This window comes from Hordeum vulgare, chromosome 3H, assembly GCF_904849725.1.
Source record: "Hordeum vulgare subsp. vulgare chromosome 3H, MorexV3_pseudomolecules_assembly, whole genome shotgun sequence".
Taxonomy (NCBI): Eukaryota; Viridiplantae; Streptophyta; class Magnoliopsida; order Poales; family Poaceae; genus Hordeum; species Hordeum vulgare.
The window spans coordinates 523,054,620-523,126,708 of NC_058520.1; the positions used below are offsets into that span (position 1 = coordinate 523,054,620).

At 45.6% G+C, this 72,089-nt stretch overlaps 2 protein-coding genes and 2 pseudogenes across 2 annotated transcripts; 1 reads left to right on the forward strand and 3 right to left on the reverse strand.

The window, feature by feature from the left end:
* Positions 1-14,676: 14,676 nt before the first annotated feature.
* LOC123444674 (ABSCISIC ACID-INSENSITIVE 5-like protein 2) lies at positions 14,677-18,739 on the reverse strand. Its single transcript, XM_045121468.1, has 3 exons — positions 17,477-18,739; positions 17,197-17,268; positions 14,677-15,019 (listed from the first exon to the last, which is right to left on the reverse strand). The coding sequence occupies exons 1-3, from the start codon at positions 18,332-18,334 to the stop codon at positions 14,939-14,941; spliced, it is 1,011 nt and encodes a 336-aa protein (XP_044977403.1). The 5' UTR covers positions 18,335-18,739; the 3' UTR covers positions 14,677-14,938.
* A 7,605-nt stretch (positions 18,740-26,344) lies between these two features.
* LOC123441963 lies at positions 26,345-27,743 on the reverse strand (annotated as a pseudogene).
* Positions 27,744-58,618: 30,875 nt separating this feature from the next.
* Positions 58,619-59,128, reverse strand: LOC123440400 (annotated as a pseudogene).
* A 4,762-nt stretch (positions 59,129-63,890) lies between these two features.
* Positions 63,891-66,236, forward strand: LOC123441964 (AP2-like ethylene-responsive transcription factor At1g16060). Its single transcript, XM_045118121.1, has 7 exons — positions 63,891-64,111; positions 64,210-64,292; positions 64,470-64,478; positions 64,834-64,925; positions 65,062-65,186; positions 65,364-65,440; positions 65,710-66,236. The coding sequence occupies exons 1-7, from the start codon at positions 63,891-63,893 to the stop codon at positions 66,234-66,236; spliced, it is 1,134 nt and encodes a 377-aa protein (XP_044974056.1).
* The last annotated feature ends 5,853 nt before the right edge of the window (positions 66,237-72,089 follow it).

Genomic DNA, 72,089 nt, shown 5'->3' on the forward strand with positions numbered 1-72,089 from the left:
GATTGAAATAGGTATGCGGATACTGACGATCGAATCTCGGGCAACTAACATACCGAAGGACAAAGGGAATGACATACGGGATTATATGAATCCTTGGCACTGAGGTTCAAACGATAAGATCTTGGTAGAATATGTAGGATCCAATATGGGCATCCAGGTCCCGCTATTGGATATTGACCGAGGAGTCACTCGGGTCACGTCTACATAGTTCTCGAGCCCGCAGGGTCTGCACACTTAAGGTTCGACGTTGTTTTATGTGTATTTGAGTTATATGGTTGGTTACCGAATGTTGTTCGGAGTCTCGGATGAGATCATGGACGTCACGAGTGTTTCCGGAATGGTCCGGAAACGAAGATCGATATATAGGATGACCTCATTTGGTTACCGGAAGGTTTTCGTGCATTACCGGAAAAGTTTCGGGCTCATCGGTAGTGTACTGGGAGTGCCGGGAGGGGTGCCGGGGACCATCAGGAGGGGTGTCACGCCCCAAGGGGTCTCATAGGCTATGGGAATAGATAAACCAGCCCCTAGTGGGCTGGAATAAGTTCCCACTAAGGCCCATAAGGTTTGAGAAGGAAAAAACACAAGGTGGAAAGAGTTTCCAAGTGGGAAGGTGGAATCCTACTCCAAGTAGGATTGGAGTAGGACTCCTCCACCTCCAATTTCGGCCAAACCTTTAGGTTTTGAGGCTGCCTCCTCCCCTCCCTCCCTCCTATATATAGTGGGGTTTTAGGGTTGATTTGAGACAACTTTTGCCACGGCATCCCGACCACATACCTCCACGGTTTTACCTCTAGATCGCGTTTCTGCGGAGCTCAGGCGGAGCCCTGCTGAGATTAGATCACCACCAACCTCCGGAGCACCGTCACGCTGCCGGAGAACTCATCTACCTCTCCATCTCTCTTCCTGGATCAAGAAGGCCGAGATCATCGTCGAGCTGTACGTGTGCTGAACGCGGAGGTGCCGTCCGTTCGGCACTAGATCGGAGCGGATTGTGGGACGGATCGCGGGATGGTTCGTGGGACGGTTCGCGGGGCGGATCGAGGGACGTGAGGACGTTCCACTACATCAACCGCGTTCACTAACGCTTCTCCTGTGCGATCTATAAGGGTACGTAGATCGGAAATCCCCTCTCGTAGATGGACATCACCATGATAGGTCTTCGTGCGCGTAGGAAAATTTTTGTTTCCCATGCGACGTTCCCCAACAGTGGCATCATGAGCTAGGTTCATGCGTAGATGTCTTCTCGAGTAGAACACAAAAGTTTTTGTGGGCGGTGATGTGCGTTTTGCTACCCTCCTTAGTCTTGTCTTGATTCCGCGGTATTGTTGGATCAAAGCGGCTCGGACCGACATTACTCGTACGCTTACGAGAGACTGGTTTCATCGCTACGAGTAACTCCGTTGCTCAAAGATGACCGGCGAGTGTCGGTTTCTCCAACTTTAGTCGAATCGGATTTGACCGAGGAGGTCCTTGGATGAGGTTAAATAGCAATTCATATATCTCCGTTGTGGTGTTTGCGTAAGTAAGATGCGATCCTACTAGATATCCATGGTCACCACGTAAAACATGCAACAACAATTAGAGGACGTCTAACTTGTTTTTGCAGGGTATGCTTGTGACGTGATATGGCCAACGATGTGATGTGATATATTGGATGTATGAGATGATCATGTTGTAATAGTTAATATCGACTTGCACGTCGATGGTACGGCAACCGGCAGGAGCCATAGGGTTGTCTTTAAACTAACGTTTGTGCTTGCAGATGCGTTTACTATATTGCTAGGACGTAGCTTTAGTAATAATAGCATGAGTAGCATGACAACCCCGATGGCGACACGTTGATGGAGATCATGATGATGGATATCATGGTGTGACGCCGGTGACAAGAAGATCGTGCCGGTGCTTTGGTGATGGAGATCAAGAAGCGCATGATGATGGCCATATCATGTCACTTATGAATTGCATGTGATGTTAATCCTTTATGCACCTTATCTTGCTTAGAACGACGGTAGCATTATGAGGTGATCTCTCACTAAAATTTCAAGACGAAATTGTGTTCTCCCCGACTGTGCACCGTTGCGACAGTTCTTCGTTTCGAGACACCACGTGATGATCAGGTGTGATAGACTCAACGTTCACATACAACGGGTGCAAAACAGTTGCACACGCGGAACACTCGGGTTAAGCTTGACGAGCCTAGCATGTGTAGACATGGCCTCGGAACATATGAGACCGAAAGGTCGAGCATGAATCGTATAGTTGATATGATTAGCATAGAGATGCTTACCACTGAAACTATTCTCGACTCACGTGATGATCGGACTTGAGATAGTGGATTTGGATCATGTACCACTCAAATGACTAGAGAGATGTACTTTTTGAGTGGGAGTTCTTAAGTAATATGATTAATTGAACTAATTTTCATGAACATAGTCTAATGGTCTTTGCGAATTACAATGTAGCTTGCCCTATAGCTCTACTGTTTTTATATGTTCCTAGAGAAAATTTAGTTGAAAGTTGATAGTAGCAAACTTTGCAGACTGAGTCTGTAAAACTGAGGATTGTCCTCGTTGCTGCGCAGAAGGCTTATGTCCTTAATGCACCACTCGGTGTACTGCACCTCGAGCGTCGTCCGTAGATGATGTGAACATCCGACATACACGTTTCTGATGACTACACGATAGTTCAGTACAAAATACTTAATGGCTTAGAAGCAAGGCGCCAAAGACGTTTTGAAACGTCATGGAACATAAGAGATGTTCTAAAGAGATGAAATTGTGATTTCATGCTTGTGCCCTTGTTAAGAGGTATGAGACCTCCGACAAGATTCTTTGTCCATGAAGTAAAGGAGAAAAGCTCAATCGTTGTGCGTGTGCTCAGATTATCTGAGTACGACAATCGCTTGAATCAAGTGGGAGTTGATCTTCCAGATAAGATAGTGATGGTTCTCCAAAGTCACTGCCACCAAGCTGTGAGAGCTTCGTGATGAACTATAACATATCAAGGATAGATACAATGATCCTTGAGCGATTCACGATGTTTGACACTGCGAGAGTAGAAATCAAGAAGGAGCATCAATAGTTGATGGTTAGTAAAACCACTAAGTTTCGAGAAAGGCAAGGGCTAGAAGGGATACTTCGTGAAACGACAAAGTAGTTGCTGCATTAATGAAGAGACCCCAGATTAAACCCAAGCCCGGGACTAAGTGCTTCTGTTATGAGGGGAACGGTCACTGAGGCGGAGCAACTCTAGATACTTGGTAGATAAGAAGGTTGGCAAAAGTCGAAAGAAGTATATTTGATATACATGATGTTGATGTGTACTTTACTAGTACTCCTAGTAGCACGAGGGTATTGGATACCGGTTCGGTTGCTAAGTGATTAGTAACACGAAATGAAAGCTACGGCATAAACGGGGACTAGCTAAAGGCGAGGTGACGATACGTGTTGGAAGTGTTTCCAAGGTTGATATGATCAAACGTCGCACGCTCCCTCTACCATCGGGATTGGTGTTAAACCTAAATAATTGTTATTTGGTGCTTGCGTTAAGCATGAACATGATTGGATTGTGTTTATTGCAATACAATTATTCATTTAAATAGAATAATGGTTACTCTATTTGCTTGAATAATCACCTTCAATGATTTATTGAATCTCGATCGTAGTGTCACACATGTTCATGATAATGGTGCCAAAAGATACAAGGTAATGATGATAGTACCACTTACTTGTGGCAATGCCGCTTGAGTCATGTTGGTATAAATTGCATGAAGAGGCTCCATGCTGATGGATCTTTATACTCACTTGATTTTGAATCACTAGTGACATGCAAATCATACCACATGAGCAAGGCCTTGTTTTCATTGAGATGAAACAAGATAGTAACTTGTTGGAAGTGATACATTTTGATGTATGCAGTCCAATGGGTGCTGAGGCACGTAGTGGATATCATTATGTTCTTACTTCAATGACGATTTGAGTAGATACAAGAGTATTTACTTAATGAATCACAAGTCTGAAATATTGAAAAGTTCAATTCTGTTTCGGAGTGAAGTTCGTCGTAACAAAAGGATAAACTGTCTACGAGATGATCATAGAAATGAATATCTAAGTTACGAGCTTTGGTACGCAGTTAAGACAATGTGGAAATTGTTTTGCAGTTCATGCCACCTGGAACATCATAGTGTGATGATGTGTCTGAACGTCATAGCCACGCACTATTTGGTATGGTGCATGCTATGATGTCTCTTATCGAATTACCACTATCGTTTATGGGTTATGCATTAGAGACAACCGCATTCACTTTAAATAGGGCATCGCGTATTTCCGTTGAGATGACACAGTATAGACTGAGGTTTGGATAAATCTAAACTGTCGTTTCTTGAAAGTTTGGGGCTTCGACACTTATGTGAAAAAGTCTCAGTCTGATAAGCTCGAACCCAAAGCGGATAAATGCATCTTCATAGGATATCCAAAACAGTTGGGTACATCTCCTATCTCAGATACGAAAGCAAAGTGTTTGTTTCTAGAAACGGATCCTTTCTCGAGGAAAGGTTTCTCTCGAAAGAATTGAGTGGGAGGGTGGTAGAACTTGATGAGGTTATTGAACCATCACTTCAACCAGTGTGTAGCAGGGCGCAGGAAGTTGTTCCTGTGGCGCCTACACCAATTGAAGTGAAAGCTGATGATGGTGATCATCGAGCATCGGATCAAGTTACTACAAAGCTCGTAGGTTGACAAGGTCGCGTACTACTGCAGAGTGGTACGGTAACCCTGTCTTGGAGGTCATGTTGTTGAGCAAGAGTGAACCTACGAGTTATGGAGAAAGCAATGGTGGGCCCGGATTCCGACAAATGGCTGGAGGCCATGAAATCCGAGAAAGGATCCATGTATGAAAACAACTTGTAGACTTTGGAAGAACTACTTGATGGTCATAGGACTATTGAGTAAAGATGGATCTTTAAAAGGAAGACAGACGATGATGGTGATAAGTCACTATTAAGAAAAGCTCGACTTGTCGCAAAGATGTTTCCGACAAGATCAAACATTTGACTATGATGAGACTTTCTCACTCGTAGCGATGTTGAAAGTCTGTTAGAATTATGTTAGTAGTTGCTGCATTGTTTATGAAATATTGCACATAGGATGTCAAAACATTGTTTCCTCGACGGTTTCCTTGAGCAAACATTGTATGTGATACAACCAGGAGGTTTTGTCGGTCCTAAAGATACTAGCAAGTATGCAAGCTCCAGTGATCCTTCAATGTACTGGTGCAAGCATCTCGGAGTTGGAATATACACTTTGATGAGATGATCAAAGATTGTGGGTTTGTACAAGGTTTATGAGAAACTTGTATTTCCAAAGAAGTCAGTGGGAGCACTATAGAATTTCTGATATGAATATGTGGTTGACATATTGTGGATCAGAAGTAATGTAGAATTTCTGTAAAGCATACAAGGTTGTTTGAAAGGAGTTTTTCAAAGGAATACCTGGATTGCGCTACTTGAACGTTGAGCATCAAAGATCTATGGAGATAGATCGAAAGCGCTTAATGGAAGTTTCAACAAGATGCATGCCTTGACAAGTTTTTGAAGGAGTTCAAAATAGATCAGCAAAGAAGGAGTTCTTGGTTGTGTTGTAAGGTGTGAATTTGAGTAAGACTCAAAACCCGACCCCGGCAGAATAAAGAGAATAGACGAAGGTCGTCTTCTATGCCTTGGCCGTAGAATCTGAAGTATGCCATGCTGGGTACCGCACCTGATGTCTACCTTAACTCAAAGTCTGTTGAGAGGTACAGAGAGTGATCCATGATTGAATCACTAGCAGCGGTCAAAATTTATCCTTAGTAACTGATGGACTAAGGAATTTTTCTCGATTATGGAGGTGGTTAAAAAGTTCCTCGTAAAGGGTTACGTCGATGCAAGCTTTGACACTAATCTGAATAACTATGAGTAGTGAAACGGATTCGTATAGTAGAGTAGATATTTGGAGTATTTCTGAATAGCACATAGTAGCAGCATCTATAAGATGACATAAAGATTTGTAAAGAACACACGGATCTGAAAGTTTTAGAACCGTTGACTAAAACCTCTCTCACGAGCAAGACGTGATGAGACCCCATAACTATATGGGTGTTGGATTCGTTGGAATCACATGGTGATGTGAACTAGATTATTGACTCTAGTGCAAGTGGGAGACTGTTGGAAATATGCCCTAGAGGCAATAATAAATTAGTTATTATTATATTTCTTTGTTCATGATAATCGTTTATTATCCATGCTATAATTGTATTGATTGGAAACACAGTGCATGTGTGGATACATAGACAAAACACTGTCCCTAGTAAGCCTCTAGTTGACTAGCTCGTTGATCAAAGATGGTCAAGGTTTCCTGACCATAGGCAAGTGTTGTCACTTGATAACGGGATCACATCATTAGGAGAATCATGTGATGGACTAGACCCAAACTAATAGACGTAGCATGTTGATCGTGTCATTTTGTTGCTACTGTTTTCTGCGTGTCAAGTATTTGTTCCTATGACCATGAGATCATATAACTCACTGACACCGGAGGAATGCTTTGTGTGTATCAAACGTCGCAACGTAACTGGGTGACTATAAAGATGCTCTACAGGTATCTCCGAAGGTGTTCGTTGAGTTAGTATGGATCAAGACTGGGATTTGTCACTCCGTGTGACGGAGAGGTATCTCGGGGCCCACTCGGTAATACAACATCACACACAAGCCTTGCAAGCAATGTGACTTAGTGTAAGTTGCGGGATCTTGTATTACGGAACGAGTAAAGAGACTTGCCGGTAAACGAGATTGAAATAGGTATGCGGATACTGACGATCGAATCTCGGGCAACTAACATACCGAAGGACAAAGGGAATGACATACGGGATTATATGAATCCTTGGCACTGAGGTTCAAACGATAAGATCTTGGTAGAATATGTAGGATCCAATATGGGCATCCAGGTCCCGCTATTGGATATTGACCGAGGAGTCACTCGGGTCATGTCTACATAGTTCTCGAGCCCGCAGGGTCTGCACACTTAAGGTTCGACGTTGTTTAATGCGTATTTGAGTTATATGGTTGGTTACCGAATGTTGTTCGAAGTCCCAGATGAGATCACGGACGTCACGTGTGTTTCCGGAATGGTCCGGAAACGAAGATTGATATATGGAATGACCTCATTTGGTTACCGGAAGGTTTTCGTGCATTACCAGAAAAGTTTCGGGCTCATCGGTAGTGTACTGGGAGTGCCGGGAGGGGTGCCGGGGACCATCGGGAGGGGTGTCACGCCCCAAGGAGTCTCATGGGCTATGGGAATAGATAAACCAGCCCCTAGTGGGCTGGAATAAGTTCCCACTAAGGCCCATAAGGTTTGAGAAGGAAAAAACACAAGGTGGAAAGAGTTTCCAAGTGGGTAGGTGGAATCCTACTCTAAGTAGGATTGGAGTAGGACTCCTCCACCTCCAATTTTGGCCAAACCTTTAGGTTTTGAGGCTTCCTCCTCCCCTCCCTCCCTCCTATATATAGTGGGGTTTTAGGGCTGATTTGAGACAACTTTTGCCACGGCAGCCCGACCACATACCTCCACGGTTTTACCTCTAGATCGCGTTTCTGCGGAGCTCGGGCGGATCCCTACTGAGATTAGATCACCACCAACCTCCGGAGCACCGTCATGCTGCCGGAGAACTCATCTACCTCTCCGCCTCTCTTGCTAGATCAAGAAGGCCGAGATCATCGTCGAGCTGTACATGTGCTGAACGCGGAGGTGCCGTCCGTTCGGCACTAGATCGGAGCGGATTGTGGGACGGATCGCGGGACGGTTCGTGGGACAAATCGCGGGGCGGATCGAGGGACGTGAGGACGTTCCACTACATCAACCGCGTTTACTAACGCTTCTGCTGTGCGATCTACAAGGATACGTAGATCGGAAATCCCCTCTCGTAGATGGACATCACCATGATAGGTCTTCGTGCGCGTAGGAAAATTTTTGTTTCCCATGCGATGTTCCCCAACAACTTTCTCATAAACTTCAGGCCTATATATCTTCCTCACTAAAGGTTCAATGCATCATCATCAGGAACAAACAAATGTGCACCATTCTTACAGGTCAATGGCTATCATCATGCCAAGTTTGTAAGTCTTCGAAAATTCGGCCAGTTATATTACGATGCATTTTTGTAACATAATTTTCATCAAAAAAATATCCTAATATAGTTGAAAATGTCAGCATTGCGTAGAACACAAAAAATTACACAATATTCATATAAGGCACATTTTCGTCGGATGTACGGATTAAAAGTTATATCAGGTTTAATATAAGGTAGTGTGACTCCTTTCACTTAGGCGCCACACAATATAGTGTGGCTCCTTTATCTTAGGTGCCACACAACCAAGAGTGTGGCCCTGGATGCCACGTTCGCCAAAAGTGTAACGCCTATATGCTAAGCGCTACATAATGTAGTGTGACGCCCGGCTGTCGGACGCCACACAAAAGGGTCAGTTGAGTGAATTTATTTTGAAGGCACTCCAGTTTGTGAATTTATTTCGTCGAGGGGTCAATTTTGTCGATTTTTCCATGTTCCTCGCATCTGTCATGTGAAGGGACAAAGCCTATGGTTTGTTGTAAACAGCAACCAACACCGGCGGCAAATGGAGTAAATTGCCGAAAACCACCACAATTGCATTGCTCGGTGTCAAAAACCATAATTTTCATAAAAGTTTGCTAAAAACACCGATTTTAAGTAGTTGTTTGCTGAAGGCACTAAATGCTCGATTGAGAGTCGTTTGATGCGAAATATGACACGCGGGCCCATTTTCAGGGTTGATGTGGCACCAAGTGTTAACGACGTTTGCAGAAACGTCAAGTCAACAAGAGTGCATTTCATCGAGCACCTTGTTTGCATCGACCGGCCACAGCTCGCGCCACCAGCACGCCATTGTACCGCCATCCGACAACGACCACCGGCGAGCCGGGCGCGACGAACCCCCACCTCTAGAGCATCCCCCCCCTCGAGCTCCACCATCATCGCGCCCGATGCACGCCATGGCCGTGACGCCATCATGGCTTCCGGCAAAGACATCTCTGCCATCCGCCATTGCGGTCCACAAGAGTCGCTGGCGCTGGTGGAGGTGGTTTGGAGAGGCAGAGCATGGCGAAGGGCTAGGAGGCTCCGACGGCAGACGAGCCGCCGAAGTTAACGTGTGGCGACGCAACATGGATGGCAGGGCGCTAGGGGAGCAGTGTGAGCAGACATGGTTGGGATCTTGTCCAATGGGTGTGGGGCGTCGTGGAGCAGGTCGATGGTGCAGTGGCATCGACGAATTTTGGAGAAGATGGTGTCCGGACGGAGAGGATGAAGAAGACGTGCGCATCGCGGTCGGGACACCTCCATCCAATTCAAGGGGCATGAGGACGTGGAGGAGTTGGGTGCTCTTCATGGACATGGCCGCGAACTCGATGGAGGCTGTTAGCTGCACCGTTTATGGTGGTGGTGCTCAAGCGTAGCTCTCTAGACAGAAAAAGGGAAGGGGAAGCCGCATGACCTCTAGCTCGAGTGCTCATGTGTCGTTTCCTTGCTCTGCTCATGCCCTCGCTCGCCGGCCGACGGGGCTCCGGCTGGTGTGGCTATCGGCCCTCCCATCTGTGATGTCGGATCAAGGCGCCGGCCCTCCCGTGAGATAAAGAGAGCATTTTTATTTTATTCTTTCTTCCTATGACAGATGGACCCCCATGGGAGCAACATTGACCGTCTCACTCAAACGGTATCCCATTCCATGTGGCTCTGACTGATGGGCCCGTTGTCATTTTTTGTGTCAAAACGTGGTCAAACGTCGTTTTTAGTGCTTTCTGCGAATAATTAGTCAAAATCGGTGTTTTCAGCAATTTTTTATGAAAACCGTGGTTTTCAGCACCGAACGACGCAATTGTGGTCGTTTTTGGCAATTTACTACGGCAAATGGCATCACCGAGCAAACTTTGTCTAAGAGCATTTCCAGCCGCGCCCTCAATATCCCCCTCTAGGTCATTTTTTTCGTCGTCGGCGGGGGGGGGGGGGGGGGGGGGGGGGAACGGCCCAGTCGCACCCTGAGGAGTTCTTTTTTTGCCGGGTAGAGCCGAAATTGGCCATGGCGGTCCCAGACCGAACCCAGCGCGCTCGGGGGCGCCCGAGGCGCCGGCGGAGGAAAAACAGTGTGTTGCCCCCCTGTGTCAGGTGGGAAAATGGTTTTTCCTCCTCCAAATTTTCCCCTCGCGCACTACACCTTTCGTCGTCATGCCGATCCTGACGCCGCCCACCTATCTACCGCCGCTACAAAGGTCACCTCCCCGTCGACGAAGGGAGGGTACGCCGCAGCTTCGCCCCTTGCCCCTACTTCTTGGCGGGTTTTTCCTGTGCTCCGGTCACACACGCGCTGCGCGTCCATCACTCCCGCCAGGTGTTCGGCGATTTTCCTAGGCAATGGACTCCGACGACGAGGAGCCCTTCGCGGCATTAATGGAGGAGGAAGCCGATGCCGACACCGAGGATGAAGAGCACCTCATGGCCCTCACCGCTCTGGCCAGCCTATTCGCGAGCAATGCAAAGTCGAGGCAAGGTGGCTCAGCATCGGGCCATCTGAAGGCAAAGTAGAGGCATCGACTGGCGGGCTATTGCTTGCTCTACATCGACTACTTCGTCGATGCTACTCTGCACGGCGACAAAGTATTTCGGCGCCGTTATCGGATGAGCCGGAAGCTCTTCCTCGGGATTGTGAATTCCATCAAGGAGTTCGACACCTACTTCAAGTGCAAAAAGGATGGCACACTTGTATTCACCTCACTCCAGAAGTGCACGACAACTATGAGGATGCTTGCATACGAAGCTCCCGGTGATATTTTGGAAGACTATGGACGCATGGCGGAGTCCACCACCATTGAGTGTTTGTACAAGTTCTGCAGGGCAGTGGTGGCAGTGTTTGGACCTCAATACTTGTGATCACCCAATGCTGAAGACACTGCTCGGATCCTATCACAGAATGCAGCAAGAGGATTTCCTCGGATGCTTGAAAGTATCGACTGCATGCATTGGTAATGGAAAAACTATCAATTTGCTTGGCAGGGGATGTACAAAGGAGCCAAAGGAGGTTGCAGTGTGGTACTTAAGGCAATGGCCACACATGACCTTTGGATTTGGCACTCCTTCTTTGGTATGCCAGGAACTCACGATGACATCAACATACTGCAGTGCTCGAATGTCTTTGCCAAGCTTGTTGAAGGTCATGTTCCTCCGGTTAACTACGAGGTCAATGGGCACCACTACAACAAGGGATACTACCTAGCAGATGTCATCTATCCGAGATGGTCCACATTTGTGAAGACTATGTCAAATCATGCACCAGGAGGCAAGAACACCTACTTTGCCAAGCGCCAAGAAGCTTGCACGAAGGATGTCGAGCGGGCATTTGGTGTGCTTCAATCTCGTTTTGTTGTTGTCCAGTACCCCGGTCATACCTGGTAGAAAGATCAAATGTGGGAAATCATGACTTGTTGTGTCGTGAGCAGGAGGAGCCGTCAGTGTTTGACACTCAACCATATTACAGGCAGGGTCATCTTGCCCAAGTTGATCACCAGCTACCGGCAACCTCGACTGCCTTCCTCAACATGTGTGAGGAGATCTGAGACCCACAGGTGCATCAACAACTGCAGGACGATTTGGTGGAGCACCTATGAAGGCCCAAGGGCAGCCCCTAGCTCGATGTGTGATGAATTATGAGTTTTTATTTCTTGAACTATTTTGATTTGTATTGATTTGTTGAACTATTTTTTATTTGTATTGATTTCTGTGGTCGACTATGTGATAAAAACACTATTGTTGTTCAATCTGTGCCAAAGCATGCCGAATATGGGCCAAAAGTGGGCCAATTTGTGCCGAAAGTGGGCCAATTTGCGTCGAAAATGGGCCAAAATCGGTGGCTGGGGGCGGCTGGGAACCCTCCCCCAGGCTGATTATTCCATCAATGCACCCCCAAGCGACACTATTTCACGCCCCTGGGGGGGACAGCTGGAGATGCTCTAAGAACATGGTTAATAGCTATATGTATTGCCATGTTATCTATAGTCAAACTTATACCCTGCATGTACAATAACTAAATGTAAATAAATACTCCCCGTAAAAAAAGTACTACTTTATTGATATCCTCTAAAAAGCGTTGTGGCTCCCATCCATTGCGGTAAACATTGACCTCGATGATATCCTCCACGGTTTTCCTGCCACCCATGACCCATGTGAGATTTCCTCTTTAGTATCTTGCCCTACACCTGTCCACCCACAACCCGAAGACGGTCGGCTGTCAATTTTCGATGGACAAGGTGGCGGCCAAGCTCCCTTCTTGGCAAGGAAACATCATTAACTCAACGGACCGGTCCTGCCTTGTCAAGTCGATCTTAACTTCACTCATGACCTACTTCATCATCGCGCTTGTCATTCCACATGGAATCAATGCGAGTATTACCATGATTGAGAGGGCTTGTTCTGTGGGCAGGAACCGATCACGTTTCAGGTGGGAAAGTGCAAGGTAAATTGGAAAGCGGCATGTCACCGAACCACTCTTGGAGGTCTCAGAATCCTTGATGTGGACAAATTTGCAAGGGCTCTCCGCCTGCGTTGGCTTTGGTTTTCTTGGATGGATCCTCAAAGAGCATGGGTTGGCTTCGAAACTCCGTACGATAACAAAGACAAATATTTATTCTATTCGGCAACCGTGATTACTATGGGCAATGACAAGAAGGCTAGTTTCTTGCACGCTCCTTGGCTTTCTGGTAAAAAACCGAAGGATATTGCTCCGGGCATTTTCGCCCTCTCTAAGCGAACAAACTCCTACGTTGCCAAGGCAATGATTAATAATGATTGGTTCCGTCAAATCAACATGCAAGGGGAGGGATCTAGGTAAACATTATTCAAGATTTTTTTTTGACCTTTGGTGCAAAATCCAAGAGATCAATGTCATCCTGAACACTGAAAATTCACCAATGATGGTTGCTGCTCAGCGGCCATTGCTTACCTGAGAATGGTGTGGACAATTTGGCACCCCCAAGATTAAATTCTTCTCTTGGCTAGTTCTTCAAGACAAAATTTGGACTTCTGACAAACTACATCACAGAGGGTGGTCAAATTGCGACCTTTGTCAGTTGTGCAAAAGGGAACCAGAATCAGCGCCACATCTTATGTTCAAATGCCGCCACACCATAAGAGTATGGAACATGATTTATAATTGGATGTGCATACAGTGTGCAACACCCTCATGAAGTGATCTTCAAACAGTAAAACAATGGTGGGCCGACAACGATGGATGACCTAACTATCCTAGAAAGGCGGAAATCTCCCTGCAAATGCTTGTGTGCAGGGAAATCTGAAACGAGAGAAATGCTAGGGTCTTCTGTAACAAGGAATCTTCGACCACGAGAGTGGTGTCAATAATCAAAGACGAGGCAAAGACATGGGTCATTGACGGGGCTAAACTTCTAAGCAATTTAATTCCGCGAAAACGACCCCTTCTATTTATATTGGACCTGTCTGGTACTGTATGCTTGAAACTATGTCTAAACTTCTTCTTAATTAATGAGATAAGGCAAAGCTTTTGCATACGTTTCAAAAAAAGAACTACTTTATTGATATGTAATCCACACTTCTTTCTCATAAAGTGTCTAGAAACACGTGTTATAGCTGACTGTTAGTTAATAGCCGGCTTTCCTTCTCTCTCACATTCTCTTTTTTTTCTAACTTAGCAAAATTATTCTATTTTAAGTCCACCTACGTCATCCTATTGTGCTTGCTCATCCTATTGTGCTTGCTCTAAAGCCATGTCCAGTGGTGATAAACAGTAAGGCTCTCCTAGTTTTATCAAGTTTCTTTCGGCGTCCACCCAGCAACTGCTGTTCCATAAGGACTGAGACAGTATAAGTTTTTAGTGCATGAACCAGAAGGAAATGACATCACTGTTCTCCAGCACAGCAATCTGAAGCCAATGACATCACTGTTCTCCAGCACAGCAATCTGAAGCCATAGAAGAGCCTGAAACTAAAAACACTCAGCTTCGTTGTGGTAAAAACACATCGGAATCTTGGACCGGAACACGGAGTAGCAAAGCATGTCTCACAAGCAGATAGACAATGTTGCGACAAGTACTCCTATAACTTTGTGTTAAAAAAAAGTACTCCTATAACTTATCTTTAGCAACCACCAGCAGAGCAGATAAACAGCATCCCGCGCATGTTATAATGCACGGCGTCCAGGACAAGCAGGTTCCACTGACCAGCATAGTGTACAGCATCCAGGATAAGCAGGTTTCACTGACCAGCATAGCATGATATTCATAGGAATGCAGTCATATCATACGAATCTGATTTACTTATATTCCTAAAAAAAATGTTTGGCCCCAACGTATTTTCGTGAGGCTGGTCATGAAAAGCCCACACAACTTTGAATACAGAGTCAGATGCAGAAGCAAAATCAAGAAACTGAAACTCGTTGACTCGTTTCATGTGAATTCTTCACATTCCAAACGTCTTGTATCTTACGGTCGAAAATGCGGAATTGTGGCTAAATGTAAGCTGCACTTTTCGAAAGAAAAAGAGAGAGCAAATCGCATACTACTCTGCATTTACATGAAAGAGCAGCCCAGGTCAAGTAAACATGTATAGAACTTAAATGTGTCCAGCAGATTTACGCACTAAGCTGGTGGCAGGGCCTCCGCACACAGGTAAATAAAAGTGCCAAGTGCTAACACAGCACATGCTAGGCTCCCGCTAATCTACGCACAACAAATCACTGGGCAAGGATAGGCCAAAAAGAACTCCCAGGCTTGCAAACAATTCTAATCCGAAGAGGCTAAACTTGCGAGCAAGGCCACATTAAAATCTACAAGATGGTATTCTGAAAAGAGTCAGAAAGCGGCCGAGCATGTTCTCCTGAGTTGATACTTGGGTTCCGGTAGAGCCACCGCGCAAAGTATCATGTTCAACTCCTGAAGATAAGGCAGAAAAATGTCAATGTTATGCACGGAAGATTCACTAATAGCATCAGAGCGGATAGCATTTGCCTGAAAGCAGGATTGGACAGGAAATAAGCATAAGAAATTTGCTGAGATATTGTTAAACTGAGCCCTGGTGCCACAACTTCCGCATCAATGGTGCAGGACCGCCATGTATACTATTTTTTCGGCAGACAAGAGATGAATAATGCACTGAAATTATGCAGTACCAGAAAAATGAAATGTGAGCTCTAGAAACATGTTTCAATCTGACAGATCCCTCCTAATCTTAAAGCACCTAAAAGAGATCATTCCACTGAATTACCACTTACAACCATAGTATAACTAATACGTACATCTCTACAACTAAAACCTGAACACACAAAATGGTGCAGTAATCAAATCTACACTTCTTAAGAAGCAGACAGAGTCGATACATGATACATATCCGGATATCCCTGACTCACAAGATAGGGCTTCCTTAATTCAAAGGATTTGCGAAGGAATTTTGGAGAATTCTAATCCTTAGAAATTTTTCCTACGTGGGTTGTTTGATTTGTAGGATTGCAAACCACAGGATTTTTTCCTTAGGATCATTTGCACTAGATGTCATAGAAAAATTTGCATCCACTCCAACCTCTTTGAAAGAATCCTCCGTTAATTTCTGTGCACAATCAAACATCCTCACAATCCTGTAGTATTGAAGATTTTTTTCGAAAAGGAGGCCTTGCCCCGGCCTCTGCATCGAGTGATGCATACAGCCATTGTAGTATTGAAGATGACATGACACTCTATTCTTATATTTTTCCTATTCTCGTGTTTTACAAACCGTGCAAACCAATGAGGCCCTAAATGATGGTGGGAATATAATCTTTTAGATAAACTGATGATGCAGAGACTGGAGAGAAACTCGCTTTCCCTTGCAACACCACTATTTCTAACATTACATACCATGTTAGCACTGTGATATTGTTTTTCAGTTACGCCCTTCAAGAGTCCCTAAAGGCTCTATGCTCCTTACGAATAGAGCTCTGGGAGAGCTCATGTGTTTTATTCACGGAGTGGACCTCGTATGTCAGTGGAAGGTCGCGTTACGCCCCCCCCCCCCCCCCCCCCCCCCTGTCCCTGCAACCGATGTTCCTGGGTTAGTCAAACTCCTCCCTGCGCTCGTTTCGCTCCCCTCCTCCATTTTCCACTCGCCCAGGTTTCTCTCTTCGACTCCCCTATCTTTCCAGGAATATGTAACTAATCCCGCAGATTAACTGAGCACCAGGTACACAATATCCTGCTGATCGTAACCTGACATATCCATGGTAACAAATCCTCCCTCTCTCTCTAAAACACAACAAATGCTCCCGTGTAGACATTCATAATCAGGAGTATCTCACATAATGCATAACCCTGCTGATTATATATGCATTCATATATAATCAGATGTATACCTTTTTTTCAGGGCAATCAGGAGTATACAGCTCTTTTAATATGTATTTCCCTTTTATCACTCTTTATACATTATCAGGTTCTATGTCATCTGGAAATCTGCAGCAAACAGTTTCTGGTTCCTACCTCTTATTGTAACCTATAACTGAAGTACACTGCTACCTTTAGAGCTACACCACATAATTATTGTGTTAAAATTTCTAATGGAGGGAGTAAATCAGAAGTGTTCATTAGAATATCCAAAAAGAACATAAAACAGTTCTCTAATGAAATCAAATGAGACCCTATTATCTTATAGTTTTTCTTTTTCTACCATGTAATTCATATTAACATAGTACGGTCTTATTTGGTTAGCATGAAAATTGAGGTAAATACAAGGTAAACTCCAATATCTAATAGAAAAGTGGAGCCTCATAGTTCATTGTACATTAACCTATTAATTACATAAACCAACAGGTCGAATTGTCCATTGTACACAAGATTGTAGTTCCAATCCCACCCAGTAATGGCTGGGCCGAGTAGTGGAAGTAAATACATAGAATTACAGAACTATGATAGTCTCATGCCCGTACACCAGAAGGGGATAGCTGAAGTGTTTAACAGTGCGAACTATGGAACTGACACCAGCTGCCGATATGAGCAATCACATTTATTCCCTGCTACTTATCAGGTAGTCTGACTTCTACTGGAAAGTGTGGCATTTCAGTAAACTTGTATTGAGAAGAAAATACCTTTTGCTTCTTTAGCCTCTCATTCTCCTCTTCTAAACGAGATACCTTGTTTTCGAGTTCATTTGTGTAGGCCTGTTGCAAATACAATGTAAGTAACACTGAACCTAAGGCAATTACGGAAAGCTAAAGTAAGCATGTCGTAACATTTTTCAGATCACAGATCACAAGGAAAGCAAAATTAAAACAAGTACCGTTGGTAAACCTTCATGAATCTTGACCTATAACTAGAGCATTGCTGTAAAGAAAGAACTAGAGAGAGAAAAAAAGAGGTCAAATATACCTGCTTCCTAGCCCTTGAACGGGCAGCCGACTCCCTATTCTTGATCATCCTCTTCTGCCTTCTCTCCACAAACTTGTTCGGGACATCTCCTGATACACCACGCTTTCTCCCAGGCGTCTGAGAATCAGAAATTGGACTGATCATTGGTGATGTACTCTGGCCATCAGAGTAAGCAGATCCCAGAGTGGCACCAGGGCCAACAACATTCAGTGGCTTAGGGACAAACTGAATGGGCATATAAGCAGCTGGCACAATTTGATGTCCATGTTGAGGAGTGTCGATGGGTGCAGCTGCAATCTGCTGCTGGTACTGGCCTAACCACTGTGCCCCAGATGTCAAATCGGCGGCTCCGGCTGCAGTAGCACCTCTCCCCACCAGACCCAAATTGCCAGCATCGCCCGTATCCTTGAGAAATCCTTGGGTGACAACCCCTGCTTGAACCAAGAAATCCTCAAGTGTCATCTCGCCGAGCGTGGGCTGCCTCTCCCGCTTGCGCCGACCACCCCCCTGGACACTCCCCTTGGGCGCATCCTGGATGCCCTTCCACACCTCATCCACCGTCTTCTTGCTGAGCTCGGTCGGCATCGTGATGCTGCCCTGGCGCATGAGGCTTGAGCTCGGCACATACTGGCTGGTGGTCGCGCCATCGGGCTCCAGGTCATCGGGAAAGACAGTCCTGAGCAGCTCATCGAGGTTCATGCTCTGCAGGGGCTCTCCCAGATGGTTCTGCACCTCGTCGAGGGTGAGGCTGTACAGAGACCCCTGCCTCGCCAGGCTCTGCACCTGCCCGCGCTGCGACGTGCCGGCGTCGCCGCCGGTGCCACGCCCGGGCTGCGACGCCATTTTCCGACTCCCCATGGATGGGCACACAGTCCTACCTCCGACCGATTTCTACCGCGGCGAAGCCACGGGGTTCAGGGGGCGGATCTACGGTGTGCCTGATGCGCGCCGGCGCGCCTAGGAACTGCGGAGGTCACTGTGGTGGTACGAATCACTGGGTGAAAACAAGCTCGTACCTCATAGGGCAAATGGCTAGAGATTGAGGGCGGGGTGGACTGGAGACGGCAGGGGCGCGATGCCGCAGTGGGGAAGGACGGGGACGGCGGTGGGGGTGGCGGCGATGCGCGTGGGAGGCGGAGGGGTTGGGGGCGCGGGATTGAGGCGGCGGGCGGTGGCGGTGGGCTACGGCCTACGGCGCGGCGGCAGGAGAGATTTCCAAGGCGGGCTGGGTCAGGATGGTAGGTCGCTGTGGAGGGACGAAGAGAAACGAAGGTATGGGACTGTGGCAGAAATACATACTACATAAACAGAAATGGGATAATCAATGGCGTCTTTATTGAACACCACACGGGTTAAGAGTGGTTAAGGCTGGTCACAATGGAGAGTAACATAAGGTAGGAACCTACACGCTTTCCTAGACTATGTTCCTACCTTCACAATGGGGAGTAACATGTATGTAGTGTCATGCAACAATGCATTTATTAGGCTATAGACTCATTGTTTCTTGGAGTGTGTGATGTTTCGGTAACTTAGCTAGTTACCACAAGCACCTCTCTCTTCACTAAATACGTGCCACATAAGCAAAATTGTATTGGAGTGTGTGATGTTACTGCTAAGTTCTTCCCCATTGTGACCAGCCTAAGAGTTGGAGTAAGAGGGTCCCATGACTAAAAGTAATGAGACTAAAACTTGCTAGCCTCATGCATGCTTGGATCCAAGTATTAAAGAGACTAAAATCAAGTTAATGAGCATTTATTATTCTCCAAACCCTTCAATCTAGAACTTGCATGAGGAGTTAAATGAGGAGAGAGAGGACTAATAAACATTTTAGTAGGGTACCCCCGACTAAAAGATTTTAGGCCCTGTTTCTTTAAAAAGTCCTAGGACTTTTTTTTAGTCCCAACTAAAAAGTCTTTAGTCCCTATCCGTTTCTTTCCAAGGACTAAACATGGACTAGAGGTCATTAAATGACATGCAAAAAGACCATGTTACCCCTAGTAATATACTACTCCCTCCATTACAGTTTATTAGGCGCAACTCAGAGGGCTCTGGGACCAAGGTGTTTTTTAATTGGAAGGAAGAAACCGAGTCAGTTAGGTGTAGATGCGCCTAATCAAACGCAAAATTAACGCATAATACTCCCCGTCCATTAAACTGGCTGCATGCACCGGTTAGGAGAGAAGGAGAGAGGGAGAGGAGGCATGCAAATTCCTATTCACACTTGCGGACAAGAAGGCCACACTTGCATGCACCATGCATGTGAACGCCACACTTGCATGGGATGGAGTGAAATCAGGGTCTAATTAAACACAAAACGTCCTAATTAATAGGCTAATTAATGCCATGCGCCTTATTTCTGAAAAATCCTGGTTGTGGAGATAGGCCTAATATATTGTGACGGAGGGAGTAAAAGTTATTAAATGACATGGTCAAAGTAGGGACATTGTTGGAAAAAGAGCCAAAAAAGTCCCAAAAAGTCCCTTCCATAGGGACTTCTTCCTTTAGTCCCAACTACCCCCTTTTAGTTCCTAAAAGCCCCTTCTGTTTCTTTCACATGGGACTAAAAGAGACTTTTTTTAGTCCCTACACCAAAAAGTCCCTCGAAAGAAACACCCCCTTAGCCTCAAGACTAGTTTTAGCCTCTCTTTAGTCAGGGGTGCTTGGAACTTTAGCCTCTTAAAGAGACTAGTTTTAATCAGACTAGTTTTAGTCTGTTGGATCCAAGCACCCTCTAAGTCCAGAGGTCAGTGATGGTGATTAAGTTTACATGTAATCATTGTCAGCGCTCTTGATATATTCTACCTCCATTTTTAAATATAAATTGTTTTAAGATCCACTAAAAAAAAATATACAGATGTATATAGACATACTTTAGAGTCTAGATTTATATTAGTTAGTGAGATTGACCTAAAAAATGGTTGTCACTAGTTTTAAGGTTGCCCCATGAAATAAATATCAGAAACGATAAATTCTGAACACTCAGGATTTTAGCATGGCAAATCAAATGTTTTAATTACAATTTTAGTGGTGTGAGGATGGCAAGTTTAGATTGATACGTACGGTAATTTTCTAGCCAAAAATACACGAAGCACAGATTTATCATATGTGTCAACAAAATTTATCATCCTCGCGTCACTAAAATTACCATAGAAAATGTTTGATTGCCATGGTCAAAAAGTTTGGAAGTTATCGAGATCCATAAATTTTGAGGTAGAGAAAAAACATGTCTTCTCTTGATTAAAAGATGATCTCTTGTACTAATGAACTACACATTAATAATGAGGCATGTAAAGATCCGTTTTGCACACGAGTGTTTGATAGCTCAACTCGACGGGGTTGCGAGGCTACTGAGCAACACCAAGAGCAATGGACATTTTCCGATATCTTTTGTGGTAGTGATTGGCACTCCCATGAAGGTCAAATATTCAATACGTAAACTTTGTTCTAGAGGGATGGGTTGACAGTAAAGAATATTGACTAAAGCCACCCGACCTTCTCGGGCCCATACATCTCAAGTTGTCACTCATTATTTTATGATATGCCCTCAGTCGGGCCACAAGATATCATGTTCATAGAAAGATTGATTTGAGTATTGCCAAGTCTTTCGTGAACTTGATCAACACCACCTTTCTATAGTGCACTCATTTGAGTCAACCAAAATCTCTCGGCGAGCATTGAAATGGCGCCTCGAGTTTGGCAGTCAATCGAAATCGTTCTATGTGAGATCAGAGTTGGTTTCCACAATCACACCCCGACAAATTATGGGGTTACTAACGAGGGAATGTCCACTGGGGAGGCCCGCAGCGAGATAGGACCCAGGCCCATGAAGATTATAGTCCATGAGAGGGCTTAGCAAAGGGTCATCTTCTCGTTGATGTGAGGCATCTTCTCCCGCGGTCGATTTCAGGAAAGACGACTGTCAGTCGGCTAATGAAGATGTTACTTATGATCTCCATTGCGCATTAAATATAGACGTTACCAAATGAAAATTTATATCATGTTAACTACAATCGTTACTACTTAGTTATGGCTTGAAAATAGACAGACCTTCATGACCCTTTATTACCCGCATTTATACAGACCCATCATGGAACCTCTCGTGGCACACTCTATATAAGGCGGGGGAGGTGCACTAGCTGAGGATTGAACATCATTGTAAGCCCTAGTTCAAGAGCAAGAACACCACACAGGATTAGGGTATTACCTCTAGAGCCAAGAGCCCGAAGCTGTATAATTCCTTGTGTGTATTCATGTCTACATATTTTGATAGCCACTACGCTCCTCCAAACACAACCATATATGTATTATCGGTGAAATAACCACAACAACTTGAGTGTGTTGATTAGGGCATATCTAACAGTGTGATGTCAACTTTCTCTTGGAGGATAACAGGCACTGTTCTGATCCACGTTCATTGAGGCTTTAAACCAAATGGTTCTAGGATCATAAGGATATCTATTGTGTCACCCAAAGAAACATCACTAAGGGGTAGTCCTCACATATTATGTTATCTTGTTGACCTCACAAACTTATGAGTCCTTCACACTTTGATGATGAATACTCTCCTAGACATCTAGGAGGCACACCCCTTCAAATAGTAATAAGTGAAGTGATATGTCTCCATCATATCTATTTTCCAAACAACTTTGCTTTTGTTTTGACCTATAATTTGCATGATTTGAATGAAAGTAACAGAAGTGACATTGTTTTCATTAAAACTATCATGGTGTTGTTCTCTGTGCAGAAATAAAAGTTCTCATAATTGGATGAAAAATTACATAGAATTGTTTTGGAATATATAAAAAATACTAGCGAAAAGAACTACTGAAGGGGGCCATAACAGAGCCACAAGCTATGGGCGAGCCATGTGAGCTTGTCAGCACCAGGGGCCTGCTGTTGACCTAATTCTACATCTACATATAGTCATATACCATCTTCCCGAGTAAAAAAATCAAAAAAAAAATCCATCGCGTTTTACGATACGGAGCCGCCGCCACCTCATGTTGTTTGTGGGAGGCCTAATTTGGAGTCCGTCCGGGCCTCCGGAGAGGGCAAATTGTCGCCTTCGTCATCAGCAACCCTTCTTCATCAACAACCTCATGATGCTCACCACAGGGAGTGAGTAATCTCATTGTAGGCATACTAGAGGTAGATGGAGATGGATGAAATTTGTCATGTAATCGAGACAGTTTGTTAGGGCTCGATCCCTAGTATGCACTATGTTCTAAGATTGGTATTGCTATGATTTTGCTATGCTTAATGCTTGTTACTAGGGCCCGAGTGCCATGATTTCAGATCTGAACCTATTATGTTTTCATGAATATAAGTGAATTTTGTATTCTATCTTACACGTTCTATGCACCTATTACTTGTTATGATCCGTAGACCCCAAGGTGACAATAATTGGGATACTCTCAAGTGATGAGCTTGATTTGAGGAGTTCATGTATTCACTATGTGTTAATGCTTTGTTTCGGTTCTCTATTAAAAGGAGGGCCTTAATTACCATTAGTTTCCATTAGGACCCCGTTGTCACGGGATAGTAGGACAAAAGATGTCATATAAGTTCTTGTTGTAACCAGATACGATTATATATGGAATACATGTGTCGTGGGAATGATCCCAACAATAGTACCAGGGGTACGAATGAGGGGCACAGACTAGCTAGGACGCACAGGATGCACTCGGATGTATGAGTTCGGGCCCCACTCGGGAGTGGTAATGAACCTATGTCTCGAGCCTTGGAGGCTGGAGTTGGATTATACAGTATGAGATAGTACAAAATGTTGAACCCTTGCTCAGGAGCCTGTGAGTGCCTTATATAGAGTGCGCCATGATACGTTCATTTTGCATCATGCTTTCATGTTGATATTTATCGCTTTATGGGCTGTTATTACACCTCACAGTACAATACTTATGCCTTTTCTCTCTTATTTTGCAAGGTTTACATGAAGAGGGAGAATGCCGGCAGCTGGAATTCTGGCCTGAAAAAGGAGCAAGTTTGAGATACCTATTCTGCGCAACTCCAAAAGCTGTGAAAATCAACGAGGATTTATTTTGGAATTTATAAAAAATACTAGGCCGAAGAAGTACCAAAGAGGAGCCAGCAGGAGGCCACAAGCCTGCTAGGCGTGTCCTACCCCCCTAGTCGCGCCTAGGGGGCTTGTGGGCTCCCTGCTGGCCCTCTGGCCCCCCTCTTTTGCTATAAGGAGGGTTTCATTCCAGAAAAATGAGGAAGAGGATTTCGGGAGGAATCGCCGCCGCCACGAGGCGTAACTTGAGCAAAACCAATCTAGAGCTCCGGCAGGGTCGTCCTGCCGGGGAACTTCCCTCCCGGAGGGGGAAATCGTCGCCATCGTCATCACCAACACTCCCCTCATCGGATGGGACTCGTCACGATCAACATCTTCATCAGCACCATCTCATCTCCAAACCCTAGTTCATCTATTGTAACCAATCTCCGTCTCGCGACTCCGATTGGTACTTGTAAGGTTGCTAGTAGTGTTAATTACTCTTTGTAGTTGATGCTAGTTGGATTACTTGGTAGAAGATTATATGTTCAGATCCTTGATGCTACTCATTACCTCTCTGGTCATGAATATGATTATGCTTTGTGAGTAGTTACTTTTGTTCCTGAGGACATGGGATAAGTCATGCTATAAGTAGTCATGTGAATTTGGTATTCGTTCAATATTTTGATGTGTTGTATGTTGTCTCTCCTCTAGTGGTGTTATGTCAACGTCAACTACATAATACTTCACCATTATTTGGGCCTAGAGGAAGGCATTGGGAAGTAGTAAGAGCGTGTTAGGATACTCTCTAGTCATGTGACTAGTAGTAGTCAGACTAAAAGTTTTTAGTCAGACCCTGTTTGGAAGGTGACTACTACTAGTCAGCATTAAATGTCTCAGTATTAAATTTTTCTCTCTCCCTTCCATTTATCTCTCTTCTCTCCCTTGTGCAACAGCAACTACCGCTATACTCCCGCGCAAGGAAGGAAAGCAGCTTCCTTTTCTCCCTCACGCCATGCAACAGCAGCTCTCAATACCCTTTTTTCTCTCCTCACGCAACACAAGCACCAGACTATCCCTCACGAAAAGCACAAGGAAAAATGTACATACATAAGAAATCAAAATTGTCCACACAAGGAAATCAAAACTGCCCACACATAAGAAAACTAAAATTGTCCCATAACGTTACATGTTGGAAACGAAATAAATAACATCACAAATTTCTCAACGCCTGTTGAACAAACCATCAGCAATCATATCTCTCACTTGATTCATATCCACTGAATCTAGCTCCATTTCTTCACCCCTAGTGTTATGACGCCTCCTCCTCCTTGTTTCCTCAAGGAGAGGTTGATAACTCTCATCATTGTCACACCTATCGAATTCCTTGTCCGCCAAATGACTTTCACGAATAAAATTGTGCAAGGCCATGCATGCCATAATAATTTTTGTTTGCTTGCGTAGAGGATAACTTGGTACTTTGAAAAGAATCCTCCACTTATTTTTCAAGACTCCAAAACAACGCTCAATGACATTGCGTAGTCTAGAATGAGTATAATTGAAGTGCTCCTTTTTACCTCTTGGCATGGTGCCTTGATGGAACTCTTGAAAATGATACTTTTGGCCCCTATACGGTGCAAGATAACCCTGTTTGTTGGGGTAGCCCGAGTCAACAAGATAAAATTTCCCTGTTCATGGCAATGCATTTTAGCAAATGTCAATGGAAGGCATAAAACTATTGTACTGAGTATAAAGTTTTGTACCTGAAGGTGGATGTGGAAACTTGTGATCAAACCGGCTAAGAGCATCCTTGAATGGCCTCATATCATGGACCGATCCAGGCCATCCCGCAAGCACAAAAGTGAATCTCATGTCGAAATCACACACAGCCATAACATTCTGACTACAGTAACCATGTCTGCTTAAATACTGTGGAACCTTGTTTGGTGGCACCACAACCGGCACATGAGTCCCATCTATTGCTCCAATGCAATCATTGAACCATGGGTACCACTGAGCACCTCTTAACCTTTCATGGACAACTCTAAATTCAGGATCTCGTGGCTTAATGATGTCAATGGAAAGCTTAACCATACATTCCAAAACTTTGTTAAACTTTCTACTGACTGTCTCCATGGACCTGATAAACCGATTCTCAGCATGTCTAATAGATTGGGGAGATCCAACTATATATAAAAAGAGAGCTAAACTCTCAACTGATGACATTTTCTTGGTTGACTTCAGTCCATAAGACTCCACTAGCAGATTATGTAGTTTATCAAACACCGGTGGGTACATCCTAAACATTTTGTAGCAATATGTTCTGTTTCCTAGAGTTCTCACTACCCATTCATATCCAGACTCTTTAGATTTTAAAATTCTCCTTTCCCCTTTAACCATGAAACGATCCATGTAGTACATACCAAACATGTGGGCGACCATACCTAGTTTGTTGAGCCTCTGCCGCCTCAACTGAAGTAGTGCTAGCACTCTATTGGTCCTTGTATATTCTTCTTCCTCATCACTAGAGTCATCATCTTCATCAGTCCTGTCCTCATCACTAGACTCATCATCTTGGTCTGTACTGTCCTCATCACTAGATTCATCCTTATTCTGCAAGAAAAGCACAAACAAATAGAAATCATGAAGTCTACAGACATAATGAACATATCATCAACACATGCAAATACACGGATTGGTAGATAATAATTTGTCCAGAAACATAATGATTAAGGACACATTAGTCCACAAATCATGTCATCCACGACTCAAGACACAAGAGGACACACATGACTCAAGACACAAGAGGACACACATGACTCAAGACACAAGACTAGCTGACATAGATCATTCTGCCTTCATATCTCGCCATCTGCTGCATACATGTTCTTCGCCCTGCACCATCTCTTCAACCATATCAACCTAGCTTCAGGGGTCTTCATGTTCTAGAAGACAGTTCTGTTGTGTTTCTCCTTGAATAAATCACAAGCAACAAAGTACTCAACTGACTCTTCTGATGCTCCACACTCAATGGCAAGGTTCTGACAGTTTTTTACTGACTGAGCACGTTCCTCACTTTTCCTAACCTTTTCATTGCCTTGGTTCACAAGAGCCTGCAAAATAGAGTCTGTTTTCTCACTTTCCTTCTCCAACTTAGTTTCAATGTCCTTCATATATTTTACAAATGGACCCCGAGTTTTGCCTTGAGTACGAGGCATGTTGTCTAAAGTTTTGCTTCTCTTTGAAGGACTACTAGCTGTACTCCTTAACTCTGAGCGGCTCCCTCTCTTTTGAGTGCTGGTACTCATAGGGCTGGACACAAAGCCTTCATTGCCATCCAGGTCATCATCATTATTTAACTCCAAACAATCTTCTGTCCCAGGAATATAAGCAGATGAACCATCCACAGCGACCTCATGAAATATCTCATGTAACAGGGGCATATACTCAGGGTTACCATTTCTAAATTTCTTGAGATTTGGTCTGTCCTGAAAAGAAATAATAGAAAGAAATCAGCATATATATCTTCTGTCATTGGAGCATGAACACTTGAAGGAGAGGGAGCAAGAATATAAGCAAAAATACCTTGATTTCTTTCTCCCACCAATCTGCAGTTGCCGTCACTTCGCCATCTGAGCCGCGGCCGCAGCCGGTTTGTTGCTGCAACCATACCCAATCATTGTACAAGCCCTTCAAATTAGTTATTTTGTTCTTGAATTCCCTGCCTGGATGCCACAGCTTTGCCCTTTCCCAATATTTCTCCCTCATATTCTTGTACACCTGAAGGCTCCAAACTCTACCAGCGTAATTGCCAGCATCTATTTCCTCACAAGCTATTTCACATAAAGTCAATGTATTTCTCTCTGTCCAGTTAGCGTTGCTTTTTGGCCTCTATTAAAAAAATGTATGAGAAAACAGAACAAGTACTATTTCAGATACTGTACTATTTTTGATAAATATGACAGAACAGGTAGCATGAACAAGTAGCATGAAAAATGTATGAGAAAACAGAACAAGTATTATCTCCTCATGCATTTTCTGCTTCTGAGCTTGGAGGACAGAAACTGTGTAGAAACAAGAATTGTGTTCTTTTATGAGATTTTCCAATTCGATTTTCCTCCATCGTGGCTGTACTACCAGTGTTTTTCTTATCGGAATCATGATCACGTCCAGAGCTTGACTGATGTGGTGCGCCACAGCACCGGAAGACGTCGTTTGCGAGAAGAAATCGAAGGGGAGTTCGCCGTCGCCGTCCATGGTACGGACGCGGGAGCGCGGCGCGGCGGAGTGCTGCGGGCGCGGCGGAGTGCTGCGGGCGCGGCGGGAGTGCGGCGGCGGCGGCGGTGGAAAGGGAGTACGGACGCGGGAGCGGCGCGGCGGAGTGCTGCCGCGGCGGCGGAGTGCGACGGCGGCGGTGGAAAGGGGAGCGGTGGAGTGGAAAGGGGAGCTGCTGCCCCCTGCGTGCGTGCGAATGGGATGGGGCGGCAGATGCGTCGCCGATGGGCCCGCTAATTAATTAGAGGAGAGACTTTAGTCACTTTTAGTTGGGGGTGGGGTGACTAGGGACTAAACTAGTTTTAGTCACCCATTAGTCAGGGGTGTTTGGAGGTTTACTTACTAAAAGTGACTACTACTAGTCTCTAGTCTCTAGTCACTAGTGATCCAAACACCCTCTAAGTAGATGATGGGTTGCTAGAGTGACAGAAGCTTAAACCCTAGTTTATGCGTTGCTTCGTAAGGGGCTGATTTGGATCCACTAGTTTAATGATATGGTTAGACTTTGTCTTAATTCTTCTTTCGTAGTTGCGGATGCTTGCGAGAGGGGTTAATCATAAGTGGGATGCTTGTCCAAGTAAGGGCAGTACCCAAGCGCCGGTCCACCCACATATCAAACTATCAAAGTAGCGAACGCGAATCATATGAACATGATGAAAACTAGCTTGACAGAAATTCACATGTGTCCTCGGGAGCGCTTTACCTCCTATAAGACTTTGTCCAGGCTTGTCCCTTGCTACAAAAGGGATTGGGCCACTTTGCTACACCGTTGTTACTTTTCTTATGGAATCATGGAACTACAACCGGTTGAAATTGGAATTTCATCAAAAAAATTATCCTATGCATCTAGTACATCGTGATCGGAATTATATTTATAATTTTTGGACTCGTGACAGATAAAGCATCGCTCAAGCTTGCGGGAGGCTTAAATCAATTTTATATTCATGCCCCAACCATGAGCTCTCGAGAGAAATTATCATTCAGAACTTCTATGCTCGACCTTCTCATGATGATCGCACCATGCTTGACACTTCTTGTACCGGTTCTTTTATGAAGAGAGATATTGACTTCAAATGGAATTTATTGGAAAGAATTAAACACAACTCTGAAGATTGGGAGCTTGATGAAGGTAAGGAGTCAGGTATGAATTTCAAGTTTGATTGCGTTAAATCCTTTGTCGAACAAATACTTTTTGTGATTTTAGTGCTAAATATGGACTTGACTCTGAGATAGTAGCTTCATTGTGTGAATCATTTGCTGCTCATACCGATCTCCCCAAAGAGAAGTGGTTTAAATATCATCCTCCCTTAGAAGTCAATGTAGTTAAACCCAATCTAGTTGAAGAGAAAGTCATTGCCTATAATGATCCTATTGTTCCTAGTGCTTACATTGAGAAACCACCTTTCCCTGTTAGGATAAAGGATCATTCTAAAGCTTCAACTGTGATACGTAGGGGTTACATTAGAACACCTACGCCCCCTGGGAAAATTAGAGTTGAACCTAGCATTGCTATTATCAAAGATCTCCTGTCCGACAATGTTGATGGCCATGATATTCACTTCTGTGAAGATGCTGCTAGAATTGCTAAACCGCATGCTAGAGACAAACATAGGCTTGTTGTTGGCACGCTTGTTGTTTCTGTTAAGATAGGAGATCATTGTTATCATGGTTTATGTGACGTAGGTTCTAGTGTTAGTGCAATACCTGGATCCTTATATGATGAAATCAAAGACGAGATTGCACCTATCGAGATAGAACCCATTGATGTCACTATTTAGCTTGCCAAGAGAGATACTATTTGCCCTTTGGGAATTGTTAGAGATGTTGAAGTCTTGTGTGGTAAAACGAAGTATCCTTCTGATTTTCTCGTTCTTGCTACCACCCAAGATAGCTTTTGTCCCATCATATTTGGCAGACCTTTCCTCAATACTGTCAATGCTCATATTGACTACGAGAAGCAAACTGTCACTGTTGGCTTTGAAGGTGTGTCACATGAGTTCAATTTCTCCAAGTTTGGTAGACAACCTCATGAAAAAGAGTTGCCTAGTAAGGATGAAATTATTGCCCTAGCTTCTATTGCCGTGCCTCCTACTGATCCTTTAGAGCAATACTTGCTTGAGCATGAAAATGATATGCATATGGATGAAAGGGATGAGATAGATAGAGTTATCTTTGAACAATATCCTATCCTTAAGAATAATTTGCATGTTGAACTGCTTGGAGATCCACCCCCACCAAAGGGTGATCCTGTGTTCGAGCTTAAACAGTTGCCTGATACTCTTAAGTATGCTTATCTTGATGAAAAAGAGATATATCCTATTATTATTAGTGCTAGCCTCTCAGAGCATGAAGAAAAGAAGTTACTAAAAATTCTGAGGAAGCACCGTGCTGCTATTGGATATACTCTTGATGATCTTAAGGCATTACTCCCGCTCTCTGCCAGCACAAGATTAAAACCGATCCTAATTCTAAACCAGTTGCTGATCATCAACGGAGATTAACTCCTAAGATGAAAGAGGTAGTAAGAAAAGAAATACTAAAGCTCCTGGAAGCAGGTATTATCTATCATGTTGCTCATAGTGATTGGGTGAGTCTGGTGCATTGCGTCCCTAAGAAGGGAGGTATTACCGTTGTCCCTAATGATAAGGATGAATTGACCCCACAGAGGATTATTACTGGCTATAGGATGGTGATGGATTTTAGAAAATTGAATAAGGCCACTAGGAAAGATCATTACCCTTTGCCTTTTATCGACCAAATGCTAGAAAGACTGTCTAAACACACACACTTCTGCTTTCTAGATGGTTATTTTGGTTTCTCCCAAATACCTGTTGCACAATCTGATCAGGAGAAAACCACTTTCACTTGCCCTTTCGGTACCTTTGTTTACAGACGTATGCCCTTTGGCTTATGTAATGCACCTGCCACCTTTCAAAGATGTATGATGGCTATATTCTCTGACTTTTGTGAAAAGATTGTTGAGGTTTTCATGGATGACTTCTCCGTTTACGGGTCTTCTTTTGATGATTGCCTCAGCAACCTTGATCGAGTCTTGTAGAGATGTAAAGATACCAACCGTGTCTTGAATTGGGAGAAGTGCCACTTTATGGTTAATGAAGGCATCGTCTTAGGACATAAAATTTCTGAAAGAGGTATTGAAGTCGATAAGGCTAAGGTTGATGCAATCGAGAAAATGCCATGCCCCACAGATATCAAAGGTATAAGAAGTCTCCTTGGTCATGTTGGTTTCTATAGAAGGTTCATTAAAGACTTCTCTAAGATTTCTAGGCCTCTTACCAATCTCTTGCAAAAGGATATTCCTTTTGTTTTTGACGATGATTGTGAGGAAGCGTTCGAAATACTTAAGAAGACCTTGATAACTGTGCCTATTGTTCAACCACCTGATTGGAACTTACCTTTTGAAATCATGTGTGTTGCTAGTGATTATGCTGTTGGTGTTGTTCTAGGACAAAGGGTTGATAAGAAGTTGAATGTTATTCACTATGCTAGTAAAACTCTAGACAGTGCCCAAAGAAACTATGCTACTACTGAAAAGGAATTTTTAGCAGTCGTGTTTGCATGTGAAAAGTTCATATCTTACATAGTTGATTCCAAAGTCACTATTCACACTGGTCATGCTGCTATTAAGTACCTCATGGAAAAGAAATACGCTAAACCTAGACTTATCAGATGGGTTCTCTTGCTACAAGAATTTGATTTGCATGTTGTCGACAAGAAGGGTGTTGAGAACCCCGTAGCAGATAACTTGTCTAGGTTGGAGAATGTTCTTGATGACCCACAACCTATTGATGATAGCTTTCCTAATGAGCAATTGAATGTCATCAATACTTCACGAGTACACCATGGTATGCTGATTATGCAAATTATATCGTTGCCAAATATATACCACCTAGTTTCACATACCAGCAAAAGAAGAAATTCTTCTTTGATTTGAAACATTACTTTTGGGATGATCCTCACCTTTATAAGGAAGGAGTAGATGGAGTTATTAGACGTTGTGTACCTAAACATGAATAGGGACGGATCCTACAGAAGTGTCACTCCGAGGTTTACGGAGGACACCATGCGGGAGATAGAACTGCACACAAGGTATTGCAATCAGGTTTCTATTGGCCCACTCTCTTCAAGGATGCCCGTAAGTTTGTCTTGTCTTGTGACGAATGTCAAAGAATAGGTAATATCAGTAAACGTCAGGAAATGCCTATGAATTATTCACTTGTCATTGAACCATTTGATGTTTGGGGCTTTGATTATATCGGACCTTTTCCAAAATCCAACGGGTATACTCATATCCTAGTTGTTGTTGATTACGTTACTAAGTGGGTAGAAGCTATCCCAACTAGTAGTGCTGATCACAACACCTCTATCAGGATGCTTAAAGAAGTTATTTTCCCTAGATTTGGAGTCCCTAGATATCTAATGACTGATGGTGGTTCACATTTCATTCATGGTGCTTTCTGTAAAACGCTTGCTAAGTATGATGTCAACCATAGAGTTGCGTCTCCCTATCACCCTCAGTCCAGTGGTAAAGTAGAGCTAAGCAATAGAGAGATTAAACTAATTCTACAAAAGACTGTCAATATGTCTAGAAAGAATTGGTCTACGAAGCTCGATGATGCACCGTGGGCTTATAGAACTGCCTATAAGAATCCCATGGGCATGTCTCCGTACAAAATGGTTTACGGCAAAGCATGTTATTTACCTCTTGAGCTAGAGCATAAGGCTTATTGGGCAATCAAAGAGCTCAACTTTGATTTCAAATTTGCTGGTGAGAAGAGGTTATTTGATATTAGCTCACTTGATGAATGGAGAACTCAGGCATATGAGAATGCCAAGTTGTTCAAAGAAAAGGTTAAGAGGTGGCATGATAAAAGGATACAGAAACGTGAGTTCAATGTAGGTGATTATGTCTTGCTATATAATTCTCGTTTAAGATTTTTTGTAGGCAAGCTTCTCTTTAAATGGGAAGGTCCTTACATTGTTGAGGAAGTATATCGTTCCGGTGCTATCAAGATCAACAACACGAAAGGTAATTTTCCGAGAGTGGTAAATGGGCAGAGAATCAAGCATTATATCTCAGGTACTCCCATAAATGTTGAAAGCAATATTACCAATACCATAACTCCGTAGGAGTACATAAGCGATATTTATCTGCCTGTTTCTGACTCCGAAAACGAAGAGGTATGTGATTCGGTAAGTAAACCGACTCCAAAACTTTTCTAGTAGGAATTTTTCTCCGTTTTGGAATTTTTGAAAAAATAGAAAAATTTAAAGCAGTCCGGAAAGCGCACGAGGAGGCGACAAGCCTGCCAGGCGCGGGCCACCCCCTGGCTGCGCGTGGGGGGCTTGTGACCACCTCGTGTGCCTCCCGGACTCCGTTTTCTTGCGGAGTACTCCTTCTGGTCAGAAAAAAATCATTATATATTCTCCCGAAAGGTAACCCTCGTATCACGCAAATTTCCTCTGTTTTCATTTCGAGCCTGTTTCTACTGCACATCTAGATCGCCATGGCGTCCCCAAAAGCTCCGAAGGACAAGATCTTCGAGAAGGTCATCAATCCCTACCTCGCAGGAGTGCTGCAACACCCCTCAATCTATCGAGACGCGTGACGGGATGCTGCACATCCATGATGTTGAGGGGCCCAAGAAGATTGGAAGCGTGGAGGCAAGGCTCGAAGCAATGGAGCAACAAGTCTTCAAGTGCCAAGGGATGGTGGAGCGTGGAATCAACGCCAACCACATGATGATCACGGAGTTCACCAACAAGCACAATATCGATGCCAATGACATCGGGAAGCACCTCTCCAGGCTCTATGACAGAATTGATCACCTCCAAGCCAAGATCTATGACCGCAGAACTAAAACTGTGAGTATGAGTATAGATTTAAACCAATATGGTTGGCTGCAGATTTTAGGATTCCGAAGACTCGGTCATCTTTCGATGATGGAGCACCTATGCCTTGGAATACGGAGGATCAAACCCATGTTGCAACAACTCCACCACCATCACCTCCAAAGGAAGACAACTAAGCATGGGTATGGGCAATCCCCTTGTCTTGTGCCAAGCTTGGGGGAGTTTCCCCGGTATTGTATCACCATCACATCTTTTGCCTTTACCTTTTCTTAGTTTGATCCTTTTTGGTTTTATCTTTCTCTAGTAGAATAAAGTTCTTAGTGTTTTAGGCTTGAGTTTTACTTTGTGTCACCCCCGATGTATTCGAGCTCGTGAGCCATATAATAAAGAGTGTCTTAGTTAATGGCTTTGCCTCATGCCATGATCAAAAGAATGATAAAAGAACAAAAGCATGAAAGATCATGTAATGATCTTATGGGAAGTATGGCTTCACATATAAAAAGAATGATGATTGAAACTTGTTGAGGGTGGACAAACATAGACCTTGGTCATTGTTGCGATTAATAGGAAGTGATAAAGAAGGAGAGGTTCACATATAAATATATCATCTTTGACACCGTCTATGATTGTGAACACTCACTAAACTATTGCATGCTTAGAAGTAGATGTTGGACAAGGAAGACAACATAATGAATTATGCTTGCTTGGTTCCGAACAATGATTATATGATTAGAGATCCCTTAGCATGTGACGATTGCTTCCATCCCTTATTAGCCAAAACTCCCGCACCAAGTAGAGATACTACTTGTGCATCCATAAACCTTCAACCCAGTTTTGCCATGAGAGTCCACCATACCTACCTATGGATTGAATAAGATCCCACAAGTAAGTTGTCATCGGTGCAAGCAATAAAAATTGCTCCCTTAATATGTATGATCTATTAGTGTGTGAAAAATAAGCTTTGTACGAACCTGTGATGAGGAAGGCATAAAAGCGACGGACTGCATAATAAAGTTCTTTATCACATGAGGCAATATAAAGTGACGTTCCTTCACACTAACAGGTCGCACATCCAAACCACAAAAGCGCATGACAACCTCTGCTCTCCTCTGCGAAGGTCCTATCTTGTACCTTTACTTTTTGCCCTTGAAAGAGTCATGGTGGTCTACACCAATTCCTTATTTCTCCTTTTTCTTGGCTAACGTCATATGCTAGGGAAAGACCTATATTCATATGTCAACTTGGAGGTAAGTATTCATGAATTATTGTTGTTGACATTACCCTTGAGGTAAACGGTTGGGAGACAAAACTATAAGCCCCTATCTTTCTTTGTGTTCGAGTGAAACTTTGATCTCATGAGTACCACGTGAGTTGTAGCAATTGTAGAAGGCAAACGGATGATTGAGTATGTGGATTTGCTTTACAAGCTCTTACTTGAATCTTTCTAATGTTATGATAAATTGCAATTGCTTCAATGACTAAAGGCTATTGGTTGTTAATTCTCAGTAAGGTTCTTGATCCTTACTTTACTTTGTGAAGGAATTATCACTTTAGCATGATAAATTATATGATGATATTGCTGTTTTGAACATGATCATGATGCCTACATGTCCGTATCTTGTTTTGTCGACACCTCTCTCTCTAAACATGTGGGCATATTTATTGATCTCGGCTTTTGCTTGAGGACAAGCGAGGTCTAAGCTTGGGGGAGTTGATACGTCCATTTTGCATCATGCTTTCATGTTGATATTTACCGCTTTATGGGCTGTTATTACACTTCACGGTACAATACTTATCCCTTTTCTCTCTTATTTTGCAAGGTTTACATGAAGAGGGAGAATGCCGGCAGCTGGAATTCTGGCCTAAAAAAGGAGCAAGTTTGAGATACCTATTCTGCGCAACTCCAAAAGCCGTGAAAATCAACGAGGATTTATTTTGGAATTTATAAAAAATATTGGGCCAAAGAAGTACGAGAGGGGAGCCAGCAGGAGGCCACAAGCATGCTAGGCGCGACCTACCCCCTGGCCGCGCCTAGGGGGCTTGTGGGCTCCCTGCTGGGCCTCTGGCCCCCTCTTTTGCTATAAGGAGGGTTTCATTCCAGAAAAAATGAGGAAGAGGCTTTCGGGAGGAATCGTCGCCGCCACAAGGCGGAACTTGAGCAGAACCAATCTAGAGCTCCGACAGGGTTGTCCTGCCGGGGAAACTTCCCTCCCGGAGGGGGAAATCGTCGCCATCGTCATCACCAACACTCCGCTTATCGGAGGGGACTCGTCACCATCAACATCTTCATCAGCACCATCTCATCACCAAACCCTAGTTCATCTCTTGTAACCAATCTCCGTCTCGCGACTCCGATTGGTACTTGTAAGGTTGCTAGTGGTGTTAATTACTCTTTGTAGTTGATGCTAGTTGGATTACTTGGTGGAAGATTATATGTTCAGATCATTGATGCTACTCATTACCTATATGGTCATGAATATGATTATGCTTTGTGAGTAGTTACTTTTGTTCCTGAGGACATGGGATAAGTCATGCTATAAGTAGTCATGTGAATTTGGTATTCGTTCGATATTTTGATGTGTTGTATGTTGTCTCTCCTCTAGTGATGTTATGTGAATGTCGACTACATAACACTTCACCATTATTTGGGCCTAGAGGAAGGCATTGGGAAGTAGTAAGTATATGATGGGTTGCTAGAGTGACAGAAGCTTAAACCCTAGTTTATCCGTTGCTTCGTAAGGGGCTGATTTGGATCCACTAGTTTAATGCTATGGTTAGACTTTGTCTTAATTATTATTTCATAGTTGCGGATTCTTGCGAGAGGGGTTAATCATAAGTGGGATGCTTGTACAAGTAAGGGCAGTACCCAAGCGCCGGTCCACCCACATATCAAACTATCAAAGTAGCGAACGCGAATCATATGAACATGATGAAAACTAGCTTGACAGAAATTCCCATGTGTCCTCGGGAGCGCTTTACCTCCTATAAGACTTTGTCCAGGCTTGTCCCTTGCTACAAAAGGGATTGGGACACTTTGCTGCATCGTTGTTACTTTAGTTACTTGCTACTTGCTACGAATCATCTTGTCACACAACTACTTGTTACCGATAATTTCAGTGCTTGCAGAGATTACCTTGCTGAAAACCACTTGTCAGATCCTTCTGCTCCTCATTGGGTTCGACACTCTTACTTATCTAAAGGACTAAGATAGATCCCCTATACTTGCGGGTCATCAAGACTCTTTTCTGGCGCTGTTGCCGGGGAGTGAAGCGCCTTTGGTAAGTGGAAATTGGTAAGGAAACATTTATATAATGTGCTGAAATTTATTTCACTTGTCACTATGGAAACTAATCCTTTGAGGAGCTTGTTCGGGGTATCTTCACCTCGAACGGAAGCACAAGGAGTTGCTCCTCAACTTGCTGCACCTACTGAAAATATTTGCTATGAATTTCCTTCGGGTATGCTTGAGAAACTACTGGCTAATCCTTTTACAGGAGATGGAACATCACATCCAGACTTGCATCTAATCTATGTAGATGAAGTTTGTGGTTTATTTAAGCTTGCAGGTTTGCCCGAGGATGAGGTCAACAATAAGGCCTTTCCCTTATCTTTGAGGGATAAAGCATTGACATGGTATAGGCTATGTGATGATATTGGATCATGGAACTACAACCGGTTGAAATTGGAATTTCATCAAAAAAATTATCCTATGCATCTAGTACATCGTGATCGGAATTATATTTAAAATTTTGGCCTCGTGACAGAGAAAGCATCGCTCAAGCTTGGGGAGGCTTAAATCAATGTTATATTCATGCCCCAACCATGAGCTCTCGAGAGAAATTATCATTCAGAACTTCTATGCTCGGCTCTCTCATGATGATCGCACCATGCTTGACACTTCTTGTACCGGTTCTTTTATGAAGAGAGATATTGACTTCAAATGGAATTTATTGGAAAGAATTAAACGCAACTCTGAAGTTTGGGAGCTTGATGAAGGTAAGGAGTCAGGTATGAATTTCAAGTTTGATTGCGTCAAATCCTTTGTCGAAACAAATACTTTTTATGATTTTAGCGCTAAATATGGACTTGACTCTGAGATAGTAGCTTCATTGTGTGAATCATTTGCTGCTCATATCGATCTCCCCAAAGAGAAGTGGTTTAAATATCATCCTCCCTTAGAAGTCAATGTAGTTAAACCCAATCCAGTTGAAGAGAAAGTCATTGCCTATAATGATCCTATTGTTCCTAGTGCTTACATTGAGAAACCACCTTTCCCTGTTAGGATAAAGGATCATTCTAAAGCTTCAACCGTCGTGCAGCATGGCTAAAGGTGCGACTGCAAGAGCCGAGCGGGCCAAGAAAGTCTCGCACGGTTCCTCTTCGAGTGCTGGGGCGCTTCCAACAGGGTGGATCCAGCGCAACTGCATGTCATCCCGGGTCTCCAAGGATCGAATGCTGGACCTGGAGAGCGAGGGCTTGGTGGTTACGGGAAGGTGGCAGCTGCCGAATGAAGGCGAGCTAGAACCCTCTCCAAGGGGCGATGAGCGGGTGCTCCTGGTCATCCACATTGAAAGATGTTTCTCCCTGCCCCCGCATCCATTCTTCCCAGCTTTCCTCGACTTTTTCGGCGTGCAGCTTCACCACCTTCCCCCAACGCTTTCTCGTACTTAGCTGCTTTCGTATCTCTGTGTGAGAATTTCAATGGGTGCTATCCACATTGGGGATTATTCAAGCAATTGTTCATGTGCCGAGTGATGATAGTGAAAAAATCTTCTCAGTCGGGGGGAAAACGCATGTAGTGCAACTTTGCGGTGGCCTAGGAATCCAACTCATGGGTAAGAGTAGTTTTCCTCATGTGTCCTTCCTTGATTCCGTGAAGGGTTGGCAATACACCTGGTTATACTTCCAGGATGTCCCAATCGGTGAGGGTCAATCGGGCCTTCCGCTTTATTCGCCAGAGCAAATTCGATCGGCTCCCTCGTTGTCTGTATCGAAGGAATAGATAACAGACGTAGATATCTTCATGATAGCATTGGTTGCTTTGTTGCGGAATAACATCAATGGGATGGACCTCCTAGAAGTCTTTTTCAAGCAGAGGATCTAGCCTCTCCACGCAAGGGCCCGTCCCATGTGGATGTATAGCGGTCCGGATGATCTGACTCGCGTTCACCTGGAGGAGATCGGGGCAGAGCGACTGGAGGAAAAGCTAAAGGCTATTACACCTCTGTGAGAAAACCCCAGGGGCACCAAGTTGGTGTCACCCTTCTCCGCAGAGCTGCCGTCGAAGGAGGTAAAGCTTCACGAGCTTGAACCGAGTGAATTTCTTTGTTGCTTGTTGTTTTCGTTTGTTCTAACTTTGTCACTCGGCAGGCTTTCACATGACTGATCAGTTCTATCACGGTAGTCGACCGAGCACCCATCGACGTGGCGAGTGATGATAACCCACAAGTATAGGGGAGCACAACAGTTTTTGAGGGTAGAGTATTCAACCCAAATTTATTGATTCGACTCAAGGGGAAGCCAAAGAATATTCTCAAGTATTAGCAGTTGAGTTGTCAATTCAACCACACCTGAAAGACTTAGTATCTGCAGCAAAGTATCAGTAGCAAGGTAGTATGATAGCAGCACTAGCAACAGTAACCAGTAGCAACAAAGCGACAGCAGTAGCGGCAAAGTAACAACAGTAGCAACAGAGTAACAGTAGCAGCAGTGACAACAGTAGTGGCAAAGTAACGTAGCAAGGACCAGTAGGAAAAACTCGTAGGCATTGGATCGGTGATGGATGATTATGCCGGATGCTATTCATCACGCAACAGTTATAACACGGAGAGATATGTAACTAGCTCCAGTTCGTCAATGTAATGTAGGCATGTATTCTGTATGTAGTCATACGTGCTTAGGGAAAAAAACTTGCATGACATCTATTGTCCATCCCTCCCGTGGCAGCGGGGTCCTAATGGAAACTACGGGATATTAAGGTTCTCCTTTTAATAAAGAACCGGACCAACGCATTAACACTTGGTGAATACATGAACTCCTCATACTATGTCATCTCCGGGAGTGAGTCCGGCTATTGTCACTCCGGGGTTGTCGGGTCATAACACATAGTAGGTGACTACAACTTGCAAGATAGGATCAAGAACACACATATATTGGCGACAACATAATAGGTTCAGATCTGAAATCATGGCACTCGGGCCCTAGTGACAAGCATTAAGCATGGCAAAGTAGTAGCAATATCAATCTCAGAACATAGTGGATACTAGGTATCAATCCCCGTCAAAACTAACTCGATTACATGATAGATCTCATCCAACTCATCACCGTCCAGCAAGGCTACGATGAGATTACTCACGAACGGTGAAGAGCATCATGGAATTGGCGATGAAGGAAGGTTGGTGATGACAATGGCGATGATCTCCCCTCTCCGAAGCCCAGAACGGACTCCAGATCTGCCCTCCAGATGAAGAACAGGAGGTGGCGGTGCCTCCGTATCGTAAAACGCGATGAACACTTCTCCTCGATTTTTTCCCGGGCGAAATGGACTAAATAGAGCTGGATTTGGAGGCGGTGGAGTTTTGTGGGCCCCACAAGCCTGCCAAGCGCGGCCAGGGGGCCCGCGCCTGGTGGGCTTGTGGGCTCCACGCTCCACTTCCTCCGCTGATTCTTGCGCCAGTATTTTTTATATATTCCACAAAAATTCTCCGTAAATTTCCAGGTCATTCCGAGAACTTTTATTTCTGCGCAAAAACAACACCATGGCAATTCTGCTGAAAACTACGTTAGTCGGGGTTAGTTCCATTCAAATCATGCAAATTAGAGTCCAAATCTAGGTCTCACGGTAAACTCATATCAATGGCATAATCAACTAGCGAGCAAATAATAATAAGTCTCAAACGTCAACACTTCAATCAAAACAATCATGAAGCAGTACGAATAGATGGTATCTCGCTAGCTCTTTATGAGACCGCAAAACATAAATGCAGAGCACCTTCAAAGACCAAGGGCTGACTAAACATTGTAATTCATGGCAAAGAAGATCCAGTCACAGTCATACTCAATCACAGTTAAAAGCAAAGCATAAAAATGACAGAGGTGCTCTCTAATTGGTGCTTTTATAAGAGGAGGATGACTCAACAGGAACATAAATAGACAGGCCCTTCGCAGAGGGAAGCATTATTTTGCAGAGGTGCCAGAGCTCAAGCTTTTAAAGCAGAGATAGTAATTTTTGGTGGCATGCTTTCATTGTCAACGCAATGACCAAGAGTTTTCACCATCTTCCACGCTACACATGCTATAGGCGGTTCCCAAACAGAAAAGTAAAGTTTTGACTCCCCCCACCGATCAATCACACTCCACGACTAGCTGAATCCTCCGGTGTCGTCCATACCAACATCAATCTAGGGGGAGTTTTGCTTGCAATTATCTTTTCGATTTGAGCATGGAATTGGGCATTCCAATTACCGGCCCCTTTCTCGTGAATGATAGTGAATAAACACATATCAAGGATAACACACCTAGCAGGGAAGATACTGATAGCCCCCTGTCACCACATGAGTGGTTCGGCCATGCAAAACAGATTATTTCTTGAAGGTTTAGAGAGTGGCACATGCAAATTTACTTGGAACGGCAGGTAGATACCGCATATAGGTAGGTATGGTGAACTCATATGGAACAAGTTTTGGGTTTATGGAAGTGGATGCACAAGCAGTATTCCCGCTTAGTACAATTGAAGGCTAGCAAAAGACTGGGAAGCGACCAACTAGACAGCGACAACACTCATCAAAATGCATTGGGATTAACCAACATTGAGTGCAAGCATGAGTAGGACATAAATCACCACGAACATGAATATCATAGAGGCTATGTTGATTTTGTTTCAACTACATGCGTGAACATGCGCCAAGTCAAGCCACTTGAATCATTCAAAGGAGGATACCATCCTATCATACTACATCATAGTCATCTCAAAATTCATGTGTGCAACCAAGACAACCCATTATAAGCTCCTAGCTAATTAAGCATGACATCAGAAATTATGATCTCTAAGTTGTCATTGAAAACATGTTTCTCTCACAACAAAGCTGAACTAGGAACAGTGAGCTAGTCATATTTACAAAAACAAAATAGATCGACTTCATACCAGCTTTTCCAGGCTCAGTCACTTCATCATATATCATCATTATTGCCTTTCACTTGCACGAGCGAATGATGTGAACAATAATAAGCGTGCTCGTGCATTGGACTAAAGCTGGAATCTGCAAGCAAACACAAAGGAGAAAGACAAAGTAATATGGCTCTTTGACAGCTAAACAGGTATGCACGCGAGAGCCACTAAACATTGTAACCATTATCTTCTACCTTGACCCAAAGAAAAAGAAAACTATTTACACGGGAAAGCTCCCAACAAGAAAAAGAAGAACAAGAAAATATTTTTGGGTTTTCTCAAACTAAACAGACACACGAAAAGAAAACTAGAAAAAGAAAATAAACTAGCATGGATGATACAGTGGCAAAGTGTGGATACCAACGAACAAAGTGAAAGCATAAGCACTAGGGATATTTACCGAACTAATTTATTCCTCACATGGTACAACAAGGATGGAGATGACATTGTATTCCTGAAACCCAATACCCATCGAAGAATCGCTTTTTAACTATTACATTTTGGTCAACCTTTAAATATTCACAAAAACTTGCCAACACAAAAAAAACTCTGAAGAAAACCTTAAACCTACCTCTCGTCCTCACCTCAGCTGCCACCTAGACCAAGAAGTCAGCTTGATCTAGATCAGCACTAAGAAGATAAAAACAACATCAGTACATAGCCATTTTCCTATATATATATATATATATATATATATATATATATATATATATATATATATATATATATATATATATATATATATATATATGTATGTGTATATATATATATATGTGTGTATGTTCAATATAGTCTGTCATATTATGTATATTAATATTTGTTTATGGGATGAAGACCCTATACTAGGGCCCCGTTTCCTAGTGGGGTATGGGTACGAGGACATTTCATCCCAAGTTAGATAAATGACGATGGGATGAGATGATGAGGAATATATGTGGATGTTCTTGATGTCCCGTGTCCCCACTGCCATCCACTTAGAAAGGGTTGTCTTATCGATGGGTGTGATGTGTCACATTTTTGGCTTCTATTTATGTTTATTTAGTTTCTCTTGATTTTTAGTAGGCAACCTTTTAATGACTTGTACAATGTTTCTCCACCTTTATTTATTCTGCAGACTAGTTTAGTTTTCCAGTCAACTTTACAAACTTTGGCCAAAATTATATTGAAAAGATGGGAAAATCAAAATAGTGCACCGCGCCGCGATTCGCGTGCGTGCACACTCGTTTTGGGCTACCGCATGTGTCATTGTCGGGCTACAGTAGTCGTGCAAAGTTGTGCGCGACAACGCCAGCTACAGATATAGCTGCATTATTTAACCATGACTAACTAGTTTGCCCATTATACCTTTTACTATCGTAGCTCATCAGCTATATTCTTTTTTCCATTGACTTGTTGCGCATTGCACTACCATCTCTTAATCTGCATGCATCTCCAAGATGAATTTTCATTATACACGATACAAACTGTTGACATAGGTTGTACTTGCGAGTTTAACTATGTCAAGTTGTTAATTTTACACATGATTGTCAAATATAATTTGTTGTGATTTGCTAGTTTAATTATGTTGAGTTGTCTTTTTTTACATGCGATTACCAAAAATAAATTGTTATGGTTGCGAGTTTTAAACATGAGAGAGTTCATTTTTACACGGAATCGCCAAAATAATTTATTTGCGGTTGCCAGTTTTAAATATGCGAGAGTCCATTTTTACACGGAATCGCCAAAATAATTTATTTGTGCTTGCGAGTTAATTTTGTCGAGTTATCATATTTACATGCAATTACTAAAAATATGGCAATTCATGGGGTCATAGTCCTAGGGTATGGGTCATAGGCCTGCCTTGTAGGTCCAACCCAAGGACTACCCCTCATAAGGGATAAGACCCTTAGTCAGTTCCGACTGAACTAAGGAGTTCCCTCCATCCGGTCGATAACAGATCCTCGACCGTCCAGTCGGAAATTAGCATTCGGAGTTTATCAAACTAACCGACTGGATTCCACTCTGTGCATCGTAACCCCCCTGGAGGGAAACGGTCATACGTTTCCATGTGCCTTTATTAGCATTTAAGACGTACGTTACCTGTAACGTAGGCATTTATTCGCCACTACTCCACCCCTGTGCACCGAACCGTTGTGGAGGGCAGCGCACTCTATATAAGCCACCCTCCCCCACTGGTGCGAGGGTTAGCAATTCACTGTATTCGATATTCCACTCGACAACAAGCTCCCTGAGCACTGAGACGTAGGGCTATTACCTCCACCGCAGAGGGGCCTGAACTCATACAACCTCGCCGTAGCTAAGGCTCTGCCCATCCCTTTCGTACCCTACACACCTACTGTCAGGCTTATACCCACGACAGTTGGCGCCCACCGTGGGGCAAGCGTCTAAGCGACTTCCGGCGAGTTTGCGACTACACCACTTCGTCATGTCGTCCGGTGGAGATTCGAGCATGGGTCACGAGATCCTCTTCGGCGCTCTCTCCTTCGTCGTCGACGATTCGACATGGCTTCGGGACGCCCCTCTCGACGTCGAGGCGCTTCCCCGCCGCGGGGCTACGCACTTCCGTGCCGGCGCCCGCGGCATTCTTCTTCTCCAGCAGTCGGCTCCGGTGTCGACCTACACCGCCGTCACGCGCCGCAACAAGTGGTCCCGCCGTCCGCGGCTCCAGCGTTGGGTGCAACACGCCCAGGCGCGCCAGAACGCGTCTTCACAAGTGGCGGTTCTAGAGTCAGTTGTGGTTGCCCCGCCGTCCCAACGCTCGGGCTCGGTTCCGACTGAGTTTCCTTCCGAGTGCGCGGGTCGCGGGCCTGCAGCAGAAGTACACATGGCCAATTCCCATGAAGATCCCCGTCAAGCTGGCCGGAACGAGCACGAGATCAGCGAAACGTCCGGCGCGCGTCGTCCGCCTCGCCGTTCTGCCAGTCGGCACACTCGGCGTAGCAACGTGGAGCTGTTCCGCACACCCCTCCTCAACTTGGCCGCGGCTGCCAAGATAGCCGATTCCCTTCAGCCGACTGATTCACAGGCTGGCAGGGGGATCGAGCAAATCCATGCCCTGTTGCACACGGCGCAGCAGCAAAATTCGGCGGTCTCCCAATCGCACAACAGGATCTACAATAGTTCTGTTCATGCGAATACGCATCGGTCAGTTCATAGCCCTGGTTCTCATCAGCGACACAGAGGAGGCAGTCGTTCCATAAATCCCGAAGATCGTCGCCGTTCACGCACCCCTCCGCGGGGTGGGCCCTACGGGCCCCGACATCATGATGATCAGCGTTCAGTCGGCGGCACTTACGACCCAAGGCCCGACGCGAGAGGGCATATCGCCCAGCGGAGGGTCGACAGGGGCCGAGCCCACCGCGATGGTTACGATATTGACCGTCCGAGTGGAAGCAGGACCATCGTTTCTGGTCCCGAGTGTTTCAGTCGAGCCATCCGTTCGGCTGACATCCCTCCCAACTTCCGATTGGCGACGGGAATTAGCAAGTTTACAGGAGAGTCCAAGCCAGAAACGTGGTTGGATGATTACCGAGTAGCGGTCCAGATCGGAGGAGGAGACGACCATGTCGCCATGAAGCACCTCCCTCTGATGCTAGACGGCTCGGCGCGAGCGTGGCTGAACCAGTTGGCCCCCTCAAGCATCTACAGCTGGGCAGATCTGGCCCGAGTGTTCATCAGGACCTTCGAAGGGACGTGCAAGCGCCCTGCTCGCCTCGTAGAGCTCCAGCACTGCGTCCAGAAGCAGAATGATCCCCTGCGAGATTTCATTCAGCGTTGGACAACTCTCTACCACACGGTGGAGAACGTCACAGAGCATCAAGCAGTCTGCGCCTTCAAGGCAGGCGTGCGGTACAGAGATCTGTACCTGAAGTTCGGCCGAACAGGCGACATCTCCATGAGCAAGATGATGGAGATAGCAACACGCGCTGCGAATGGCGAAGAAGAGGACCGCATCCGATGCGGCAAACACAAAACAGTCGCCGATGGAGATGGGAATAACACTCGAAAGCAGACGCAGAAAGCTCCGTCCGCTCCGCAGGCAGAAGCTGCAGCCGTAACCAATGCCAAGTTCAAGGGCGAAGGGAAGGCTCAGTTCACCCCCAAGAAGAAGCAGTTCAATAACCCCATCCTGGACCAGCCATGTCCGGTTCATATGAAGAAGGATGAAGAGGGCAACCCCATATATGCGAAGCATACCACTCGACAGTGTCGCCTCCTGATCCAGGGGTTCAACGAAGGGCAACCGAGTGAGAAGGACAATGAACAGGATGAGGAGGATAAGGAGGATCCGTTCCCCCAAGTCCATGCAACACTGATGATTTTCGCTGACGTTGAGAGCAAGAGTCGACTGAAGCTGGTGAACAGGGAGGTGAACATGGCCACCCCTACCAACCCCAAGTTCCTCAAATGGTCTCAGACTGCGATCACCTTTGACTAGTCGGATCATCCAGCACACGTACCCACCCCAGGGAGACAGGCTCTGGTCGTCGACCCGGTGGTGGAGGGAGTCCGACTGCGCAAAGTCCTCATGGACGGCGGCAGTGGCTTGAACATCATGTACGCCGACACTCTCAAGGGGATGGGCATTCCGATGTCCAAACTCAGTGAGAGCAGCATGCAGTTCCATGGAGTCGTCCCTGGACGAAAGGCCAAGTCACTCGGCCAGATCGCGTTGGACGTCGTTTTCGGCTCCGACAAGAACTTCCGCAAGGAAAAGCTGATGTTCGAAGTGGTGGACTTCTAGAGCGCTTACCACGCAATTCTGGGCCACCCAGCGTATGCGCGTTTCATGGCCCGTCCGTGTTACGTATACTTGAAGCTAAAGATGCCAGGCCCGAAAGGTGTGATCACCATCACGGGCAATCGACAGCGGGCCGAAGAGTGTCAGCAGCAGGGATCAAGAATCGCCGACCAGCAGATGGCCGTCCTCGAGCTTCACGAGTACAAGAAAACAGTCGATCCCGCTGACTTGATGCGTTCGAAGAAGCTAGCTTCGGAGTCTGCATTCCAGTCGTCGGGAGAGACGAAGAAGGTCAGCATCCACCCGACGGACGCCACTGCTGCCCCGACGAACATCTCCACCACCCTCGATCCTAAATAGGAAGCCGATCTCACCCAATTCCTCCGTGAGAACCGGGACATCTTCGCATGGAAACCTTCTGACATGCCAGGTGTACCCAGGGAGTTGGCTGAGCACCGACTGCATGTGGATCCCACCGCTCGGCCTGTCCGAGAACGCCTGCGTCGGTCCGCCGCGCATAAGAGGAAGGCAAGCGGAGAAGAGGTGGCCAAGTTGTTGGCAGCCAACTTCATTCGCGAGGTTCACCACTCCGAGTGGCTCGCCAATGTTGTCATGGTGCCCAAGAAGGACAAGTCGCTCTGAATGTGCATCGACTTCAAGCACCTCAATAAGGTCTGCCCGAAAGACCATTTTCCGCTCCCCCGCATCGATCAAATCGTCGATTCGACTGCGGGTTGCGAGCGTTTTTCATTTCTTGATGCCTACTCGGGCTATCATCAGATCCGTCTGTATGGCCCCGATGAATTAAAAACAGCCTTCATCACCCCATTCGGGTGCTTCTGCTACATCACTATGCCATTCGGTTTGAAGAATGCAGGAGCTACCTTTATGCGCATGATCCAAAAATGTCTCCTCGACCAGATCGGTCGGAATGTGGAGGCGTATATGGATGATATCGTAGTCAAGTCACGCAAAGGTTCCGACCTGCTGACTGACTTGGCAGAAACATTCGCCAACCTTCGTAGGTACGATATCAAGCTCAACCCCGCCAAATGTTCATTCGGCGTTCCCAGCGGAAAGTTACTCGGTTTCTTCGTTTCCGAACGAGGGATCGATGTCAACCCCGAAAAGATCGGGACCATCGTCCGAATGGAGAGGCCGGTCAGAATACACGATGTTCAACGGCTCACAGGTTGCCTAGCGGCTTTGAGCAGGTTCATCAGTTGACTCGGCGAGAAAGCACTTCCTCTGTACCGACTCATGAAGAAATCAGATACTTTCGAGTGGACAGACGAAGCCCAAGTCGCATTCGACGACCTCAAAGTCCTACTTTCCACCCAGCCGATTCTTAGTGCTCCGCTCAGTAAAGAGCCCCTTCTTCTGTATATCGCGGCTACAAATCAAGTCGTCAGTACTGTTCTTACAGTCGAATGAGAAGAAGAAGGCAAAGCATACAAAGTTCAGCGGCCAGTGTATTACGTCTCCGAAGTCCTGACTCCTTCCAAGCAGAGGTATCCCCACTATCAAAAACTCATCTATGGGATTTACATGACTGCGAAGAAGGTGGCCCATTATTTCCAAGACCACTTGGTGTCTGTCGTTTCTGTTGCTCCGTTGTCGGAAATCCTCCACAATCGAGACGCATCAGGCCGAGTGGCGAAGTGGGCAATGGAGATGTTGTACTGCGATATCAAGTTCGAGGCCAAGAAAGCTATCAAGTCTCAAGCTCTGGCTGACTTCATAGCAGAATGGGTAGAACAACAGCAACCGACCCACATCTACTCGACTCATTGGACAATGTTCTTCGATGGGTCCAAGATGTTGAATGGCTCCGGCGCCGGCGTTGTGATCGTATCGCCAAAGGGCGATAAACTCAAATATGTGTTGCAGATACACTTTGATTCCTCCAACAATGAGGCAGAGTACGAAGCTCTCCTTTATGGAATGCGTATGGCCATCGCACTCGGCGTTCGTCGCCTGATGGTCTATGGCGATTCGGATTTGGTGGTTAATCAAGTGATGGAAGAGTGGGACGTCAGGAACCCCACCATGACCATATACTGCAATGCAGTGAGGAAGCTCGAGAAGAAGTTTGAAGGTCTAGAACTTCACCATGTTCCGTGACTGAAGAACCAAGCAGTTGATGAGTTGGCAAAAGTCGGATCCACTCGGAAACCAGTCCCGAGTGACGTCTGCCTCGAGCACCTCCACCTCCCTCAGTCAAAGAAGATCCTTTCACACAGGAACCAGTACAACCAAAGAGTTTGACAGATCCGACTGAAGTCGACATACCTGCTGTGGTTGATCTGATCATGGAGATTCTTGCTGTCATCCCTAATTGGACCGTGCCGATCATTGCATATATCCTGAGGCAGGAATTACGAGAAGACGAAGTCCAGGCCAGGCAGATAGTCCGCAGGTCGAAGTCGTTCACTATCATTGATGGCCAGTTGTACAAGGAAAGCGTTTCAGGCGTTCTTCAACGATGCATCTCCCCAGAGGAGGGACAGCTAATGCTGGAAGATATTCACTCGGGAACCTGCGGTCATCACGCCTCTTCGAGAGCGATCGTCGCCAAAGCATTGAGAGCTGGTTTCTTCTGGTTGCACGCAAACGAAATGGCTAAAGATATGGTCGACCGATGTGAAGGCTGTCAGTTCTACTCCAACAAGTCCCACAAGCCAACATCTGCGTTGAGGACAATCCCTCTTGTGTGGCCGTTTGCAGTATGGGGATTAGATACAGTCGGTCCATTCAGAACAGGCCAAGGAGGATACACACATTTGTTGGTGGCAGTCAACAAGTTCACAAAATGGATTAAAGCCAAGCCCATCAAGAAGCTCGACGCCCTAACATGCATCAATTTTGTCAGGGACATCATCTCCAGATTCGGTGTACCTCACAACATAATCACGGACAACGGGACAAACTTTGACTCGGACAGATTCAAAGGTTTGTGTGCAAGCCAAGGTATCCGAGTGGATTTTGCATCCGTGGCGCATCCTCAATCCAATGGACAAGCAGAGCGAGTGAATGGACTTATTCTGCAAGGTTTGAAGCCCCGACTCCTGCGAGAGGTGGGACATGCCGCTGGTGCATGGGTCACCGAGCTACCTTCAGTGCTTTGGGGTCTTCGCACAACCCCGAACAGATCTACAGGGCGATCACCGTTCTTCCTCGTTTACGGAGTAGAAGCAGTCCTTCCGAGTGACTTGCTTCACAATGCCCCACGAGTCGAACTCTTCTCCGAAGCTGAAGCTGAACAAGCAAGTCAAGATGGAGTGGACCTTCTAGAGGAGGAGCGCGAGATGGCACTGACTCGCTCAACCATTTATCAACAAGATCTACGGCGTTTTCATGCACGACACGTCAGGAGTCGCACGTTCCAAGCAGGCGACCTGGTGCTCCGAGTGGATCAGCAAAGACCTCACAAGTTGGCTCCTGCCTGGGAAGGACCCTTTATCATCTCCAAGGTGCTGAACAACGGAGCATACAGACTCTACAACATCGACAGGGAGACAGACGAGCCGCGAGCATGGAACAGAGATCTCCTGAAGCGCTTCTACACGTGACCGTCGACTGAAGCAATGTAAAGAACAAGTATTGGTGAAATAATATAAAGCAGATTGAGCTTTTGCAGATCCAAAATTCTTCCGCGGTCGAAGACTCCGGTCTCAAAAAAAAAACTTAGTTGCGATCCAGAATAGCCTAAGTACTAACTTTCTCCGAGTGTGCTCTAAACGTCGCATTCGGGGACTTAGCTGCGATCCAGAATCGCCTAAGTACTAACTTTCTCCGAGTGTGCTCTAAACGTCGCATTCGGGGACTTAGCTGCGATCCAGAATCGCCTAAGTACTAACTTTCTCCGAGTGTGCACTAAACGTCGCACTCGGGGACTTAGCTGCGATCCAGAATCGCCTAAGTACTAACTTTCTCCGAGTGTGCACTAAACGTCGCACTCGGGGACTTAGCTGCGATCCAGAATCGCCTAAGTACTAACTTTCTCCGAGTGTGCACTAAACGTCGCACTCGGGGACTTAGCTGCGATCCAGAATCGCCTAAGTACTAACTTTCTCCGAGTGTGCACTAAACGTCGCACTCGGGGACTTAGCTGCGATCCAGAATCGCCTAAGTACTAACTTTCTCCGAGTGTGCACTAAACGTCGCACTCGGGGACTTAGCTGCGATCCAGAATCGCCTAAGTGCTAACTTTCTCCGAGTGTGCACTAAACGTCGCACTCGGGGACTTAGCTGCGATCCAGAATTGCCTAAGTGCTAACTTTCTCCAAGTGTGCACTAAACGTCGCACTCGGGGACTTAGCAGCGATCCAGAATCGCCTAAGTACTCTCTTTCTCCGAGTGTACACTAAACATCGCACTCGGGGACTTAGCTGCGATCAAGAATCGCCTAAGTACTCTATTACCTTCGAGTGTATCCTATAGATCCACTCGAGGACTCAGCAGACCCTCATTGAGGCTCATGTGGATGTCAAGACAACTGACAATTACATGAGTAGCAGACCCTCATTGAGGCTCATGTGGATGTCAAGACAACTGACAATTGCATGAGTAACAACTCGCTTTGAATGCGGCATGATCGTCGCACTCGAAGACTTAGCCGCGATCATGAATCGCCTAAGTACACTATTACCTCCGAGTGTATCCTACAGATCCACTCGACGACTCAGCAGACCCTCATTGAGGCTCATGTGGATGTCAAGACAACTGACAATTACATGGGTAACAACTCGCTCCGAGTGCGGCATATCTGTCGCACTCGAAGACTTAGCCGCGATCATGAATCACCTAAGTACTCTATTACCCTCGAGTGTATCCTACAGATCCACTCGGTGACTTGGCAGACCCTCAGAGAGGTTCACACAGATGTCAAGGAAACTGCCAATTACATGCTCCGCATGTTTGCCATTGGCTTCAACAAGAAAAGCCAAACAAAAACTCGAGCCAAAATGGTGTCAACAACTCTTTGGCAACAGAAGAGCAAAAGATTTGATTTAAATTCGAAGTTCACCTAAGGATAGTTGACTCGGTGCGGATCAAGCTTACCCGCACCGAACCAAGAATGTGACGGCCAACAGAAGTGGCCAAGGTTTCTTACAACCAACACTCGGCATACCGAGGTAAAAGTTTTCTTAAGCGTCGTCCGGATTGGCGCCAGGACTGGAGGGCTCCACGAATGTGTCCAAGTCGATCCCATCGGCGATGCGGGTGGCACTCTCAAGGAAGGTTTCCATGAAGTCTTCGAATCGAAGTTTCTTCGTGTTGGCGACCTTCAACGTTTTCAGCTTCTCTTCGCGCACCTCCTTGCAATGCACTCGGACAAGGGACAGCGCAACGTCTGCACCACAACGAGCCGCAGACTTCTTCCATGATTGCACTCGGTTTGGGATCTCCTCCAGCCGAGTCATCAAGCCTTCCATCTCATGCTGAGACTCGTCTTCAGGCCAAAGCTCCTTGTCGATCCGGTAGACGACTTCTCTCAGTCGACCGATGAAAGGCCCAACTTTGCCCAGGCGAATGTGCGCTCGGAGCAGATCTCGATTGGCGTCCTCACCGAGTGGAATGTTCTCACGAATCGACCGCTCCACGTCAGCTGCTTCAGCCTCCGTGTCCATGCAAAAATCTGCAAACACCGGACAAGCAAACAATAAGCGCCGAGTGTAACGCACATACCACAAGCACTCGGAAAAATAGGACTTACCACCCAGACGCGTTATCATCTTCCGGGACCAGTCACTGACGTATTTTTCCTGCGCTATACACCGCTTGTTCAGCACATTCATTTGCCCCATCAGATCAGACCTTTGCGCCTTCACCTTCTCAACTTCAGCAGTCAGTGCCTTGTTCGCTTCATGGGCCTGCTCCAACGACTTCTCCCGTTCCACCAGAACATCCTTCATGCCAGCCATTGCAACCAGTGCCGCATCCAGCTCACCAGCAAACTGAACCTTCTCAGCCCTGAGAGTCTCATACGCCGTTCCCATCTCGCAAGTTTTCTGCCAGCCAGCGCCAAGAGACGATCAGACAAATCCAATACTAAAAAGTCTAAGTTCTTCAGACCCCTGCCAACGCAAGCAGTCGACAGCGGTCTCGGGGACTACAGCCAGTGGGTTCACTGAGAGTGACCCCACTGGCATGAAACTCAAACAGGTCCGCCCTATTGAGATACATGACAACACCTACGCCTACAAGGCTAATGCTACCCGACCTGAGTAAAATTACTCTCGGGGACTCTTACAGTAGGTGCACTCCGAGTGCCCCAACCGTTAGCAGTCGACCATATTATTTACGGATCTGACCAAGTCAAAGACAATATGCATAAAGACAACTGCCGGTGCAAGCACTCGACAGAAGTCTCGGGGACTACACCCACTGGGTTCACTCAGAGTGAACCCATTGCAAACATCATACGGTATCCGAGCACACCCAGTGGGTTACAAGAGAAAAGTAAATACTTACTAGCCCACTTACTCGGATATCGTCCCGCAGCTCCAAGCTCCGCTGGTACAAGGATGCGATGGAGTCGTACGCCTTCTTGGCTTCTCCCGCCATCAGCTCCGCCTGCACCATGGCCCCCTTGGCCGCTCCCACCTGATCCTCCAGGAGGCGCTGGACGTTGAACTCGACATTTGATGGGTCTGGCATCGTTGGAAGCTCCTTGGGCATCCCAAGGCCCGCTCCAGTCGGTTCAGCAGCCACCAGCGCCTCCTCAGTCGGCGGCATCACCTCAGTCGGCGGCACATCCGCGGCGAGAGCAGTAACTGGCGGGACAGCCTCAAGGATAGGCTCCGCAGCTTGCTCAGGTCTCCCCTGGTCACCCTCATCCACATAAATCACCCCTGCCAGACCGAATGACGCGAGACCTCAGAAAAAGAAAGGGGCAAGACCGAAGACAGAATTCACGATGCGATAATATAAAACTTTCGGAATCCCTACAATGCACCTGGCTGGGACGAGACGACGTTGTCCGCGTCCATGGGATCATCCTCCTGGCGCGCCGGAGAGGTGGCAGAGGTGGCAACCCTGTCGAGTGAAATTCATTCGACCATCAAACAGGAGTTCAATTGAATATCAGAAGAAGAACAATGCACTTACGTTGAGGTGACGGGAACAGTGACCCTCATCCGCGGCAAAGCCTTCTGAGGTTTAGATCCGCTCGGTTTAGCCACCTTGGAAGGCTGACCCGCAGGCTCAGCAGCAACGTCCCTAGTCCTCTTGGTGCTCCGAGCACTCGGGACCACGGGAGCAGTGGGCGGAGCACTCGAGGATGCTGGAGGGGCCAAGGGAACTGCAGGCTCAGGTCGACGCTTGGTTCGGTGCTCCCGCAGCGGGGGCGACGAGTCCTGCTCTTTGTCTTCCTCCTCCTCACTAGACTCTTCCTTCGTTTCCCCGCTGTCGGAGACATACTCGGCGCTCTCCACGCTGCCCTCCTGGCTGCCTTCCTCCTCCTCCTCGGTCGGGTTCCCGTTCGAGACAGGAGAAAACTAGTTGGTCCACTTCTGCATAGAATACAGTCGGCGACATCAGACGCCAGTCAGAGATTCAAGAAAGCAATAAAACTAAGACAGATACGTGCACTCGACAAATGGTACTCACCTGGTTCGGAGGAGGATTGTCCGCACAGAAAGCCCTCACTCGCCGAGATCCTCTGGGGTTCTCACAGGCGCCTGTGATCTGGAGCGCCCATGACGCCACCTTCTCCTCGGTCACGCCCAAGACGTTGGTCCGAGTGGAGTCTTCGGGCCCCGTGTAGTGCCACATGGCGTGGTCGCGAGCCTGCAGTGGTTGTATGTGCCGACCGAGGAAAATCTCCAGCAAATCTATGCCGGTGACTCCCCTTCTGACGACATCTACGAGTGCGTCGACCAGAGGCTGGATGTCGACCTTCTCCGCCTTCGTGAGCGCAAGTTGCTTAGGCAGAGCGGGTCGATCTAAGCTAAAGGGAGGCAGCCCTGTCGTGGCATTCGGGCAGGCAACGTCCTGGCAGTAGAACCACGTCGACTGCCAGTTCCTAACCGACTCACTCAGCTGAAGGGCAGGATAACTACTCCTACTCTTCTTCTGGAAACCTAAGCCTCCGCAGAGCTGGAGAAGGTGTGTCTTATCATCCGACTGGTGAAGTCGTTTGATAGTTTGGGATCTAGCAGAGAAAATATGTTTGAACAGCCCCCAATGGGGAGGACAGCCGATGAAGCACTCGCACAGGACTATGAAAGCAGAGAGATGAGCTATAGCATTCGGGAGAAAGTGGTGAAGCTGCGCCCCGAAGTGGTTCATAATGCCTTTGAAGAAAGGATGCGGGGGCACAGAGAAACCCCGAAGTGGCTGAGCAGCAGGACGCGCTCCCCCTCCCGGGCGCCGGCTCGATCTCATTCTCCGCCGGCAGCCTCCACGACTTGTGCACGATCATCCCGTGCTCCACCAGCTGCAGCAGATCCTCCTCCGTCACCGTGGAGGGGAGGAAGTCCCCCTGGATCCACCCCGCCGGCAACGCTCGCTGCCGCCGCTGAGCAGGAGCCGCCGCCTTCCCCTTCTTCTTCTTCGCCTCCAGCTTGCTGGTTTGTCCCTTGGTCATGGCGGAAGCTGCGGGTCCGCGAAGGAGAAGGAAAAGGAGGAAGCTTGGGTGCGCAGGGGAAGGCGAGAGGAGCGGAGCAAGCAAAGGCAAGAGATTCGGCGAGCGTAACGAGAAAACCCTTGCCGCTGGGGTTTAAGTAAGGTTCCGACTGTGTCACTGGCAGGTGGCCCCGAAACCTTATCCCCAGACCAACCGCGGCGATATCAGTGGAGAAGATGAAGGTGCGAGAATCGAGGCGTCAGGCGCTACTCGAGCGCGATGGCGTCATCCCCGCTGAGCGCGCGGTAACCGAAATTTGAGGATCCCGGAAAATCCGCCGCTGTCAGTTGACTGGTCGCGTCAAGAGATACCTTGGAAGCACTCGGTTTCCGACAGTTTATTCCACAAATAATTCCACTCGGATCGTTGGTCAGAAAAGATTAAATGGATCGAGGCAAGCAACGCCAAAGTCACATCCATTCCAGTCGGATCCAAACTTCAAGCATCGCTTCGTCCTTCCAACCCCAATCCATTCGGGGACCAATGATGGGGTCATAGTCCTAGGGTAGGGTCATAGGCCTGCCTTGTAGGTCCAACCCAAGGACTACCCCTTATAAGGGATAAGACCCTTAGTCAGTTCCGACTGAACTAAGGAGTTCCCTCCATCCAGTCGGTAACAGATCGTCGACCGTCTAGTCGGAGATTAGCATTCAGAGTTTATCAAACTAACCGACTGGATTCCACTCTGTGCATCGTAACCCCCCTGGAGGGAAACGGTCATACGTTTCCATGTGCCTTTATTGGCATTTAAGACGTACGTTACCTGTAACGTAGGCATTTATTCGCCACTACTCCACCCCTGTGCACCGAACCGTTGTGGAGGGCAGCGCACTCTATATAAGCCACCCTCCCCCACTGGTGCGGGGGTTAGCAATTCACTGTATTCGATATTCCACTCGACAACAAGCTCCCTGAGCACTGAGACGTAGGGCTATTACCTCCACCGCAGAGGGGCCTGAACTCATACAACCTCGCCGTAGCTAAGGCTCTGCTCATCCCTTTCGTACCCTACACATCTACTGTCAGGCTTATACCCACGACAACAATGAAATTATTTTTATCTTGCAAGTTAGTGCTTAAAAATATGACAAGTAAGTGCAACAAATGTGACAAGTATATTTGGATTTTTTTGTTAAAACATGTCGACACGGGATCTAGTTTCAAAGATCTCATCGAAACAAAGTCAACGATGAAAATAGATCATTAATCGAATTGACTGTTTCAAAGATAAAACTTTTCAAATTTTAAATATTTATCTTTGATGACGCCATTATACCTACCCATGATGAAGAGAGACCGGATTGGCGGCAGTCACGGCATCACTTTTTAAAGTATATATAAGGTGATTAATAGGGTGTTAATTTTAAATTGGAAGGTGATTAGCTGGGCCGCCCCACGGCAAGACGCGGGTGCGACCCCCGTGCCTAGTGTTGTCCTAAAAAGGTACAAGCATCTACAATACCAAATAAATACCACTAGACTCACTATTAAATATATTTTCACACAATATATATTTATTATTGCGAGTATTCATATTACTTTCTATAAACTTGACAAAATATTATAGAGCTTGACATGAACGAAGCTAATATGCCAAGTAAATGAAACAGGGACTGTGTGCATCCATGACGGAGAGACAAGGAAGAACAAAATGCTTCCTTCAATAAATAAATAAATAAAAAACCAACCTCAGGTAGCTAAGTGCATCGGCTCCCTACAAAGGTGACAATTGTAGCGAAGACCGTGTGCAGCCGCTTCGGTGCACGGTCATGTGCCCATCCGAATTTTATATCTGCAGGCCAATTTGGTTCGGAATAAGATAAACGGCCATTCTTGTGAAGAATGGATCCGGTTGAAAATCTCGTTGAAGAAAAAGAATAGGATACACAGACGGCTGCCAATACATTCGGCAATTCGCCCTGTTTATTGTACTCCAAGTCCAATCTGGGATATACCGATTCAGTTCTAGCTGCAAACTGGACTGGTAGTATAACTTCACAACTTTCTTCTTATCTTATTATTAGATTGGACACAACTGCAGGCCTGGCAACGCCGGTAAAGCATTTTTTTTTGTATCATGCGATCGCTTTTCGAACACTCAAAACAATAGAACGTGGCGATAGCGTGACAATAATGTAGTCCTACGCCTCCAACCATGGACGCCGGAGAAAGAGAAAGCAGACGGACGCCACGAGAAATAGAATAAAGCCAAGCGCTGCCCATGTGGTGATAGAAGAGCGATGGCGACCACCGGGGCTGGAGAGCTCATAGTACTTGACATAAACGGGCACTCTCTGCGGGCGCCATCCCACTCTACTTGGTTCGTTGGCACAAGACATCTCCGCCGCGTGTAAAGTAATCTAATCATGCTGCTGAGATGCTGATCTCCCCCGGGGAACCTCACTCGACTTTTCTCACGCAACAAACCAAATCGATAAGCCGGGTCGTGACGAGTGATCGGCTGGAAGAATATGCCGTCGCGCCTAACGACTGCATTGGGCATGGTTCAGACTAATTCAATCGTTGAGCGGCCAAGGTGGTGACGTGAGAGCAGCGTCAATTGGCCTGCCTCCTTATCTGACCCATCACCATGTGTGCCACTTAGGCCCTGTTTGTTTTAAAAGTTCCGGGACTTTTTTTAGTCTCAACTTAAAAGTCTCTGGTCCCTACCCGTTTGTTTCCAGGGACTAAAAAGGGACTAGAGATCATTAAATGACATGTAAAAAGACTATGTTGTCCCTGGGGAGCAGCTTCCCCCGCCCTTCGTTCCGCTTCACCGCCCCCGCGCCTCCGCCGCCCAGCACCTGCAGGGCCTCCCGTTTCGTCAAGGAGAGGAAGGGGTCGCGGCCGAGCGCACTGGCAGCGGCGGCGGCGGGGGGGGGGGGGGGGGTAGGGAACTGGCGGCGGCGGCGGGAACTGGCGGGGGCGGCGGCGGGCGAGGGAACTGGCGACGACGGCGGCGGCGGGAACTGGTGGGGGCGGCGGCGGGGTAGGGAACTGGTGGCGGCGGGGTAGGGAACTGGCGGGGGCGACGGCGGGCGAGGGAACTGGCGGCGGCGGCGGCGACGGCGGCCGAGGTGGGAGACGCGAGCGGCAGCGCGAGCGGGAGGTGCAGACGCGAGCGGCTGGAGGAGACGAGGAGTGGATAACGCGATGCGGTGGGCAGTGTAGGAAAAAGTCCCAAAAAGTCCCTTCCAAAGGTACTTCTCCAAATAGTCCCAAACAGCCCACTTTAGTCCCTAAAAGTCCCTCATGTTTGTTTCACATGAGACTTTTTGGGACTTTTTTTAGTCCCTACACCAAAAAGTCCCTGAAAACAAACACCCCTTATCTAGCTAAGGCCCTGTTTGTTTCAAAAGTCCCGGGACTTTTTTTAGTCCCAACTTAAAAGTCCCTAGTCCCTACCCGTTTGTTTCCAGGGACTAAAGAGGGATTAAAGGTCATTAAATGACATGTAAAAAGACTATGTCGTCCCTGGGGAGCAGCTTCCCCGCCCTTCGTTCCGCTTCACCGCCCCCGCGCCTCCGCCGCCCAGCACCTGCAGGGCCTCCCGTTTCGTCAAGGAGAGGAAGGGGTCGGGTCAAGGAAGGGAGAGAGAGACCGGCGGCGCGCACGCACCTGGGAGACGCGGGAGCGCAGGTCGGAGAGGAGGCCGCCGACGGCGGCGGCGTTGCGCGCGTAGGCGTCGGAGCTCCGGTCGAGTGCGTCGGGCACGACCGAGGAGGAGGAGGCCGCCGCCGAGGAGCGGTAGGCTGCTGCGGCGCGGGCGCTGCCTGGGCGGAGCCGAGGGAACTGGCGGCGGCGGCTGGTGGGGGCGCGAGGGAACTGGCGGCGGCGGCGGCGGCGGGCGAGGGAACTGGCGGCGGCGACGGCGGGCGAGGTGGGAGACGCGAGCGGGAGCGCGATGCGATGCGGGGGCAGGGTAGGAAAAAGTCTCAAAAAGTCCCTACCATAGGTACTTTTCCAAATAGTGCCAAACAGCCCACTTTAGTCCCTAAAAGTCCTTCATGTTTGTTTCACATGGGACTTTTTGAGACTTTTTAAGACTTTTTTTAGTCCCTGCACAAAAAGTCATCGGAAACAAACACCCCTTAAGAGGACGAGACGGGACATTAGCCCGGGATCTGGTTCTGATGGCCTGTATTCTGTCAGTGGCAGTGGTGAGCGGGAGTGGAAGTCGACGCTCGGTCACGACTCACGACCGGGCAATCAATTCCGGCGCACCAACGGCCACGTGGATGGACGCACGGATAGCTGCTGCCTGCTGCCTACACCGACCCTGCCCAGTGTCAGTAATAATAAGTAAGGCAAGTGCCTGTTTTCCCGTTTGTCTTGGCCAGCCCGACTGTAATGTAGTGGGCTGGGAAAAGAATTAAAAATTGATCAATATTTTAAAATTGTTAAATGTGCATACAAAAATATTTCTCGTGTATACGGAATTGTACACAAAAAAGTAACAATGTGTAAGAAAAAGGTTGTTCATGTAATTAAAAAACATTGATCAAGTATTTAAAAATTGTTAAACTTGTATAAAAATATTCCTGGTGTATACGAAAAATGTACACCATACATTAAAATGAAAGAACACATCATAAATTATATATATCATAAAATTATGTATTCTAAAAAGGCTAAACAGGTATATAAAAATGTTCCTAACGTATGAAAAAAATGTACATTGCGTGTGAAGAAATATTTCTTATCACTGAAAAATATTCTTTATGTATTAAAAGATGTTGATCATGTATTAATAAATGTTAACATTGTATTTCGAAAATATTAAAGTGTATTAAAAATATATTTCAAAGAAATATACCAAAAATGTAGAATGGACATAAAAGAGTAAAAAATAATAATTTATGAAAAAATTAATCATCTATAATAAAAATGTTAAATGTGTGTACAAAATATGTTTCTAATGTAGTGCGTACTATAATAGTATACATGTGTCGAAGTAAAATAAACTAGTAAAAATGACAATGAAATAAAAAAAATGAAGGGACCCAATAAAAACGAAAAGTAAAACGAAGAACCAAAGAAAATCAACACAAAATAATGAAACCATAGAAAACAAAAAAAAACAAATAAAACTGATGAAAAACAAGAATGAAATAAACAAGATAGTCAAAATCAAGAAATAATAAAAAAACGACAAAAACCAAGAAAAAGCAAGGAGAAATAAAGAAAATAATAACCAGTGAAAATCGGGAAAGAGGCAAAGAAATCTGGTAAAAACAAAAAAAAATCAGACAAATAAAACATGACAAATAGGAGAAAATCAGTGCAAAAAAGATAAAGCAACAAAAGAGAAGACAAGAAAACCAAAGAAACCCAAGAAAGAAACAAAAAAGGGATATCTGCTAACAAGAAAACCGAAATTACCATGAAGAAACACAAAAAAACTGATGAAAAAACAAAATAAATGAAGAAAGAAAAAAAAATAGAAAACGAAAGGGAACGAGCAAATCAATCACGAGGGATCGAACTAGAGCTGCGATAGCGGACCGACGTTCCAGAAGATTCTTCTTTTTATTCTGTAATCGTCGTGTTATTATTTTGTTTGTCGCATTCATCATCGCATCATGCGAATCATTCGCATTGCATCGGCACTTCATTGACGGTATTTAAAAAAAACTTGCATCCGTCCGTAGTTGTCGATCATCTTCGTTTGATCGTCGACCATGTTGACACCAACCACATACGCATTCGCCCCCGCGGCATCTTTCAAATAATGTTTTTAAAAATGTGTATAAATTATTTTCGAATTGATTTGAAATTTGACAGGTTGTCTGATGGGAACTCCTACCCGCAGCTCGTTGTAGGAGGGGGTCGCTCCCACACAAAGGGGGGCGCCCGATTGGGACGGCACAACTTTTTTTTTTGTCTACAAATTTTTCATAATTTCCTTCTTTTTGTTTCCCTCCTTTTCTTTTCTGCTTATTTTTTTCTTTTTGGCCCGTTTTTCTTTCTGTTTTCTTTTTTTCTTTATTTTAATCAAAATGAACAAACATTGAATTTCTCAATCATTTTTTGAAAACATGAATGCTTTTTAAATGAGAGAACAGATTTGAAAGCGTGAACATTTTTTTAATGCACACACATTGAATCTTGAGAACAAATTTTAAAACCAAGAATATTTTTTAAATATACTAAAAAATTTGGGACCACGAACAATTTTTTAAAGCACTTTTACTTTTTGAATCTTGAGAACAAGATTTTGAAATAGAGAACAATTTGGAAAACCTCGAACAAATTTGGAAGCATGAACAATTTTTTGAAAACACGAACGTTTTTTGAATCCTGAGAACAATTTTTTAAAATGAGAACGAATTTTTTGGTTCGTTTTTTCTTTCCTTTTTCCTTTTATTTTTGTATTTCAAACCAAAGCATTTTTTTAGTTCGAAGAATTTTTTTGAAGAAACGTGAACAAATTTGAAAAATCATGAACAAGTATCAGTATTTTTTGAATCATTAGAACAAAATATTAAAAAGTAGAACAGTTTTGAGAACCCCGAACAAATATGAAAGCGCAAACAAAAAATTAAAGCAGGAACATTTTTGGAAATTGGAGAACCAATTTTTAAAAAACGTGAACAAATTTGGAAGCGCGAACAATTTTTTAAAGCACGAACATTTTTTGAATCTTGGAAATAAAATTTTAAAAATAAGAACAATTTTCATATACCCCGAACAAATTTGAAAGCGAGAACTAAGTTTTAAAGGCCGAACATTTTGGAAATTTTGAGAACAAAATTTGAAATCGAGAATAATTTTGAAAAATCATGAATAAATTTGGAATCGAAACCAAGTTTTTCAAGCACGAACATTTTTAAATCTTGAGAACAAAATTTGGAAAAACCCCGAACATATTTGGAAGCATGAAATTTTTTTAAAGCACAAACATTTTTTGAATTTTGAGAACAAATTTTAAAACCGAGAACAATTTTTTGAAATTCTGGAATATTTTTTGAATAATCCAAAACATTTTTGAATAAAAAACAGAAAAACCGGTTCAGGAAATCTTCTAAAAAGTTTCAAAAATCGGAAAAAACTGACTCAGAAAGTCTAGAAGGTTTCCAAAACCAGCATCCCCCGCAACTGTTAATGGGCCGGCCCAGATCATCCATCGCTAGCGTTTTCTCTGTGTGAAGCCGTGTCAATTTGCCGCAACGCGCGGTAATTAGGGTTTTCCGAAAGGGGCTAAGATGCCTCTCTTCCTGATATAGAAAAGCAATCATTTTTTCCTGTGTCTTCCCTTTGCTTCGGCATGAAAATATCCTCGTGTGTACAGTACGCCGAAAGCAATATGCAGCAACGAACAATCATCGAATTTGTCACACGAGAGCGTAGGAGATGGCGAGAGGCGGCGTAGATGTGTGTTGGCAGGGGACTCGGAAGGGTCACGACATAGGGCTCATGCTGTAGGAGGGGGCGGAACCTCCTATTCGCCGAGCGTTGCCGCAAGGAGTCGCACGCCGCACACGGGTGGCGCCCCCGACTGGGCCAGCCCATTTTCGGCTCGCCCCAACTGGGCCGGTCCAGCTTATTATTTTGTTGCAAAACATTTTAATAAAATTTTTTCTATATTTTTCAAATTATGAAACATTTTTTCAAAGTCTGGAAAAAAAATTCAAAATCCGGAACATTTTAGAAATTTTGGAATATTTTTTAAATGACGGAACATTTTTTTGAAATATTGGAATACTTTTTTGAAAAAATACAAACATTTAAAAAAATTTGCTGAACATTTTTTAAATTCCGGAATATTTTTTAGAAAATCCGGAACATTTTTTCAAATTCCGGAAAAGACATTCAAATTCCAAAACATTGTTTCAACTTACAAAACATTTTTTAAAATTTCAAAACATTTTTTGAAATTCTGTAATATTTTTTTAAAAATCCAAAACATTTTTGAATAAAAAACAGAAAAACCGGTTCAGGAAATCTTCTAAAAAGTTTCAAAAACCAGAAAAAACCGACTCAGAAAGTGTAAAAGGTTTTCAAAACCAGCATCCCCGTAACTGTTAATGGGCCGGCCCAGATCATCCACCACTAGCGTTTTCTTTGTGTGAAGCCGTGTCAATTTGCGCGGTAATTAGGGTTTTCCGGAAGGGGCTAAGATGCCTCTCTTTCTGATATAGAAAAGCAATCATTTTTTCCTGTGTCTTCCCTTGGCTTCGGCATGAAAATATCCTGTATTGCTAACCCTTTCAAGGATCTCTTCAGTTGAATATAACGAGGCATCCAAAAATTCACGCGATCACACCCGAGACCATGATCGTAAAAGTGCCCCCACCCGATCACCTCACATAGCCACATCGCCGGGCACCGCGCGCATAAAACCCCGTGGCGACGCGACGTGCCCACCACCCACCACACTCTGCTTCCAAAAACCCTCGTCCCCCGTCCGGTCAGCCCTTAACCCCGGTTTGCCTCCTTTTACCAAACCAGACCCAGTGAAAGCCCCCCCCCCCCCCCCCCCCCCACGGCCGACCTAACCTAACCGCCGTCAAGCCCGTCGCTCCCCAAAGCAGCATGTGGTGTGGTTACCGGTTAAAGCATCGCCCCACTGCCACTTCTACATAGGCAGGGCTCACCTGCCCGGCCTCCGTTCTCCTTCCCATTAGTGGAAACCTCGCTTGCCTGGTCCCAACTCCCAACTCCCAGGCCGTTCGAGGGAAGGAAGGAACGATCAAAAGCAGAGCCGCGGTGACCATGGTCACCATGACGGCGACCAAGAAGCAGCCCTGCCGTGGCGCCGCCCCGCCCTCCCCTGCCCCCTCCTCATCCTCCTCGGCGTCCGCTTTGCCCTGGGCCTCCCGCATTGCGCCGTCCCGCGCGCGGACGCACGGGAGGAAGAGGAAGAAGAGGGGCCGGAGCGGCACCGCCGTGGTTGTCCCGGCGAGGAGGTCGTCCGTCCACAAAGGCGTGACCAGGTGAGCTAGGATCGCTTCCTCCCCTTCTTGCTTGCCTCCGACGCGCCGCCGTCTGTGGTCGGTCTCGTGTCTGACGGGGTGTTCGCCCGTTGATGTAGGCACAGCATCTCAGGGAGGTACGAGGCGCACCTGTGGGACAGGCATTGCCGGAGCACGGCCCAGGGCAGGAAAGGCAAACAAGGTGACACAATCTGCCTCTGTTTTCTTTGATTTGCTCTTGATCACTCTCTAGTTTTATCTTTTACTATGTGCTGACATTCTTCTTCTCTATCCTGTTCGCAATTAATCTTCTGTTGGTCTGCCTCGACATTGGCGAATGTTGATACGCATCCATGCCTGCCTCATGTCTCTCCATTAGTTTATTTGGGTGAGTTCAAGATCCTCTCGCTTCTTGAAAAAGCCCGCATGCTTTCCAATGCCCACGATTCACAAATTATTCTGTATGCTTCCAAAGTCCAGATTGCATTGTCCATGGTAGCCTTCCTCTGATTAGTTTTCGAATTTCGAATTCTGCAACCACATTCTCCTTTGTTTGAGGGGAAAGCAGGGTAAAAAGAAAAGCAGCAGCGCCTTGGTAAAGTGGAAAGCTCGTTTTTATATCCTTGTCCCCATGCATATGCATGCGTCCAAAACATAAGCACGAAAGCATCAAGACACCGTGGAACCACTGCAGCGTATACATGGATTAAGATCATCCTTAATGATCTTGTGTTTCCTTGCAGGATCTTACAAGACAGAGGAGGAAGCAGCTCGCACCCATGATCTCGCGGCGCTCAAGTGCTGGGGCTCAGACTGCGGGCTCCTCAACTTCCCAGTAAGTTCAGAGACAATCCTACCTGCCTTGACTTGTCTCAGTGCTACTGCTAGTACTACTTCTCGGATTGCTGATTTTGTTCAGTTTATTCAGAGTGGAACTTGATAGGATTTGGCTGTGATAAATGTAAATGCAGGTGGACACGTACAGGCAGGAGCGCGAGAGGATGCAGCGGGTGACACGGGAGGAGTACCTGGCCAGGCTGAGGCGGAACAGCTGCGGTTTCACAAGAGGCGTCTCCAGGTACAGGGGAGTTACAAGGTACGCAGCTCGAGCTAATGAGCACTGTGTGAGTGTGTCCGTATCCTCTGACAGTCAGATTAGCAGCTGTATCTGCGGTGAAGTTTCAGAAGAAGCGTGCAATTTGGCTGCGTTGTTAGTGCTTCCAGTGATCTTACTGAACGAATATATCATGATAACAACTTATTGGCGCCGCAGGCATCACGCGAACGGCCGGTGGGAGGCGAGGATCGGTCACGCTGCCGGCACGCGGTACTCCTACTTGGGAATATTCGGTGTGCCCTTGAACTTACAGTACATACTGTTAGTACATTTCTGTGAATAAATCTCGAGAACATGTGATTATGTCATTCTGTGTGAGATGATTAATCTTTATTTCATGCTTCTAATTCGCTCTTTTACATGTGTATCAGCAAGTAGAGCTGTTTTGTGGGCTCCACATAGCGCAGTTATTTTGCTTTTTCTCTGGGGAGGGAGGAGACGCAGAACGTACGTAGCTTTCTCTTTCTGAAAGGTGTGTTGTGCTTTGGCATTTTCCCTCCAGATACCCAGGAGGAGGCAGCCAGGGCCTACGACCTCGCCGCGATACGAATCCGCGGCCACGGCGCCGTCACCAACTTCGACGCCGGCTGCTACGTGGACCGCCCGCAGCCCAAGGCCGAGCCGGACCCGGGGCCTGCCGCAGCGCCGGCGCCGGCGCCACTGCTGTTCCTACCGCCCAAGATCGAGCCCAAGGACGAGCCGGAGTCCGACTTCGAGGTCGAGCGAGAGCCGCCGCCCGCGCCGGTGCTCCGCGACGACGCCGACCACGTGGACCGCGCCATCGCCGTGGTCCTGCAGGCGCTCTGCGTGGACCGCGCCGACTTCGAGGCCAGGTACCCGCCCCGCCGCACGCGCGTCGCCGCCGGCGGCGGCGCCGAAGGGTGGCCACCGCCGTCGGACTCGGACGACCTGCCCGACCTGCCGGTGCCGGGCGACGTGGGTTTCTTCGAGGACGACATCGAGAGCGTGCTCTGCGACGCGCCCGGCGAGGCCGCAGCCGCAGCCGCCACGATCAGCAGCTGGTGGTGAATCACGGACGAGGCCCATGTTGGTGGTGCCGGTGCGTTGCACGTTCCGGTAGTGTAGCTCGTAAGGTAGGGTAAGCTTCGTTTTTGGGGCTGCACATATCTCTGCCCAAGGAGCATGCAGATGCAATGCGGTTGATTTTGGTAGTACTCTATTAAGTCGCACGTGATCGCTAATCAGTTCCTTGCGACCCGTGAAAGCGGGAGAAATGGAAGAGGCTCGAACTTTTGATGCCTCATGCTTGAACTACCTTCAATGGATGAAAATTCAAGCGCAAACATATCGGACGGAGGAAGACTTAGAGCCTGTTCGAAACCTCTCGTGTCTCAAAACTCCCATTCGCACGAGAAGCTCGGTTTGAGCCATTTTCTAAAATTGTGCTGCAGCTCCCTTCGCTCTGGGAGCTGCAGTTGTGGAGCGGAGATGATCCGAATAGGGAAAGCTCGAACTTAGATGTAAGGTAGCCATGCTTCAAGCACATAGACAAAACATTGTCCGTTTTCCCTGAAAAATGGAATACGCATAAGATGTACTAAAAACATACCTGTGTGTTGCAACGTGAGAGAAAAAAGATCACATGTTATCCATCCTTTATTCCTTCTCTCCCACACAAACAGGTCCACGCCCTTCATGCCAACATGGCATCCCACCCGTGTCTCAGCTTATCCTTTTTCCAAATAACGCTACATCGACGAAGGGTTACATGGTCTTACGGGATGATACTGCTTATTCAAACTATGATTAGATTAGGAGGGAGAAGGGGCCACACCCGGGTGAATTTTATAGGGGTGAAGAGAATTACAGGCAAGGGTCCGTAGTCGCCAGTAAGAGGCCGTACCTTTAGCACTTTTGTCCTTCTTTTCATCCGCTCTCTTTTTCTCCCTCCTTCTCTTCTATAATTGCATCAATAGCAACACATTCCTTCTTAAGGGCATAAAGAATTTCAATTCATTTCGTTCCTTGGTTAATTCCTTTCATTCTTAAGGCACCACGAGTGTTATTCCTTTTTTTTCACTTACTTTCCTTCGCTTAGATAGGGAGTGGTTTATCCCTTCTATTTATTCCTTTTCTTTCTGCTCATATTTTGATTCCTAATCCTGCTTATTGAGGTTTGCTTGAAGACATATATAAATTAACGAGGTTTTATATAACAGAGAGATGTACCCCGCAAAAAAAAATATAACACAGAGATGTCGCACTATTTAATACGTGGCCCGACCGTTCAAAATCAACACAGTCCGATTTAGCCTGGTGTGTGTCCCGTGGAGCCGTGGAGGTACTTGAAAGGAGGGTGGGAGTTCAATTCCAAAGACAAAATAATTATCTATTTTTTTGCGGGGTAAAAATATATCTATATATACATGCAATCCTCCCGCTTGGTTTAGAAAAAACCAGGGACAGAGCTGCCTTATAGGCACTGGGGTCAACCCAGTGAAATTTGAAAATACTTTATTAATTTAGTACTAATCACTAACATTTATAGAAGGATGAACCCAGTGCCATCTACATGACCCCATCAATTTTTTTATCCTAGCTTCGTCCCTGGAAAAAACTCAATAGATGATATAGAGATGGTACCAATAAAATACTCTCTTCGTTCCTAAATATATAGTATCAGTCTTTTTAGAGATTCCATCAGGAGACTACATACGGAACAAAATGAGTGAATCTACATTCTAATATATATCTATATACATCCGTACGTAGTTTTCTAGTGAAACACCTAAAAAGATTTATATTTAAGAACGAAGGAAGTACTATGGAAGGAGCTTTTGCCGCAACCATGAAGAACAAACCAGTATGGTGACCACCTTAGATAGTGACCGACTAATGCGAGTTTCCACAGCCAAAACCATCAGAAATAGCACCATGCATGTTACTCCAGAAACGTCGGGGAAAAATTCATGACACGTACGTTAAAACCATTCCACAACCTCTTGAAGCCGCTATTATGGAGGAGGAGGTCTCAGAGGCCATTAAGGAGACGCCGAGCGACAAGGCACCCGGTTCAGATGGCTTCTCAGGGGTCTTCTTAAAAAAGTGTTGGCAGGTTATCAAACATGATATCATGCGAGTTATAGACTGGTTTGATTCCCTTCACACATCCAACCTTCAATGGCTGAATTCTGCTAATGTTGTGCTACTACCCAAGAAGGACGGTGCGGAAGGCACTTTTGACTAGATGCCCATTAGCCTCATCCGTACCATCGACAAGATCATCGCTAAAGTTCTCTCGCTCCGTCTTGCTCCTCATACGGACACTCTTGTCTCCAATGCCCAAAGCACCTTCATAAAAAAGAGGAGCATTCACGACAACTTCGTGTACGCGTGTAACTATGCTCGTCGCCTCCACAAGCGCAAGACGCCTTCCCTTCTCTTCGAGTTGGACATTAGAAAGGCCTTCGACTCGGTCAAATGGGAATAAATCCTAGACATCTTGCAAATAAGCGGCTTTACGAGCAAATTTCAGGATTGGATTGCCGCACTCTTATGCTCGTCATATTCAGGAATCCTGCTCAATGGTCTCCCCCCAATCAGACATGGGCGCGGATTCCGACAAGGAGACCCGTCCCTGTTGCTCTTCGTGCTCGCCATTAACCCGCTCCATCAAATTCTTGAACTGGCAACCAGAAAAGATCTTCTACATAAGATCAGAGGACGGGGAACTCTGATGAGAACCTCCCTTTATGCGGATGACGCTGCTATTTTCATGGCACCGATTAAAAACGACATTGACAGCCTCTCCACCATATTGAAGGGCTTCGGTGAGGTCACGGGTCTCTGCACTAACTTCCACAAGAGCTCGATCGTTCCCATTCGGTGTGCCAATGTTGATCTAGATCACATTCTCAGTGGCGTTCCGGTGGCCAGAGCAACTTTCCCAATGAAATACTTGGGCCTCCCTCTCTTGGTATGGCACCTTAAGTCAGTAGATTTCCAATACCTGGAGGACAAGGCGGATAACAAGCTGGTCACTTGGGACGGGCAAAACATCACCACCATTGGACGCACAACCCTTGTCAAATCGGTCATCGCCTCCTAGGTAATTTATGCCATCACGCCTCTCATTGTGCCGTCGAGCTCCCTTCACAAAATCAACAAATTAGAGTGAGCCTTTCTTTGGTCAGGTTCGTATGGAACCACGCGGAGCCAAATCCAAGGCAAACTGGGAGTTGGTCTGCCGCCCCAAGGAATACGAAGGACTTGGGGTACTGAACACTAGCAAATTCGCCAGGGCACTACGCCTCAGATGGCCTTAGTTTGAATGGAAGGAGCCGAGCACACTTTGGGTAGGCCTTAGGAAACCATGCACGATAGAGGATATGAAGTTCTTCAATGCCTCAACGACCATCATCTCGGGCAACGGAGAAAAAAAATACCTTTTTGGGAACCCCCTGGGTTCTTGGGAGGAAGCCAAAATACATCGCTCCTTTAATCTTCAAGGCCTCCACGCGCAAGAGTTGGAAAGTTAGGGATGCCCTCATCGGGAATGCTTGGATTCCGAAGATCAAGCATAACACTGTCGTCACTACCGACCATATATGTCAATTTTTCACCCTTTGTATGCTTCTGTACGACATACACATGGATGATCAAACCAAATCTTGGTGAGAAAATGTGCCCTGGTGAGAAAGATAAAGACTCTAGTTGAGCAAAAATTCTAACTTGTTTTAATTACACATACACCAAATCGAAATAGTCAATTTGCCATTAATCCTTCCAATTGGTATTTATTTTAATGGCAATTGTTTACACATTGAATCCTTCGACTATAATAATGCACAAACATTGCAATTTAGTTTGAGTTTCTAAATAAACAGTCTCCTAGTGCTAGTCGTGGAAATTTCATTTGTTCATTGGAAGGACATAAATTACATTTTAAAGGAGACCGTGACGAAGTAGAGGAAGACTCAGACACAACTGGCATTTCCCTCGCCGATGAGTTAGGTGGAGGCCAGGCAGATGAATATCGGTGAAGCAGGAAAAGTCTGGAGAAGAACTGGGCGAGGCACCACACTCCGTATCAACACATGTTAGTCATTTCTCATCCAAATCTGACATGTTTTAGCAAATATAAGACATGTGATAAAAATCATCATTGATTTCATGCTACTTCTTGTGGGCAAAGTATCTCATATGTACAACTTAGATGGGTGTCTTTTTTTCTACAAGAAACTAAAATAAGATGAATACCCATAGTAAACTCGCTAAGTGTGATTCTTAATGATAAACTTTCCCTAGAATTTCCTAATATAAAGTAGGGTAATTAAAAAAGGAAACATGGTAAAGAAAGACAAAACCAAACTATGTGCACACTAAAATTACATAAATGTTCAGAAATTGATACAGGTAAATAAATGTAAATAATTTTGAAGGAGGGAGACTCATGTTGCATACAAATCACTGTGGTCTTGACACATTATAGATTTATGGTGGATCACTTGGAAAACAGGAGCCTCAAGGAATGCCTCGAAGATATGTATGCGCTTATATCAAACATTTTTTAAATCAGGAGCAAAAGAGAACGATGAAACAAACACTTTTTTGTTGTGTCATAGCCCTACATGGCTACATCCCACTTTTCCGAGCTATAGTGTAAATTTAAATGTAACTTGGGTACATTTTTGTTTTAGTTCCTTAACTTTCAGGTGCATCTAGAAAGAAATGACGACAGTCATTATCTTCAACATGAGTGGATATTCTGTCTACTTACACTCTCTAAAATTGGTTTAGTTGTCTCGATGGAATTTAATCTTTACCTTGAGTGGAAACATGACATCATGCACTGTTTACTTGGATAATGAATCAGATCAGACTATATCGGAAATATTATCATAATATAGAATTGTAATATCTACTCCTAATTGCACAGTTGGTAGGTCGTCTTGTCGCTTCATACCATCCCCCAACCAATTTTTTCAATGTGAATCCTACCTGAATGTGCTTTTTATTACCGATTTTTCTTGCCGTACCAGTCAATAACTAAGGAAACTCGTAATCTGAATGTGTCAAAACTTTCCATGTGTTTATTTAGCCATGTATTTATAGAAAAGAATCAATCAGGGTCAACCTCTAATCAATCTTTATAGATTAAATCTAAATTAATTAACCTTATCATACGCCACTCAATCACATCAATTAATCTTTCTATATTACACCAGTTTATATTAATTAACCTGACCACACGTCGCCAAATATCTCTACTCCTAAATGCTGAGTTGGTAGAGTTGCATCCACGCTTTTTTCGTTCCCCACTTTCATATGGTTTTTTTCGTCTCTGCTTCCACCACCCCTCCCACACTGGTCTATCGGTTTATTTTTCCCACTCTTTATTACAAATCAAGACTTTCCAAACATATAACAAATCACGGATATAAATTTCTTAAGTTACCGAAATCAATCGACCCCTCTTATTAGTGCAATTTTTTTTGGGAAACAAACAACGTATTTTCACAAAACAAATCATAGATTTGTAATCTAACTTTCCCAACTTATCCAAATCAACTGATCCCTCTCATTAGTGCCATTTGTTTTAGGAAACAAATAACAGTTTTTCACGAAAAAAATAACGGGTTTTAAGGAAATTAACATCTAAATCATGACAAACAAACTTCTACTCTAATTGGGGACTTGGTAGCCGGCGTTCCATGGTTTTTTGGTCTCTCCTCCCGCCTTTATCTGGGTTTTTTTGTCCCTCCTTACACCACCATCTCACCTTCCACCACCCTATTCCTCTGCTTTTTTGCTTTACCTCCCACGGAATGGGAAACAAATCTGAACAAACACTAGTAGAAAACATGCCTTTGGATCGAATCATTAGTCCCGATTGGCTTTTGGACCGGGACTAATGCTGCC

Bases quoted from the DNA above. Each gene is read 5' to 3' on its own strand.
- LOC123444674 (XM_045121468.1), bottom strand. From the start codon at position 18,334: ATGGGGAGTCGGAAAATGGCGTCGCAGCCCGGGCGTGGCACCGGCGGC. The intron at 17,269-17,476 runs GTATATTTGACC...TATTTGCAACAG, and splicing joins GTTCAAGGGCTAGGAAGCAG to GCCTACACAAATGAACTCGA. The intron at 15,020-17,196 runs GTATTTTCTTCT...CCTTATCTTCAG, and splicing joins AGAGGCTAAAGAAGCAAAAG to GAGTTGAACATGATACTTTG.
- LOC123441964 (XM_045118121.1), top strand. From the start codon at position 63,891: ATGGTCACCATGACGGCGACCAAGAAGCAGCCCTGCCGTGGCGCCGCC. The intron at 64,926-65,061 runs GTAAGTTCAGAG...ATGTAAATGCAG, and splicing joins GCGGGCTCCTCAACTTCCCA to GTGGACACGTACAGGCAGGA. The intron at 65,441-65,709 runs GTGTGCCCTTGA...TTTTCCCTCCAG, and splicing joins CTCCTACTTGGGAATATTCG to ATACCCAGGAGGAGGCAGCC.